We start from the raw sequence: 72,089 nt of genomic DNA, 5'->3' as shown, positions 1-72,089 counted from the left end.
GGTAAAGGCAGTCATTCAGCTGATGGTAATGTTTAAGAAGAGAGCCCAGATAAGTACCATTCACATCAGGGTTTATATCATTGTTATTATTAATTATTATTGTTAGTCGTTATCAGTATTCACAGCTTTCAGGTGTGTTGATAGAGTTGTTGGCTGTTCCAAACATATTCACAAATTGCTTTTCTTCCCATATCTCTGGAACATTCATGAGGGCACTAATGAACAAAGGAGCAGAATGAACATCTAAAATATCACAAGCATGACTGGTCCAAAGCAATTCCTATTCTGAACATGGTTTCCAAAGGAAGCATGGAGAGAGAAGACTGCAGTACTCTGGACAGAATTTGTTTGACGTCATCTGTGGGTGTAAGATAAGTTTAAAGCACAGAAATCACATTACTGTTTTTCAAAATGATGGGAAATTAGGAATGTTCTTTGCTACATAGGTAAAAAGTACTCAGCCCCAACAGTAAGTAGAATATTTTGGTCCAGCTAAAGCAGGATGCAAGCTGAAAGAGTCACGTTGGAACAAAAAACCACAACCAAAAAATACCACCAAAAAACCAAAAAAACCCCCCAAAATAAAAACAAATAAAACACTCCCCCCCACAAAAAAAAAAAAAAAAAAAAAAAAACAAAATAAACCAAAAAAAAAAACCAAAAAAAAACCACCACCACCCAAAGAAAATAATTAACAATGCTTCATTTTCCTGAAGAAAAAAGTCTTGGGGTTAAGTTAATTTTGTCAAAATGAATTCTGGCTTATTTGAACCATGTACAGAATGCTTCCATTCTGGCAGAAATAACAATACTTTGAAAGCTGCTCACACAGCTTCTGCATTCAAAGTCTATCTTTCCAACATGACAGGAGTTCTTTGGTTCAGGTTATATGTTATTGCTTTAAGATTTTTGAATTTCACCTAGATAGAATTGTATTTGCTCAGCATGGTATGGCAGCTACATTTCAGTTGTGCACTCAATTTTATGTGTCTCTAGTCAGTCCATTCCACCAAAGACATTAAGGGGAAAAACCTGTGATACTTTATTTTTATTTTCTTTATTTTCAAATATTTTTGACCCAAATATTATCCTCCTGTTGTCTCCCTTCTTATACAATCTTTGATCTCTCCATAATGTAGACAGAGTATTGACTTTTTTGCTCCATGCAAATCTGAGTAGTATTGCTAGACATTTTAGTCATGCTTACATAAAATCTCCCAGAAAGCCTAAACTGAGCCCCTTGAGTTCAGGTGATGTCTCTTCCCCCTGACCTCTTCTGCCAAACAAAGAAGGGGGAGGAATCCCTTAAAGGAATAATAGCCACTTTCTTTTACCCTAACAAGGAAGCATACCTGTGTTTCCAAAAACATGGTTTAGACAGTGAAATATGCACTGGCAACTAAGTCTAAGGACAGGGAGTACTTTTTAAAAAGACCTTGCACATGCACATACAAATGCTGTCTGCAATAAGGGAAATTGAGCATCATCTGGTGAGGACCTGTTTATTAGGATCTGGATGTAAATGAAACACAATAATGGGAGTAAAACAAACAGATAGAAGAATAAGAGAGGGACTGTTACAACAATATGAATGTCCAATTGCACATCTTGGACAAGAACTCATTTGTTGTTAGGTGAAAGATTTAAGTGATTTCAGCAGACCTGTGAAGACACCATTACTGCCTGACAATTTGCTACAGGTACCATGGAAATCCAAGTAGTTTAAGAGCTCCAAAACTAGCAAAATCCATCAAATTCTCCAAGGAGCATAATATTGTTCTTCTGTGTAAACAGTCCTCTTATTCCTTAGGTTATGGGCCAGGTTATAACTCTCATTAAGTCAATCATCATCAGCTGGGCTTGACCAGCAAGTAAAAATGAGAAGGCAATCTGCCATTATGTAGGCATTAGTCTAGAGTGAACTATTATCTTCTACACCCTGTAGCTCAAAACATAACTACTTAGATTGCTCAGATAATAACTGTGGCCAGCCAGCCATTTGCAGTTACTATAGCTGCTGGCTTCAGAAGGTAGATAAATATATTAAATCTCTATTAGAGCATTCCATCATAAAGTGCACTCATCTGCAATACCCTGTCTTTTCTCTTAACACCTCTAAAGAGATACATGAATGCCAGACAGTGCTGTGGCATGGATGGTATTGTCATTTCATTATTTGCAGTTGGACCATAATGGTATGTAATTTATATCCACTACTGAAGAAAGAATAATACAAATAAAGATAATCAGTAAATGCATAGGAATCACACAGCTTGTAGTACTGCTGTTGAGGGTAATTGTATATTTCATTGCTTTCTAACACCCTGGGATGCTTAATACTGTGTCTTCAGCAGGGTGACCTCACTTTATTTAGTACAACTAATCTCAACTGGACAGAAGCACAAGGCTATGTTCACCCAGCAGTGGAACATATGACATCCACGTCTGTAGTACTTCAGGGCAGTTCTGTCTGCTGCTATCAGAAATGGATGTGTTTTGCTTATCCAAGTGTCTACAAAGGAGTTAATAACTGCTTTTTTAAAGGCAAACACTTTTTCTTAAGGCAAGCTGAAGTGAACAGCTATTTTGCATAAAATTGCAGAGATTTGTACTTTCAAAAATCAGTTTTGTTTCTGATACCAATGCATAGAAAACCTCCCCTTCTTTGTTCACTCAGATACTCTTTTGTTAGATAAAATACATATATAATCTCATTTAATTCCCCAAAACCCAACTCAGATACAAATATTTATTTGGCTTCTCCCTCATGAAGATAACTCATTCTCAGTGAAAGCTGTATATGAAAACATCTTTTACAGGGGATTTTTCCTTGCTTAAGGAAATATTTATACTGTAAAACGTGGTGTGAACAGCTCTTCTGTTCTTGTATTTATTTTTTATCTTGTATGATTTTTGATCACCCACAAGGAAATAATATAACCAGGTAAATTTTTTTTTCATAGCTTCCTTCCCAGATGAAAGGAGACAATGGAAAATACAGAAATAGCAAAACCAAAATTCGTTCTGTCTGAAGGAATTGTTTTCTCATTGTAGAATTTCCTCATGCTTATTTTTCTATTATACACATTATCTTATTTTCCTGAAAGAAATGAAACCAGAGAGGGAGGAATTAATCTGGTTTTAAAGAATAGATATCAAGACTCAAATTATTGGGTGGCTCTGCAATTTATGGAACCATGACATCAAAGCGTTGGTTACTCAAGATATGTAGGTAGACAACTAGAGAGATATGATTAGAGAGAAGCTTCAAACCATTCTTGCTAGATTTATTTCTTCTGGCAAAACCTGCTCCTGGTGCTGAGTCCTTACAAGCAGGCAGCAGGTGGGCACAGCTTGACCTTCCAGATCAGTCAGATTAAGAACGTAATATTTTCTACACAGTTAATGCTGAAATGATGTAAATTACTTAGCAGATCCTAAATCCCACACTGATTTTTTATCATTCTGACAGAACAAGGGAGTGATATGCCCAGTATAGAAGAGCTGGCAGGAAGTTATCTGGCAAGTTCTCAAGATAGTATGCAATTGGGGGGAAAAAAAAGTAAAAAATAAAATCAGAATATTCTCTGGGCTTGTTTCTCAACCAGACCACTTTTGAAGTGTCAACCAACAGAGAAACTGAGTATTAATAATATAAAGCATGTATTGCTCTTTTGTAAGTGTTAATGAAGGCTTGAAAAACTCTGCAATGCTCCTTATGGATTCAGTGAAAGCAAGGAAATTTTGATCAAGATTTGCAGTCGTGGAGTTCAAAAGTAAAGCCCCTCAGTGGTCTGACATTCAAAATTCTGAGTAGGTCTCCTAGCTGCTCATGTGTTGGTATGGACATGCATTGTTTTTAGAAACCAGACCCCTAATTTTGGAGCTCAGAAGAGAGAAGAGTTTTTAAATACTTAATATTAATAATGGAATAACCATCTCCTATATGTAGAAATGGTCTAAAAAAGTGCAGTTCAGTTAGTTAAATGATGCTAGTAGAAACTAAATTGGCATCTTCCCTTGCATTACTTCCTGCTGTCGTCCAATGTTACTTTAATATATGTTTTTGAATGTAATTCTTCCTGAACATCCGGCACTCCAAGACTGACAGTGATATACAGTCACTCCTTTACCATGTACCAAGGTATTAACTTATCACTGCTGCTTTGATTTTATTGCAGTTGAGCACCAAAATCTAAAAAATTATATCCCAAGTAAAACAATGACAGGTGAGAAAAAAAGGCAGAAAAAAATATTACATTGATTACCAAAAAAAAAGGCTTGTGTGTGGTCAGGCTATATGTGAAAGCTCTAATAGCAATGCTTGATACAAGTAGATATTACAAGACTTTCTGAATCATATTCTCACATTTAAATGTAAGTGGCCCATCGTATGCAATAATAACATGCCTGTTCTTGACCAGCCCAGCAGCTTTTCAGACAGGTTAATGGACATGAGAAAAAAAGTTCAGGTTGAGACTTTTAGCTCTTTTGGAAGTAGTGTTAGGCTGTCATTCTGTGCTGAGGACCTGTCTAGCCTCTGAGTGTTTCAGGAATTAAACCAAATGAGAAAAAATATGCCCTAAAAATGTTAGGGTGGATATATTCAGGGAATAAGTGGGCTTACACCTAAGCAGACCACAGTACTGCATGAACATTACTTGCAAAACACTATGAATGGAGGGCAATATAATGCCACTTCATGACCCACAACAACAGCTTCAAGTCTTCAAGAAAACTACTTTACAGCAGAAATATACTGAGCCTTGGTAAGGGAGGGTTAACCTGCAGAAATTATTGTATTGTAAACCTTGCAAATTTTAGATTTAAGATTTCTGTCCTCTTTTCTGGGCTTACATTAATATATTAGTCTCTTAGTGTTTATTGTTTTTAATAAGCATGAGTTCCTACTCTTGTAGGGAGGTTATAGAAAAGCTTGAAAATGCAACCTGAGTGCATTTTACTAATTTTAAAAGTTCAAAGAATGAACTGAACTAACAAAAAGATAGTATTTTTGAACATCTCATGGTTTTGAGAGCCTTACTGAGTTTTAAACCCTTGAGGATAGCAACATTAGCAGAGTAATTTTTTGCAGTGTACCACATGTCATATACTTCCAGACAAGGAAAGTGATTATAAAACACTTAAAATTAATTATTTTTCTCCTACCCATATAATTTAGGCATCATATGGAGTAGGAACTCTCCTACCCATATAATTTAGGCATCATATGGAGTAGGAACTCAAACAATACTTTATGGGAAAATATTGCTTAAGCAGCTAAGCAGTTCTTCCGTTTTACCTATTAAAGAAATATGATGCCTAACAGAAAATGTAATACAAATACATTAATGAACACCCATAACAGGAAGCCAAGATGTTAATCCTCAAACTCTGATGATTAGAAGTGGCAGAAATTGTTTTCCCACCCCTGAAAATATTCCTTAGAATTAGTTATATTTTACGTACTCATAAACTTGAGGCTGGAAGGTAAGAAAGACAGAAATATCTGTGGTAAAAAACCAGTAGTGAGGTTATCCCATGGTGTCCAAGAGCAGTTAAATAAGAACAGACCTGAACAGAACAAAAGGTCTTCAATCCAAGTTTCACTCTTTACAGCTAGATGTTCCGATCACCAGCTGTGTTTACCTGTGGTAGAAAAGGTCATGGACTGGTTAAATAATTGAACAGAGACATTGGGCCAGAAAATTAGAGGAGGTGATTCATTGGTCCAAGGACTAGGACGTTCAGCTTGGGTACAGACGACCTAGTTTGTATTATGACTCAGGCAGTCAATGAAGCCACTGAACCTCTAGCTTCAAATGCAGCACATGAGGCAGAGGATAGCAAAGGCTTCTGGATGCCTCAGGAGGTGAGCAATATTCACTACAGCAGCTTGGAGAAGCCAAGACTGAAAGGACAGCCATGGAACGACTCAGGCTTTGTACTTGGACATGAGAGAACAAGGTTTAAATTTAAATATCCAGTTCGAATCCAAAGGGGCAAGGGAGAGTTAACCATTCTCTTAGAAGGTGTCATTTCCCCCCAGGTTACTATGGGGTGGTTTTAGTTGTACCAATTCTGTCATAAAGTGTGTCTGAATCTATACCACAAAAAGCTTAGATTTTAATGACTTCAGATGTTCATGCTTTAAGAGAACACTCTTTTCAGGGTTTAATGCAAGAAGCTCCATTAAAATCAGAAGTTCTGGAAGTTATAGGGAAGGCATAAAATTTAAATGCAGCATTTAATTGTTTTTTTTTTTTCTCATTATTGAACTAATAATCTACCATGATTTTTAAAAATCATGAATTTTTATAAAAGAGGTAAAAAAACCCCTGTTCATTGCCTAAATGGAAGGGGCTTTGGTATGTAAGTTTAAGGCTAAATACAAGCTTCCCAGAAAGAAAGAAGGACAGAAAAAAATCATAGCACTTAATCAAAAAAGTGTCGATGCAAGCACATCCAGGCTACAATGATAGTCTGCACTTTGAGGCTAGTCATGGAAATGTCCAGATCACATTACTGTCAAAGTCAATAGTACAGCTGTGGATAGATCTAAACATAATACAACACAGCAATTCAATAGACTTTTAAAAATGAATAAAGGCATAGCTATAAGATGCTCATATCTTGTAACTCCAGATCTTTTAAAGCTATATTATGGCATAAAAATCGGATAAGATAAGAAATGTTCCTATAGTTAGTCTATTTTCCCAGTTATAAGCCTCTTCCTAAGTGCTAATGTAAAATTTCAGAAGGATGAGTGGCATCTTGCAGTGGATAAATGAAGAAAAAGAGCAAGAAGAAGGTCCTTCTGCTGAAAGCAGCACCTTTTTGTTGGTTTCAGCAGTAAAAGAAAGGAAATAAAATACATATTTATAGACAAACATAAAGTGTAATACATGTGTATCCATATGTGTGTATATATAAATACCTATGTTGAATTTTTTCATGACAGAGACCAGAGCCAGACACTGAGAAGCTCAAAACAGCATTGGAGAGTTTGGACCTCAGAGCAGCTGGATTCATCTGGCGAGGCCAGACCCAACCCGGCAGCAGCATGAGCAAGTGGTCATAGAAATAAAAACCCAGCCCTTAGCAATACTCAACATAAGCAAATGCCAGTGACCGTGGGGAAGACCTCTTATTTCCTTGCCTGGACAGGGTCTTTACTAATATTAACTTGGGAGAGAACATTAATCTGTTTACTTAGGCTTGGGAACCAGTGAATAGAACAATGAATTGGGTCAGAGAGCGTGAATTGTTTGTGTAATTGTAAACAAGTACTACTACTGGAGGATATGTATGGTATTATTATTGATGAAATGAAATGAAATGAAATGAAATGAAGGCTTGCGCATTAAAATAATATGATGACAAGCACAGCAGCAGCTCCTGTGCTACATCTTGCTGCTCAAAAAAATACTTAGCATGGACTTGTTTTGGGATCTTTATCCAACTGTATGGTTCTCTCACCTCACACATGTTTTCTGCCTCTAGTTCTGAGGCTTCTCTCATTTTTTTTTTTCATGCAAATGGAAAAGAAAGATAATTGCAGTGTTAATTACAGCTTATAGATTAATGGCAAAATAACAAAGCATGGAGCAATAGCAATAAAATCTGGGTAAGAGAGTTGAAAGCAAGCCAGAATGCTTTAAAAGGGGATGCTTCATTTCTCCTAGTCTAGAGGTTATTTCATTCTCCTTAGGAAAAAGGAAGTCAAAATCAATTCTAAGGACAACTTTTGTATTTCATTCAGTGGTTCTTTGATGGAAAACACATAAATGGCTGCTGGAGAATAGGCTAAGACCAAGTTTTTCTTAGCTATTACAGGGGAATTGTATTCACAGCTCAGATAACTGTTTTGCTCATGTATTTGTTCTTTGTCTAAAATTAAAGAACATTTCACTGGAAGAGGCAGAGAAATCCTTTATTATTTATCATTATAACCTGCAGTTATAGTGGTGATTTTTCTGGAGATTGAAGATATAAGCTTGAATTTCCTGAGACAGAGGAAAAAACTGAATACAGGTCTCCCCAGTCAATGCTTTATCCACCCAACTATTGTAACAATGAATAGGAATGATTTCCACTTCCAGTGACACTTAGAGTGAATGTGATAGACAACCTTGTATTTTGTACAGATCCAAGTGATGGAGAAGGTTCAGCACAGAGTGAGACCCTTGGAGCCCTCAAGGTTCTCAAGGAAAGCACTAAAATGAAACAGCACGAAATAAGTAAACTTCCCAGTGTTATTCCTTTAACTGGTGTATCCAATGCAGTATGATATAGAAACTATCAAGAGCTATATACATTGTTAGTTGTAACTGTTGGCAGACTCAGTGCAGCCATTTTCTACTCAAGTCCTGAGTCAGAAAATTAAATATGCCAGGAAACTACCATAAATAGTATAAATCATTATAAACTCTGTCATAATGCTACAGAGCAATGTTTGAAGAGAGGGATGCCAAAAGGCAGAAGTTAGAAAGTGGGTAGTGTGGCGAGCTGCTACAAGATCTTTCTGAGCAGCTTTTTGGTGGCTGTTAAGCTATTTTGATCACAAGTACAAAGCTCACTCTTTGTTGGAAATCCAGAAAGGAACTGTATTTTGTCTCTGCTAACCTTAGTTAGAAATGAGATTTCAGTGCAGTTCTTCGAATCCATGGTAAACAGCTTTGATCAATATTGCTCCTTTGTTGAAGAGGTTAACGCTGTTCCTACCTGAAAACTTTAAGCAGTTATAAAGAAGCTATTTTAACTGTACAGTATAAATTTATAAATTTATTTATAAGGGCTTAGAGATTCACATTGTGACATTGTGAGGACAGAGCTAGAACTGAGATATTTTTTTGAGATCAAGACACTCAGGAATCTTGTTGCAGGTTGTCTGCAGATGTAAATAGGTAACAGGTCATTCTGGTTGGGAAATCAAAGATGTACCAAAATAAATATCAGTCACACAATTTGTTTGTGTGTCAGTGGTTACATAACTTCTCATGCTGCAACCAACCTGGTTAAATAAGCCTTCCATTTTAAGGCTGAGTGGACCTGAATTTTCTACCTCACTAATGCACAGGTACTCAAGTGGTGCACTTAGAGCCAGTTATACAAGTTTATAACAAAACAGATGGCTCATGCACCAGAGAATTAATAACTCAGTGCAAAATATGAGACATCAGTGAGGTAGAGGTGTATAAGAATAAAAATATAAAAGAGGAAACATTTGGGAGAATCATAAAGTGCTTTCCATACACTTTTTACCCATCTCCTGCCAAGAGTTAGACATTGCATCCCAGTTACACAAAAAAAGAAAAATCTGCTTCATGTTTCACCAGGCAAATAAATTATCAACAGCAAATTTTTAAAAGAATGATCTTCAGTTCAGGATTACAGAGGCGAATAAAATTATCCTCAGATTGTTTCTAAAGTAACTGCCAGAAATCTTGTTTAAAAAAAAATGTTGCTCCAGGATGCACACAGATTTATCAAAGTACTTTTAAGAATATATTAATATCAATTCTCTTGTTCTTGTGAAAATTGAACTAATAGAAATGTAATGAAGGATGAAATTGTTCCTTGGTGATTATTTTTTCATTTGTTTTATAATATTGTCAGTCCTCAAAAATTGTTTATTATTGTTTATTAGTGAAGCCTTGAGAGTCTGAATAGTTCTGAAGACCAAGTAAATACATTGTCGCTGCATTGAAAAGCAAATTATAGAGTAATTTCTTTTAATATCAGTAATAGAAATTACACTCAAAAGTATAGCATGTAGTATGGACATATAGATGTTGTTGATGGTGTTGATGAATGTTTCATATGTTTATTAAAAGACCATGGTTTTAGATTACAAATTTTATTCAGTGAGTACATTTTATGCAGACAAAAAGAATGTAATTTCTCAGAATAAACATTGAACAGAGAAATACATCATTTCATGGGCAGCAAAAAGAAAACCACATATCATTAGGTGAGAGAGGTGCTGCATGGGCATTCCTACAGCCTAGAAGGTCTGGATTGTCTCTGAACAGATGCACTGAGCATGTCTGTACATACGCGCCATTGAAAGTTGTCTAAGTACTCTGTATTAGGTGCCAGAGACAGGTGCAGGGGAGACAGTCATTCTGTTTCTCTAACACCTCTCTTGTGAAATCATCAGATCCTATGAATTCATTAAGGATTTAAAAACTCCTCAGTAGACTAGAAAGGAAATATTATCTAGTTGTATAATATTTTTATTTGAACTCAGTTACTCAACTGTCACTGAGCTCATGACCTGTTTTTAAAAAAGCTAGATTCCAATTGCTCATGTTTCTTCTACTGACTTCTCAGATCTTCAGAAAGGTCTCTAGAGAAAAAGGTATTATAATGCTCACATGATTTCTACTAAACTTTCAATTTCCTGAAATTTTATCAGTAGTAGTAGAAACATTTAAACTCCTGGAATTCAAAAATATATTCCTGTTTTTGTTTTGCCTCACATTTTAAAAATTAAACTGTGAAAAAACAAAAGAGGTCAAGGTAAAATCAATTAAAATAAAACTGCATTGACATATGTTTGCAAGTAGATGTTTGAAGGTATTTTATGAAGGTTACAGAGTTTGTAACAAGTGGCATGCTGAGTGGTCCCCTGTTGCTTATGAAGTTAGAAAGGCATTCCCTATGGCTGCATAATTTCTTTCAAACCTCTTATAGAATAGTACACGTCTCCAGTTTAATATAAACACGACCCTTCAACAGCAACATATAAAATACCTAGCTCTCTGTTTGTTGAAATAATTTTGGCAAGATTTCTATGTTCAAAGACAGAAATGTATTTCCTCATAAAACAAGTCATCTGCAGCTATTAACTCCCCCAAAATGTAAAAGAAATAGAAGACCCCTTCAAAAGACAGACTTTATTGCTGAATACTCAAAAGATTTAAGATATAATAATAGTATTTAAGAATTTTTAATTTCCTTTTTTTAATCTGAATTTGCTTTTTGATACTTCTAAGCAAATATACTGACTTCAGCTTTACGACCTGATTTCTCATGTAGGTGTCTTGATGACTGGTATACGTCAAAGAGGTGAGAAATTGAAACCCTTAGTCACAGCTTTGGATTTGGCCCTCATATTCTTTGAAGCTCATTCTGCACCTGTCCCTCCACCCCCTGCCCACTCCGCCACTCCCTATGAAAAAAGGTTTTAAAAGCTCAGCAAAAATAAAACCCAAAGACAACCCTGAGATCCACAGACATTCATATCTTAGTGCATAGTCACCAAAATTAAGCATTGCTGATGTGTTTCAGAAGTCGTTCCCTGACTAAGCAAAAATAATTCTGAATTCTGCATTGAATTGTATCATGGGAATATAACTGCCTCACCAATTTATAAACATCTATTTATACATTTGACTTGTTGATGAGGTTTTTTATAGTTAAAAACTGCAAATGAACAAAGGCAATATTCAAACCTTAAAAAATTCTATTTAAATCATTTGCCTCTCTATATATGTACAAACCCCTAGGATTTAAGCGAGGCTGTTCAGGACTGATACAAAGTCTTAAGCAAACTTTGATACAAAGAAACCTTAGGTTTGAGTATTTTGAAAAAATTTTTTTCTTTAGCAATTCTTTCTCAGACTCTGTCTCCAAAAGTCTCAGTATGCTATAAAGTATTATATTTCTGTTTCTGAAAAATGGTTATGACAGTTCTAAAGTAATGCTTTTAAGGAGCGTCTCAATGAAGTTTCATAGAAATAGCATAGATGTTACTCTTAATCAGGAAAAGAGAGAAGTCCCACAAGTGATTAGCTATATCCCAAACATCGTATATGGGCAGCTAAAAAAAATATTCTGAGATAAGACACTAAAATTAGTATTTACAGAGTGCAGAAACCATAAATAATGAAGAATTGATGCACGTGCCATTGTCAATGCTAAACAGAAAGAGCAAGGGAAAAGTTATATAGAATTTACTTAAGTAAAACTCTACTGGAGGAAATGTTTGAGGTCATCGGGACTTAATCTTCAATGGAGGCCCTTCCCTCCAAAATTTCTCTTTACTTTATGCAAGAGAAGACCTCCAGGGTGGGTCCTGGGGTCGATACTGTCCCACACCTTTGTCAGGGATGCGGACAGTGGGATCCAGGGCAGTCTCAGCAAGTTTGCTGCTGACACTGAGCTGGGTGGGGCTGTCCACACAGGGGAGGGCAGGGATGGCATCCACAGGGACCTGGACAGGCTTGAGAGGTGGGACCCTGCAAACCTCAGGGAGCTCAGCAAGGCCAAGGGCAAGGTCCTGCACCTGCATTGAGCGATCCCAGGCACACCCACAGGCTGGGCAGAGAAGTGATGGAGAGCAGCCCTGAGGGGAGGGACTTGGGGGTGGTGGCTGATGAAAAACTCACCATGAGCCAGCAGCGAGCGCTCCCAGCCCAGAAAGCCACGGGAATCCTGGGCTGCATCCAAAGGAGTGCGGTCAGCAGGTCAAGGGAGGGGATTACACTCCTTTGCTCAGGTCTTTTGAGACCCCCACAGAAGCACTGTGTCCAGCTCTGGGGTCCCCAGCATAAGACATGGAACTGCTGGACCAGCTCCAGAGGAGGGCTACAAAGCTGATAGGAGGACTGGACCATGTTTCCAGCAAAGATGGGCTGAGCAAACTTGAGCTGTTCTGTATACAAAAAATGTCATACTTTTAGCAACCTCATAGCAACCTGACAGCATCTGAACGGGGCCTACAGGAAAGCTGGAGAGGGACTCTTTGTCAGGAACTGTAGTGTTAGGGCAAGGAATAAAGGGGTCAAAGTGAAGGAAGAAATATTTAGATTATATATATGGGGAAATTCTTTACTGCAAGGATGGTGGGGCACGGGAAGAGGTTGCACAGAAAAATTGTGGATGTCCCAACCTTGGAAGTGTTCAAGGCCAGTTTTTGGATGAGGAATTGAACGGCCTGGTCTACTGGGAGGTGTTCCTGCATCTGGCAGGAGGTTTGGGATGAGATGATCTTATTTTTCGCCTCTGAAAATGAGGTGAAAACCAAACTCCAACTGATAAAGCATTACTTTATGAAAATCTTATCTTGCAGTAATTATTCCTTTTTCCTTTTGTTCCTCATAACATTCTATAAAGAAAAGAAAAATTGTTCCACAAGAAACTGTCTATGACATAGTAATACCTGAAAGTAGATGTAGATGTAATCTATCACCATTAAACTTCATTCATTGAGTTGACATCTTACTGTAAAATTGAGATTAAATACTTAATTTCACTTCTTGTGTCAACACAGTGATAACTCAACTCTATGATTTCTGGGCCCAAATACACTGTTTCACAGAGGTAAGCAGCTTCCTTACCTCTTGCAGATGAAGCGGGGTAATCCTGTTTTTATACCCACCTCAGTGTTCCCTCCCTTCAGTGTGAAAAAGTACCCTGCATTCAGACTGCAGCAATGACAACAGGAATTGCTGCGGCAGGCGTGGCAGCCATAAAAACAAAGTTAGATCAGTGTCCTGTTCTCAGCACTGCCAAACAGCAGGCATTTGGTGAACATTATAGGGAAACCACACTCGTGTAGTAATTCTTCTTCAAGATTCCTTTTCCACCTTTGACAGTTACTAGCTTAGGAAACTTCTGTCAAAAAATGGTGTCCTCACACCAGGTAATCTATAGGTCCTGACACCAGGTAATGATGTCAGGTAGAAGGTAATCTATCTTTGTGCAACAAGTTACATTGAATTATAAACCAATTTTACTGGACACATGCATCTATTCTTGAACTTCACCTCATAAGAAGACAGGGGTGTTCAGATCAAACCCACAGAGATTATCTTCGTGGGCTCAATGATATTAATCAGAGTATATTAAAAGACCTCATGCCACAAGCATCTCACCAGTTTATGGGCACTTTTTCTTAGGGTTCCCACTGAATGAAATGTGAATCTGAACTCATTCTAAGGAATTCATTTCCCTAGAGATTTTCACTATGCTTTAGAAGGCTATGAGTAATTATGCAACACTTAATTTCTGCCATCATCTGCTTTAGTGAAAGACTTTCTTTTTATATAGATGAAACAGAGAGAAAAATAATATAAAAACCCCTCAACAAACCCCAAACCATCACAAGAACAAGCACAACAAATGAATATAAAATGCACAAGTGATGGATGGCTATTGTACCTTTGTATATTGGAGTAAAAGGGATGGAAATTGGATTTCTATACTCTGAAGTGATATTCCACAGATGTAATTGCTGTTCTTATTATACTTTTTACATCAGTAGACACTTGGATCCTGTCTGTGATGTCTGCTTTGGAGATGATAGTGCACATATATATGCTGAATTATCATTGAAAGGCCTTATATGCACTCTTTCACTGAACTATTCACATTCATGTACAAGGTGTATCTCAATGCCATGCTACAATTTTGTTAAATATGGTCTGAAGGCATACTAATGTCCCTGCTCTTGCATTTAAATCCATTAGGTGATACAAGTGCATTATGATCACAGATGACTGAGAGATTAGGAGATAACCTGACCTTGGTAGCCTGAAAAAGAGTGAACTGCTGGTGTAGCACCAGCGTAGTGTTGTGTACTACAGCTGTTCCAGGATTCAGCATCCACAGCAATTGCATTAGAATGAACACCAATCACGTGAGGACACTTTCAAAGAAGGATTAATAACCTATGATAAAATGACATGTTATTTACATGACTGGGAAAGTAAAGAATAGATTTGAGGCAGTTTGACACGATGCAATTCCAGTTAACCCACTGCAAATGTTGCATAAAAGGAGCTCTGACTTTCCCTCAGTATGAGATTTCATATTCCTTGCCCTTGAATTATAATTCAAAGTAAATAAACTCAAATTATTCAGAATAAAACATCCAAATCCAGCATGAATAATCCACAGTTGATTAAATCAGTCTACATTTCAAACTCTTGAATTTAATTCCATGCTAGACTTAATTGGGTTTTGGAATTATGTACAGGATTTGTCTTTGATCTGCAGAAGGAGCAGAGTACATCACAGCACTCAAGGAAGGAGAGATGAGTACTGCTTGAGAGAGGCTAACTAAATTTCTCCTTTAACCATAAAGACTGTGCCCTTTCAGAAGTGTCCCCTTTCCCAGATGTGCCTTTTCCCATTCTCTCTTTGTTCGCTGAGTATTTCTGCAAAAGGAAAAGACACACAGGTTACTTAAGGCAACCCAAAGGAACAGACTGCCCCTGAGCCCCTGCCTGCACTTGTGACACAGCAGTACAGCCTCCTGTTTTTCTGAGTGCACAGGCAGGCAAACAGCCATCTTGCATCACAAGAAAGAAAATAGTCTGCATTTTTATAGTTGAAGGATTGGTATCCAGAAGAGCTCATTATAAGCTTGGGATTCATGTGTTACTTAAGGGTTCTACTAAATTTTCTCTGTTAATGAGTTACTGAAAACTGTATTTTCTGCTGGGAATTAGCTGGAACAGTTCCTTTCTGTGCAAATAAACCTAAATTATATTCCCAGTTCTTTCTTTCTCCAATTCCTTCCTATACCTGAGTTCTAGTGAAATTTTATAAAAATCAAGAACAATTTTAATTCTGCTCCTAGCTGCCTTTTTTCTTCTCCTTCAACTGAGAGATTTTCCAAGGCCTCAACAGTGTGAATATATGAAAAAACATATATTAGACAAAAAATAAAAAGAAAAGTGACAAAAATTATCAATGAATTAGAGTTTCAGTCTCTGAACTCAAAAGGACCTTGTTTAGACTTTTGTTTCAGAAGGTACTTCCATTATTCTCCATTGTTTCAGCAGAATAAAATGGGAATACAGCCTTAATATAATACACTGGGTTCAGCCCTAGATGATGAGTTCTGGTCTCACCTGTCACATTTAGTCCAGTTTCTTTACACAGTCTCTTCAGAAAATTCTCAAAAACGTTATCACTGAATCAGCTAACAACATTGTAATCCAGCTGAGGGTTCAAGCACTATTTTTAGAGGAAAATGTAACTAATTTAAAATAAAAGTTGAAGTAAACTGAGCAATACCTTTAATTTAGTTTGCAAATATTGAATGCGCAGCCACACTTTGCTTCAAACCATACTTTATTTTGGGTCCATAGCTTGCAAATGAACACTGAACTTCCAAACCAGACCTTTTGCTGTCTACTCATTACTTCTGCTATACAGTACTTTGCAGTTCCTGTCTGTGCAATTTCCTTTTATTAATGTACAAACAAAACATGATGAATTAAACATGCTATTGCATGTATTTTTTGGCAAGCATGAAAGATGAGGTAATTGAAGAAGCTTATTATTTCCAGCTGTACAATGCTAGCACATGGTGACATTTAAATAATAAGAGAGAAAGTAAAATAGGTGTTGTGGTTTTAACAATACTGCCCTCTAAACATCCTGACTCACTAATTTCTACTCATTATTTTGGATATACCATTGTCACATTGAAGCTGTGTCTCAGACTATTTAAGTAATTTCTGATAAGTAAAAAACAAAAGACAAAACCTGAACCTGAAAAAAATGGAAAATGCTGCAGTAAATAGGTATTTTATTATAACTAGATGTTAGAACCTAGACAAGTCATGTAGAGATCTCAGACATACAGAGTTGCTTCCAGGAAAATTCTTTTTCTTTGTTAAAAAACAGATTATTTGTAAGAAAATTACTCATCTTTGTTTTTCAGAAATCTGCAATAAACACGTAGGATTTTTTGTGAAATGTTGTTTAGTAGAAAAGAGCTGTCAAGGCTTTCCACACATTCTTCTGATTAACCTTTAGTTCAAGATCATTTTCAGTAGGAAAGTATTGTTTCTGTCTTGATCTCCTATCTGGAAATCTCTTGCAATAAGTACTTTACCTGGTACATTTATTTCTCAGAAATTATAATTTTTATCACTCAACCATGCAGACAGTAGCTGAACGTAAAGCAGGGAATGGTGCTGTTTCAACTAAGCAGTCCAGTCCTTGAATCATGAACTGACTGGCTCTGTGGGGAGCGATAGACTGGTTTAATTTTCATGTTCTTTCTGTAATTCTATGGACTTAGCCACCATACAGAACAGTTAAAGACCTATGGTCAACTGCAATGTGTACACTAATTTTCCGTTTGAAAAATAAAACCAGCAAATACTTGGCTTGTTTGAAGTCAATAGCCATTACACACAACAGTGGAGAGTACTGGATTGGGACTGTCAGCCCCTTGTCTCCATAAATTTGGAAAAACTGCTGCATGTACATAAGGTTTTTTTGAGGTTCTGGTCATAACATGTAGCCCATGGAAATCACAGTAACTCATGGATTTTCATGTTAGGCACAGTTGGTTCTTCCATGTCTGCATACCCTTCAATCTTATGAGGGTGGCACAACAACAAGCCCCTTCAGTGCCTTTACCATCATAAAGTTGTCCTCAGCAGCACTGCAATCTATCCTTCCGCTTCCACAATTTCCACAGAATTGCTGAAACAAAGGACCAAAGTTCAGCAATTAACTTTAAAATTTTTCTCAAGTGAATCACTTCAGTGATTCTTAAAAAATGTGAACATTTCACAGGTAACAGAGATGCATACCAATGTAAATGTAAAGTGATATCAGTATGAATTAAATCCTCCTCAGGACATTAAATGGCATCTCTTTTGTTTATTATGTGGGAAAATCTGACATTAAAATACTCTTGCAGAGCAGCACTGCATTTCCCTTGAATTATGTAGTTAGGGAAAAAAAGAGGAAAAAATACAGCAGAATGCAGAAAAAAAATAAGCTATTGATGTTCATTAGTGGTAAGATTTATTCTATTATTTCATTAATTCAACAGTCCAAACGGCTATTAATATAAAGGAATATCAAATTGTTCATCTTGTGTCCCAAAAAGTAAAATATAAGAATAAAACCCCTGAAAACTGGCATATAGCTCCAATGTTACTTCTGTAAGCAACTTGGTCATGTACATAGTTCACGAGTTCAGGACCAGCAACCTACATGGTCATCCAGTCCTTCTTCAAATATATCACTAGATAATACATTTCATTTCTTTACGACTGTGCTGAATCTCAGAAATTTGGTTTTAGTCAAAGCACTTCTTCTAAATATATATCTGAGGTCATCCTAAGATATGTAAATTAGCCACATCCATCTAAAAAAGGTGTAACAGACTGGTTGCAATTCCCTACTCAAAATATGCTGTATTTCCTATTCAAATTTGTCTGGCCTGAGGTTCTTTATGTTAAACCTTGTCATTCCTTTCTTAAAAGTCTAGCTTTATTATTGTATTTTTCCCATATAAAAGCACTTAAACACTGTAAGCATCTCAATGAGAGTTTTCTTTTTGGTGTCCTTAACACACCAAGCTCTTTTAAGCCTCCTTAAAGGTTTCCACACATTCAATCACACAAAGGCTAACTTCTATGCCCTGATTTTTTTTCCAGCATCTTTTTCCAAATGTAAACATTAAAACTAAAACCAGTATTTCAACATCAACAATTTCTGTAGAACTCAGATATGCATGACCTAGAATATATACCCAGTTCTTTCTGAATCATAAAGGAACTTTGAAATATTCTTTGGAACTCGTAAGGTAAGATTAGCACTTTAAAAATCAAAGGCTGTCACTATGGATTATTATGACTTCATGAAGCGATTTTTCACTTTTATAAAATAGTCTGCATCAAAATAATAAATGATGATACCAAATTAATTAATTCAAATCAAGAGAAGTCTTAGGTACATAGATAGCTTAGCTTTGAGGAATTCTAGAGAGATCATATTTAAATTTAAGTTTTGATAAGAAGCACTAGTGGAAAAGTTTGTAGTAAACATGCCTCACTTATGGATTCTATGCCAAAGCTGCAGCAGGTATCTTTGACATAACTGTATGTTTCACAATCCTTGTATTTTTGTAGGTGACAGCAGAGGCAAGTCTTGGCCTCCTAAGACTGATTTATTTTCAAAGTGTATTATTTTATGGGCTATTTTTGTCCTTTTAGATAAATCTACTTTCAGACATCCTTGATCTAAAGCAGCTGGCAAGGACTATAAGCACTACACTGAAGTTGAAACAAAACAAACAAACAAGCAAACAGACCTTGGTTATCAACTACTTACACGTGGTACAAACCTGTGAACCAATCTAACAAGATTCCTTTCATTGTGATTTACCCCACCAGGTTTCCCAAAACAAGTTAGTCCTGAAAAACTGAGATGAAAACTAGCAGTTTACTGAAATACTTACCATTGCAAATGTTCAATGATTGATTTAGGACCTGTAATCTTAACTATTTTGAGGATCTTCTCTTTCATTTGGCCTAATTCTGCCCTCTTAGTTGATAGATTTGGTGCTAACCACTGCTTCACTATCACCATCACTTCACACACTCATATCAGCTTGATATTAATAAGGACTGGTGGATTCATTCCTTCTGCATATTTTTAGGAAAAAAATTACTGTACATGAGTGAATATTAAAGTTTATGCTTTGAATTTCATGTGACTAATTTAAAGGTCATACTTGTTAACTGTTGCAAATTTTTGCCTATGGAACCTTTGACATTATAAAATGAAATTCAATATTATAACACTCTAAAATTCCTTCAGCCAATGGATTTTGTTTCATATTATATGGTATTTCACATCTTGAAAGCATGGCATTCCAAGCCTTACTCTTAAAAAAAAAAAAACTAGAAGTATATTTTGATTATGCAGACCCCTGTAAAGACTAATTGTGCATGAGCACCTTGTGATCAGGACTGAAAAGGACATTATACTTTTTATCACTATCACTTGGAAGAGTGGGAAGAAACTAACTTATATTACAGACGGAATAGACAGCACTTTTTATCTGGCAACAGATGTACAGCTTGATTATGAAAAGGTGAACACCCTAGTCTGATATTGATAATTCACAGATATTAGGTAGTCTTGCCATTTTGATTTCATTCTCTGAAATCTCCTCACTTGATAATGTTCTCTAGAGTTACAGGGATCAAACCTCTTACAAACCTAAGGGTTTGTGTAGACAGGTCATATCTTCCCATTGGTGAACTGCCAGTCCTGCATGTTTGCCAAAAAATTTTTACTATGTAAAAAACAAAATCTGTTAACAGTAGGCCAAAATTTGCTACAGTTTCTTATTTTCAGCCAAAAGATTTAAAGGAAACTTAAAATGCAGGCATCTGAAATCACTGTAATAGATGTGTAATCATCACAAAATATCTGCTTCTCTGAAACTATATTTGGAAAATTTCAGCTTTTTAGTACTTGAAAACTATGCTAGAGGAGATTATATAGTGAAACATGCAGGATAGAGTCTGACTGGAAGGTTACACTGTCACTGCTGTGTCAGGAGATTGCCAGTCATGTCTGAAAATCTGGGACGTATTCCTTCTACTCTCACCCCTGTATTTTACATCCTGGCCAGTGTGATAGCAATAATACAGTAATATCTTTTAGATGACATGTTAAATCAAAGTTTTCCAGAGATTAGCGATTACATGGTACATTTTGAAAAAGAGAAGTACAATAAATTTAGTGTCCTGACAAATTTCTTCAGTAGTCTTCATAACCTTTCCCCTAAGGCAAGGGCATGGTCTCTTTGGAAATAGGCATTCATGCTCAAAGAGATGTCCTATGTCCTGCTCAAAAAGCTGCTAAAAGATTAACGGATATCTAATGCTCTAGGACACATTGCAATATGCCATTTTTGGAATGCCACAGTTTCACGGTTGCATTAAAGCATAATTTTATTTCTGTGCTCAGCATACAGAAAGCAGATGGCTCTATTTTTCACTGGTTTATTGAAACACCGGCAATTGGAAATATAGTCCTAGAGCCACACGTTCTATAAAAAATGTATAAGCTGCATATTTACAGGAAATTAAAATGAAGGTTTTCATGGATTGAGGGTTGTGAGACTGATATGGAAATTTTAGGTAAGGAAAATTATTTCCATTACTACATAGTCACTATCTGTAGAAATGTTACTAAAAATAATGGAAAAAGACAACCGACCAAAAAAACTCACAAAACCCACAAACAAACAGCAACAACAAAGCAGCCCTGGAGTTCTCAAGTTCAGCAAACTTATTGATTAGGTAATTTTTGTTTTTATATATAGTATCCAGTTGTAGCAATTGTACAGTATATCTTCCAGCTCAATGCATGTCTTCAAGGATTAAAAAAAAGTTCCATGAAAACATTGACATTTCTCAGACCCAAAGGACTTTTTTTTTTTGCATCTGAAAAGTTATCTGCCTTTATCATCAAAATATAACTTCTTCCTAAACAGAGGAAGGAAATGTAGATGTTGATTTTTCTGAGTGCTACCAACCAGCACTTGGACACTTTTTGTTTGTTTGTTTGTTTGTTGGTTTTATATGTTTACATGCTTATAGCACTTATGAAGATCTTCTATGAAAGCTTTCTAGCAATTTTTTAAGGTGAATATTTTGGAACGTGGGGGATGTATGTGATAATTAGTTTTCTGGTATGCAGGTCCCTGAGCGTACATTGGTGAGTCTCAAAAGCTGCTGCAATTCAGACTACTGCAGTCATTCTGACTTATGATTTACCCATAAAAACTGATAGGGTTATATGTACTTATGGTCTCCCTGCTGTAGATATGGGGCCTAAGCATCAAGAACCGTAGCCCTAGAGTAACAGTTTGTGTATTATCACTTCTGAATTATGCAGAAGGTCCTTTAACCTGAAACACAAACAGGAATGTATTCTGTTAAGCTAAGGACTATGGTTAGTTATTGGGACAGGGAAAATGTAATGTCTGACCTGTGCAATATGCAAAGTATGTATTCCTGAAGCCTGAAAGCCTCTGCTGGCACCTGGTGTGTTAAGGGTCAAGCAGCAGTGCCACATCTGGACTAGGCAACTGCTGGAGCACCATAGCTCCTTCTCAGTCATGATTTACTGCTTGTTTTCAGAACCAAGGAACTTTGTTCTGAGATTTCTGAAGAGCGTGAAGAACAGGGATTAGGCTCCTCAGAAGGGTATGGATTAATGCCATTTTTAGGTCTGCAAAGGATGTGTGCGATGGGTGCCTAAGCACTTGGAAGAGGAGCTGTAGATCCAAAGAATATATTCCCATAAATCACTGAACAGCCTAACCCTATGATACTGTGATCCTTTAGGCATATATTACCACTTCAAGATAGGTTTCGAACTTGAGCACAATGTTGCCATCGTCTGTGGACATCTGTGAAAATACAGATGGAGTTGAAACGGTATCAGAATCCCCAAGTCCTGTTATAAAGTGACAATAGAGCCACCAGATTCTAGGAGTCACTCCCCATTGACAGCAGCTGAAGAAGTGACTTTAGAACAAGATGGTTAAAAAATTGTCACCAGTTCTGAACTGTATGAAGCACAGTAAACACAATTCCATTATTCCATTTAGTATTCTGTCTTCCCTTCTCTATGCGTGCAGATAACCCCTCATTACTTTTAATGACATGTGGGGTCTACACTACGCCTGATATCAAAGGGAATGTCATAGTGTTTGGTAAGAGCTTAGGTGCCTTGATAATAGGCACAATGAAGCTATACATATATAAACAGAATGACCACAGTGAGCAAATTCTAATCTTTGGTCTACAAGCATAAAACTCAGGTAAACTTCCTAAATGAAATAGTTAGAGAAAGTTAAGAATTAATCAAGATCAAGCCGTGAATGAATCCAGTAGTTTAAAATCTGTGTCTGTGGGAAATTTGGCTGCATCAGAAGTTTTTAAAAACTTTATTTTTGGCTAAGATACAAACAGATGGCAAGATTTGGAGATCCAAATCAGTAAACTACAAACAAGCAGCCAGGAATAAAGACTGTGCTATGAATGCAACTGGCAGGTTCTTGGATTCCACTTAGCCAAAATATTCCCCCCTTACTTCTGCATGGTGAAATCTAGTGCAGTGGTCATTGCAGGGGCTTGCTTTACAGCAACCCAGAATAAGAAAGCAAAACTGGATGGAAGAAATGTGACAATGGCTTTAAAAGTCATTCCCTCATCAAGGCCCGCCTACCCCCATGCTCTGTGCCAATCTGAAATCATACTCTTTGTGGAAGAGTAAGAATTTGGCAAATAAACATCGTCTCAGATCACTCCATCTCTAGGACTTCCTGACACACATATGTTCTCTACAGAGACCACTGTTTATCCATTTTATCCACAGTTTGTGATAAAATCCTTATTTGGGACATTTGGCTGTTGACTCCCTCAAAGTCAGGGAGGGCCTGCAGCGAGACCTTGACAAATTAGACATAGGCAATCACCAACAGCATGAAGTTCAATGAGGGCTGGTGCCAGATTCTGGCATGGGGCAGCCCTGGATGTACAGACAGGCTGGGGAATGAGAGGCTGGGCAGCAGTGCCATGGAAAGGGCCCTGGGGCTCTGGTCCATGGCCAGCTGAACATGAGCCAGCAGTGCCCTGGCAGCCAGGAGGGCCAAGCGTGTCCTGGGGGCATCAGGGACAGCATCAGCAGCCAGGCAAGGGAGGGGATTGTCCTGCTCTGCTCTGCACTGGGGCAGCCTCTCCTCCAGTGCTGGGGGCACTCCTGGGTGCCACAATGTAATCAAGTTATTAAACTATTAGAGAGTATACGAAGGAGGGTAAAAAAGATGGTGAAGAGCCTTGAGGATAAGCCATGTGAGAGAAGCTGAGGTCACTTGGTCTGTTCAGCCTGGAGGAGAGTGAGAGGAGACCTCATTGCAGTTACAAGTCCCTTGGGAGGGGAAGAGGAGGGCAAGAGGAGGGGCAGGCACTCATCTCTGCTCTGTGGTGACCATGGACAGGACCCAAGGGAAGGGCCTGAAGATGAGTAAGGGGAGGTTTATTTTAGATACCAGGAAAAGGTTCTTCCCCCAGAGGGTGGTTGGGTGTCAGTCCTGGGGATGGTCCCTTGAAGGGCCAGGAATTGGACTTGATGATCCTTGTGGGTCCCTTCCAACTATGATTATTCTCTGATTCAGTGATTCTTCTTCTATATGGGATATATATGCCACACAATCTTATAAAAAGAAAGGACCTATACTTATGGGATAGCTTTTATAGCAACAGACAAACAAATACTAAACAAATTGCATGTCAGACCTCTGGAAGGCAAATTGCTCCATTCCCAGGCGCTTCCTGATGACTAAGCGTGACCAGTACACCCTGCTCCTAACAGGGTGTTACCCTAACAGGTAATGGGGGTAGCATAAGTAATGCTGTTTTATGGGGCAAGTAGCTGTTCTTTGTGACTGAGCAAGTCATGGAGGGTTTCTCTTTCCTTCATTATCAAATCCTGAAGGTCTTAGACAAACCAAACAGATTTCTTCTTCCCTTCCTACTGGCCTCAAGGTTCCCAGAGGCCGGGCGGATTACTCCCTTACCTGTCTTGATGTTGCCAGGCACTCAGCCTGATGGTGGTAATGGTCCTGGTGGAACAGGGAAGTGTTCTCTGTGTCTGCAGCAGCCAGAGCACACTTCATAAAATAAAAAGGTTTTAAGTCCTGAGTGGGGAACCTGGATTACAACAGCCACTGGACAGTGGGATTTGTGGCCTCGCAATGGTCAGAGACACCTCTGCTGTCCTCTGCTTCCTCCAAACTCTAAGTAACCATAAGTTTCAAGGCTGGATTATGATTATTACATAGACAGTAAGCCACATATCAAGATCTGACACAATCTGAAGAGAGTCTAGGTGATTAGAAATCACAAGCTGTGTTATAAATTCTATGTTGTGCTACTTCTGGATTGTATTATATTGATTCTGTTAGTAGACATCCTGTGCCATTCTGATCACAAATTCAGTCCTATACTAATCATGAAATCATGTTAAGAAATTAAAGCTTCAATTGTAACTGTGGATTAATGTCGTCATCCTTCTGCTAAGGATCCCGAAAGGAACCCATCTGTCCCTTCAGTGTCAGATGACACTAAGGCTCTGGAATTTCCAGCTGGTAATACAAGAGCAAAACCAAAGAGCTATTCCCTCATCAAAAGAAAAATTGTGCAGGAGTCACGTTTCATGGGAAGAATCCAGAAAACATCACAAAATAGCCATTTCCCTGCAGCAACAGGACTAGGTTCTCTGAAAATTCCCATTAGACTTGGTTTTGAATGTGGGGTGGGTTATAGGAGCTCACCCCACACTCTGACTACAGGCTTGGTGAAAAAGCTCAGACATTAACTTTGTATACAACAAATTGTGTTCCAACACAAAGCAGAACTGTTACACAAGACCATAAGACGCTGTGGCATGTTTTAACAACCTCCTTGACTTAGCAGCCAGGACTTCGAGAGAGGTCTTTTTCCTAGAACAAAAATCACTCATAAAGCCCACCATCCCTTTCCTGCTCAGGTGATACACTCCCCCCAAAACACATACCCAGAGAAAGAAACAGTGTGACATATAGGGATTAATGCCAGCTTTGAAGGAATTTTAAAGCAGAAGAAAACATGACTTAGCCCTTTCTAAACTTCAAAGGGAGAAAGAGGAGATGTGTCAGATGTACTAAAATTGTTAAAGCAATATTCTTTCTTAAATGCTTCCCCAAAGGGGAAGGACAGAGGAGCAAAGTGATAAACAGATGACCAGAAACTTTGATGCTGACTGTAAAACTCTCTTTAACGTTTGGTGTCCTATGGAATGTGGATATATTCCCTAAAATAATACACAGTGCTACAGATCTACTTTTGGTCTTGTATGTATTACAGTCACACTGTTAATAGTGTAATCCTTTAAGATGCTGTCCTTGAGACGCCAAACCAGTAACCATTCGGGCTGGTTGTGCAGTCATCTGATAAGGAATAACTGCTTATTTCATCCATGATGCCGTTAAAAGAAGTAAGAGTACAGTGAGATCAGAATTATCTGCTGAAGCCATGAGTAATTTGGAATAGCCACAAGAAAGTGGGAAGGGGATTTTTCTGTGGACTCTTGTATACCACAAAATGGTGGGTTGATGACACTGCTCCATAAAGCTGTTGGAAATATGGCACATTTCTGTATATTGCAGTAGCTTTCTTTTATACATGAGCTATATTATAATAACATAAGTCAGCATCTAAATTTTCCTTGTCTAGTCTTTTTTTTCCTTAATTTTCATCAGCATGTAAGTGTGAACTTTTATATGAGAAGGTCATATCATTTATTTATTCTTTACAAAGTTTGTGGCCCTAAACTTAGGAGAGCTTGTTTGAAGAGGAGAAAGGTGGAATTGAGTTGAAGTATAATTTTGCTAATGTCTCAAAGCCCAAAACCACAAAAAATAACAACATATATCATGTAAATTATGTTGGCTTGATCAGAAAGGCAGATAATATGACAATGAAATGAAATGAAAGAGGCAATAAAATATTTAGCCTCCTGTTAAAAATCTAAGGAATTTTAATTTAAAAATAATTCAAATACCAGGTAAAATACTTCATATTATGCGGTCACCAGGGAATAAGCAAAATAGAGCTGTTATGGAGGGAGTTAGTTTGGTTTAGTTTAGCAAAGCTCCCAACTGTCAAACCTAATTAAACATTTTTTTAAAGAACTTGAATGCACATAAATGAAAATATACAGCAGCAGAAACAAATATGAGGATGAAGCTGGAGTGTCACAGGAAGAGTCATCTCAAATCAAACTATTGTATCTGGAAGACTGATGGGTTTTGCCCTGTTGCAGCACAAAAAAAAAAAAAAAAGAAAAAAAACAAAAAAAAACCCCAAAAAACAACAACAACATAAAAAACACCAAAGATTTTATCTCCGTGTCTACCAGAATTGTGAGGCATTTTGCCAAATCAATTTTAACACAGTCACTGAAGGCATTTGTGTCTATCTGTCTTCACCTTTCTAGTACATTTATTAGGGTCTCCCTTGAGCTCAGATGCAGGTACAAGGTTCCTAATCCTACTCTGGTGAACTGATTCATACAAGAGGAGCCTGAAGTCTCCTGTCTCTCTGTAAGGAAAAACAGATGTTCACATGGGGTCCAGCCTGTGTAAATCACTGAGCATAGCTCAGACTTCTGCCTTTTTGGTGTGTGCTCTGCCATTTGTCTCACTCCTCGGGTTTTTATAACACATGGAATTTAGGCATTTGATGGTGGAAAGCCACTAATGCAAATTATTGCTAATGACATTCCATGAGAATAAGTTAAATTAAGTCTGGTGATTTTGGCTGCAGGGCAGAACTTCTGTGTGAAACTCATTACCATGACTGAGGACTTTACTGACACACTTGCAGTATTGCACTTAGGTACTAACTTCTACAATCAGTCTTGGAGAAGGACCTTAACTTTCACATGCAGAGGAATTTTTAATTTTCTTGATTGTAGCCACAAGCTCTTAAAATCTAAAATGCCATATATGAATGAACTGAAGGAATAAAAATGCATATGCAAAAATCTAATTGGTGCTCAGTTTGACAATTCTGGTTCCTTTGTAATGGACAAATGTGACATAAAAACTAAAGGTAAATTTAAGCAATCTGCTTTCATCCTATGCGGTAGTGGGTTGGCCCAGGCTGGGTGCCAGGCACCCACCAAAGCTGCTCTATCAGTCCCTTCCACAAGTAGACAGAGGAGAGAAAGTATAATGAAAGGTTCATGAGTTAAGAACAGAGAAAGAGATCACTCATGAAATACTGTCATGGGAAAAACAGACTCAGCTTAGGGATATTAAATGAATTTATTACTAACAAAACCCAAACACAATAATGAGAAGTAAAATAAATCTTAAAAACACCTTCCCCTGCCATCCCCTTTCCCAGATCTACCTCCTCCCTACCAGTGGCGCAGGGAGACGGGAGTGAAGGTTGTGATCCGTTCATCATGCATTGCTTCTGCTCCAACTGAGGGAGAAGAGTCTTTCCACTGCTCCAGTGTGGAGGCCCTCCCACGGGAGAGAGTCCTCTGTGAATTTCTCTAACATGAGTGTATCCCACAGGCAGCAGCCTCCATGAACTGTTCCACCATGGGTCCCTCTTCCATGGGGTGCAGTCTTTCAAGGACAGCCTGCTGCAGGCATGTGTGTCTCACAGGTCACAAGTCCTATCAGGAAACTGCCTCCAGCAGGAGCTCCTCTGTCCGTGGCTGCAGATCCCTGCCAGGACCCTGCTCTAGTGTAAGCTTCCCATGGGTTTACTGTCTTCTCTCAGGGATCCACTTGCTCCAGCGTAGGTATCTTCCCAGGGCTACAGGTGGATCTCTGCTCCTCCATGGGCTGCAGGGGCAGAGCTGCTTCACCATGGTCTCACTCTCTAGCCACAATTGCATCTGTGCAATAATGCTTTATTTCTTCTGAAATATGTTGTCACAGAGGCATTACTATCATTCCTGACTGACTCAGACTTGGCCAGCAGTGTGTCCATCCTCGAGCCAGCTGGCATGGGCTCTGTCAGACACTGTGAAAGCTTCTGGCATCTTCTAACAGAAGCCACAGAGCCAACCCTGTACCCCCACCTGACACCAGAGGCCAGCCATGAAAACCCAATACAGCTATATACAATGTATAATCCACAACAACAACAACAAAGGATTAATTTTTTTACAGACCCATACTGTGACATATGGTGAGCAGTACTTTGACTCAGGCATAATGGACAAGCACAAACTGAGAGAACAGTGCTAGACCATAGGTTCTCAGGCACCCAAGTGTTGAGGCCACATCTTATCAGAAGCTAACAGTACCAGCCTGAGCTGGGACTAGACAAAACTAAAACCGCTGCTGCTCTGCACTACCTCTGTATACACTGAATGGGGGATTGATTACAAGTCAATTACTTTACCTGTAAGTATCTATACTCTTCAGTCCGTTGAGTTCTTCTGAACAACAGCAAGCTGCACAATGATGATCTCCCTTTGGGCAGGGATCTTACTTAGGGTTATTCTTCAAGGTCTCTAACAAGATAAACAGCATTTTATGTTAGGCCTAAAATTATATCTTATTCTTATTATACATACACATATCTAGCTATAATGTTCTAGAAATGTAGGAAATAGTAGAGTGTTTGATTGCCGTCTAATCACCATCCAAATTTTTGTTTAAATAATTGTCAGATCATCATTAAATCACTGTCAAATAATTGTTAAATTACTATTTAATTACCATTCAGTTATTGCTTAATCACTATTTTATTACCATACAGTCGTCCATTATTAAAATTGGACCACCATTTAATCATTAATAAACCTCCTTCTCTTAACATTATTATGACTTCTTTTAATAATTCACCTGCAGTAAATACCAAAAGAAAATTTGTTTCTTCCTATCCTTCCTGAATTACCAAACTGTCAAGGAACTTCATGGGAAAATGGCAGAATATAAGTTAAAAATCATAGATACAAGTTCCAGGTGCTACAAAAAGTTGAACATTACTAAAGCTGTATGACACAAATATTATATACATACCACTTGACTGAAGAAAATATCAGGTTCAACATTCGAGCTAAATAAAAAGAGGAGGCAAATTTGAATACAGTTCTGATGTTTCTCAGTTTATTCCTGCTGTAGCTGAAGTATTTTTCTATTAATTCATTGCTTCATGGATTACCTTCTTGCTTACTTTCTACTTTACCAGTCCCATTTTCCTTCTTTATATTACAAGCTTGAAAATTTGTTTAAGACACAAATACTGATTAAACAACAGGTTATAAAGAAGCTTCTAAACCCTCTAAACACACAAATATTAGTTATGTTTATAACACTTTTCACATTACTGTATACAGTAATACACAATGCAATACACAATAGTACTTTTTGTCACTTTTAAATTTCACTGTTGCTTTACTCTTTTAAAGTAACCTGTCTCTGAAGCATAAGATGGTATTGCCATCTACTTCAGGTTGCCAACTTGGACTCCTCCAGTCACCTCCTGTTACTATTACTCTGTTCACACACTATTCAGAACAGTACCACTTCCTGGTCCAGTTTTTATGACCTTTTTTTCTGGAACATTCAGGATAAATAGAGTCATCTGTGCTATTTAGGTTTATTCTGGGAAATAGCTATGCTCCAAATAGCACATCATCTGTCCTGGTACTCATATTAATTTCTGAAACAATTTAAAATCTACTAAAACTTTCCTGATTTCAATTAATTTTTAGTTTCATGTATGCCAGATGGTTTCTACTTTACATCACAAGAATCTAAGAATTTGTGTCTCCCTTAGTAACACTAGTGGTGGAAGTCACTGTAGCGACCATCTCATGTGGATTTGGTGATAAACCGGGGCAGCATGATGGGCAAAGTGTGGCACAGTCACAACTTCAAAAAGAAACATCCCTGGGATGATGGCCCAAACACTCACATTGAAGAACAGACCTACATAAAATGTTAGGTTGCTGCTAATTTTCACCAGATACAGAAAATCTAGAGAATAAGGTCGGTGACAAGTAATCTGGACAGGTGAAAGGAAATGCCCAGAAGAAGATGGAAGAAAGCTAATTAATGTGCCAATGCTGATCTAGCTTGGACTATGCAGAAACATTTCTAGGATTAGAGAATAATTCTGGCACAATAAATTTAACATTAATTTTACAGATCTGGACTTGCTCCGAGACTTTCAACTTCATACCATGAGGTGCCAAATATGAACGGAGCAGTACCCATTGACATACATTGATTTTTGTACCCTTGAGAATCAGATTGAAGAGTTTATTTGGGTTCTCCTAAATTGGATTGTGGAGGAAGGTATTGTAAAGCAACGTCTAATTTATGCACACACACAGCGATACCCATACAGACAACCCTTTGGGAAGGGAGTTAAACATATAACTCATGGAAAAGGAAGAGGTTTTTTGAACATAGGACAGACTCCTGTATCACACATTCTGAAGCAGTAGGAAAGAGATTTCAAAGCCGCAGTGGCTTACGGTGTAGACCTGCTTTGAGGAGAGCCTATCCCATGGACCAGGGGAATGGGGAGTCCCACCAGAAGGGAGCCACGCCACGCCGCACAGCGCCAAGAGAGCTAAACAGGTCAGAACAGCTGAACGCGCAGTAGGGGCAGCACCCAGCTGCAACTGACTCTAACCGCGTGGGGATTTATAAGCTACAGCTGCCCTCACAAACTGATCTGCAAGCAAACTCGTGGGAGAAGAGATAACATACACCTTAGATGCAACAATGCTAAGTAGATAAGAAACTGTTCTCTGAGCTACTGGAGTACTGTTAGTAGATTTCATATTATCTCAGAAAGCAAGTTCTGAAATCATCCAGCAGAACTTAGAAGGCACAAGAGCCATATCAGAGCATTAAGAATAAGGTTACAGCCTCTTAAACCAATGGAAATGACTGGAAACCTCTGTGGTCCAGGAACACCTTTGGTAATTCTGACATTCAGGTGATCAGCTGCATTCAAAAGAAAGAAAAAAAAATTTACAAGTTCTAGATGTGTATCTTGATATTTATTTAATATCAGGTGTAAACCTACTTCCATTCAGTGCTCATAACACGTTCAGTTCTATAAAGTGTTAACTGCTGATAAAAGCAATTACAGATTCAGGCCTCAGATGGATCTTATGATCTACAAAGTCAATACTTTGTATTTGTTTGAAATATTCTAAATGTCAAAGTTAATCTTAGTATGTATGTCAAGAAGGAGGTCCTTTTCCTTTACAGAGATATTCCTGAAAATATGAACCAATACAAATTCATGTAGACTGATCATCCAGCTAAAATTTGCTACCTTTTTTTTCTGAAATTTGTGTATCATGAGACAGGTCTTTGTGAGTCTGTGAAATTCCTAACAGTACCTGCATTATCTGAGGGGGAAAAGGAATGCTAGGACAGACAAAGATAAGAGCTGAGGAGCAGAGCACCACACTAATTGGTGTTTGCAAAGGAACTGAGATGTCTGTGAAGCCATCAATGATGGCCAATGTGCCCCCTCTCATTTAACAGCCCTGCAGCTGAGCAACACCTTTCCCTTGCTCTGATATAAAGGAGAAAGTTTCATTCCGAGAGAAGAAGCGCAAACTGAGAGCAAAGGTGGCCACTCTGTAGTGTCTCTCCCACTCCTTTCTAGCAATTCACTACCTCTCCTCCACGACCAGAAGGGCAGAGAGATTGCAGCAGGCAGAGAAAAAGAATGGAAAGAAAACAGATTTGATAGTGCACATAGGATGATGGAAGATGTGAGCAGACCAGGAGTGTTTGAATGGCAGAGAAAGACCAGCGGAGAGGGAAAGGACAATTTTTAGAAATAAGGACAGAATTTTCTGTCTTACAAAAATGTCCATTATCTGGATCACTCCATCAGCACAAGGGAGCACTGATGCAGTACTTAGAGTGTACACTGGTGACAATTCTACTACATTTCATGGCTTGATGGAGAATCAGAAAAGATGCAGCCATGGGATTTCTCCACTGACTATTTACTGCTTGTTACAGTTTCCAAACATTCATTAATGTAAAACAGATACTCATGAAAAAATCTTTCTACGCTCATAGTGCAGACCTTTATTGTTCCAAAAGTCACATTGGAAGTATTTTGTTCACTGTCTTTGCGTTCTCCTGGCTTACAAAAATGACAAACAATGTTATGTGTAGAAAAATAATTATTTATTGGAAATATCTCAGAATAAATAAGAAAATAAGTAACAGAGATATTTCAGTTTTAAATTATTCTTTTCATTTCCTGTTTTGTTCTTCCTGATACATTCTTGGGAGCCAGTATATGTCACTCTCACAAATATTTAACTAAGAACACAGATGTTGAGACTTTGGAATATATCCATGCCAGCTGCATGTGGTGCCACCTGAGCTCCGTATGAGTGGGCACAGAGCAGTGCTCAGTGTTTGTGATATTTTAACTGGCTTATTCAGAGACCAGAAAAGAATTAGTATTTACAGGGCCAAAATATGAGAACTAGAGGAATATAATTATTTAAATAAAAATTATTTAATATGCTGGTTGAAAAGCAGAGAAGATAAAATTTCTAGCTTCTTATCCAATCAATGAATGCAGCATCAAGGAAGAAAACATGTTTATAAGCCTTGAGACAGAGATAACAGCCAGAGTTTTTCTTCTTCCAGGCCAGTAACCAATCACCAAGCTTCAGAATCATGGTTCTTCCTGCCCTTGTGTTCCAGTTCTGCACATCTTTTCTCCACAGCTATACACCTTCAACAGAGCGGATGGATGCTGTCTAGCTTTTTCCCTGTCTCATGCTCCCACCAGGTAATAGTGAGGTGATAGGAGCTATCTGAAGGGACTTGAATGGTGTCATCTTGAACCTTCTCAGGTACATTGGGCAAAACCCTGTAACCTCTAGGTTATTGTATAACTGGCATCTGACGGTGATGTTGTGCTTTGTTATGTTTTCTGTTGGTTTTGGTTTTCTTTTATAAATATGTATCACTGAGCTATTGCTCCCAGACAGACTGAAGTCCTTTTTTGCTAAAAAGTAAAAGCTTTTAGCAAAAGCTACTTTTGCTAAAAAGTAAAAGCTAGGAAAAGACTGAAGACCTAATATTTTTCAGGTGCTTCCCACTCAGGATCACTGCACATCTTGTTGATCAGCATGCTGACTGCAGGCAAGCGTTATTATGGTGGATACGTATTAGGGACCACATACCTGTCCCCACCCCTGCAAAATGAGACACCTAACACAAGGCTACAGATTGACCTCACTAGCAAAAAGAAAAAAAAAAATTGGGAGACAAAATGTAGATCTTCTATAATGACATCATTTTTCATGGATCTAACTTTTGCTATATTTAAAATAATGAAAAATAAGCACACATCATATAGAGGTATTCAATAGCATAGATCTCAGGATCTCTGCATTTCATTCTGTGTTCTTTTTGTCTGTGCTATTTAGTCCTCCAAAACTCAGTTCATGTGCTGCATTTTGTTCGTCTCCTTCTCTTCACTGCCATTACGGATTCTAAAATATTTGAGGCAAATTTTTTTATTATTATAATGTTTTTTATGGTGGCAAACATGCTAAGCCTAGCTTTCCATTAGCACTGTAATGCTAATAATATCTCTGGTGATGTTCAAGGCAACCAGAACCAGGGCTTTTAAAGAAGGCACAATGAATATTGCCTTAGTACCTTTCTGTATCCATCACTAATGTACTGAGGCATACCCTGAGGGCCACCCTGGCCCTGCTCATGTCAGTGATGCACAGAATCTGTTAAGCTTTTTATCCAGCCAGATGCACAGAAAACTGAGTAGCAGCTGGCTCTAAGATATGTTGAAGAGATGGTCTGTAGCCAGAGCATTACTATACTCTGGTGGAGCACACAGTCCTGTGAAAAGGGCTGTGCATTCTCACATCAGCTCTGAGGACACTGAGACATAGGAGCTTCAAGGATGGTCTCAGATTCATAATCTACTCCCACAGTGTGTACTGAACAGAGGTTCTCTACAAGCATCTGCATAGAGCAGTATCTGACATTTCCTCAGCTGTTGGGTTTTTTATATCTACTTTTAAATGTATTCAAAATGTTGTATTTTGATAAGTTAGAGGTCATATAGGCATTACTTTGCCAGTAAAATGTCCTACAATTGTCCCTCTTATTGGGGTTCAGCTCACCCAGATCATCTTTACAACATAATCAATAGTTATAAACTAATAGTAAATATTAATTTTTCATTCTTCATTAATTTTAATAGTTTAATTGTTAATTTTAAGCTATTGTAGGACTGACCCTGGTATTCAGTGATCATAAAAGTAAGTCTGATAACCACAACTGTGTCATACATCCACCATGCCTTTTTTTGCCATAACTAATTGAACAGATAACAGGGAATTAATAGTAATTTCTGAATGTAATTGCATCAAGGTCTTTATTTATCTAGCCAAAATTTTCCTAGGTAGGTGTATTATCCAAAAAAGGGAAATATTTCTAGTAAATGAATAACATGCTTATTCTCTGCTGGAAAATTTCTAAAGATCTTTTTGATAGTGGCAGATTAGTTGTATATTTATTTGAGGGGGTTTTTTTTCAGAGAACACAACACAACTAAAGAGGAAGTAAAATATGACTTAACTATGTTCTCTGATTACAATTCTGGTAGTAAAGTAAATCTGCTGCTCTACTGATTTGAATCCTAGTTATTCATAATTCTACTAGTACTGTCTAGTCACAAGACACCTTTCTTTGAAAAAGACTGCAGTTTGTGCTTAGCATCCCTTAATTTCTCTTCACTTTCACACTCTCCGTGTTTGTTTCCATTCTGTTTCTATGTCATCAGAACATAAACTAGAAAAAAAAATTACACATAAAATTGTTCTTCTTTTCTAAGATATACTTTAGCATAAGCATTAAATTTTCAACAGTATTTTAACTGTCTGTAAGTAATTTCTGGTGATCTTCATATTTTCTATAAAAACACTTCTGTCAATTAATTTGCAAAAAATTTGGTTTTTCTTAGGTAAAATTTTGTGAAGCTTATGTAAATTTTGCTTTTGTAACTGGACATAGGTGAGCAAGGTATTTCCAGCTTCTGACGAACAGCATTCCAATGATTATGATATACTAATTTTTGTTATTTTCTGGGGGAAAAAATATATCTAGTGGATATATAGTAGATGGAAAAAATATGTAAGTGTTTAAGCATGTGGGTTTTTTCTCATATGAAAATTTTATTGACCTGAGTAAAATAACAGCTTTCTGTCACAGAACTGTGTACTGAAACATTTATAAAAGAGGTTAAGTGAATAAATCTACATATACATGTAGCCTGATCACAATCAATGTCATTGATCTTCTGAGTAAGAATTTCTGCATTTAGACCTCAAAATGCACACTTCTACAGTTTTAGACAACTCATACTTCTCTATTCCAGATAATGCTATTAATTTAAGCTGTGTTCATGTACATTAAATAATTTGTTTTTCTTCCATTAAATTATATTGAATCAGAGTAACTCACAGGAAGAAAAAAAAGATAACAGGGAATTATGCTGAAACATTCATGAAAGAGGAAAAAGTTGCAAGAACCTCTTGACTTTCCATAAACAACTTCCAGAAGACCATTGCTGCTTATTTCCCTCAGCCAAAGAGCAGCCTTTCTGAAGTACATGTCTGTGTTTCTTTTTGAGCTCTTAAATTTATAAAGGACTCCAGATGCAAAGTGTGTTTAGATGCTCCCAATCTATATAAACAAAAACACTTCCAAAAGAGGGAAGATATTAATTTAATTCAGCAATTCAAGCTGGTGATTTTCAGAAAGACTTTTTTCCTTTTCTGTAGGAATGGAGTAAGATTTCACCCTAAACAACTATAATTGGTCTTTTGTGGTGATGACAATAAGTGAGAATTATTGTGAATGAATTAAAGGTGTCAGGGACTCAGGAAGCCACATACAACCTGCCTTCAGAAAGGCCTCTTATAACAGTGGATTTACTTGAGTTCTTAGAAATAGTCAAATGCTTTACCACTTTATAAACAGAGCTCTTAAAAGGGTCCACTTGCATAATAAATAATCTCAGAGTCAAAGGAAGAAAGTATTATCCTATTTTTTATGTGGTTTTTTTTCACTTTATAACTGGTTGTCGGTGGGCAGGAACACCTGCTAGATTTGTAGATCTAGCTCTTTCACAGATGAAAATTCATGTAAAAATATTTGCCTTTATATCTGCTTACATATTAAAGTTTATGCTCCAGTATAATATTGCACACAGAGGTACCTTAGAAACACATTTTTCTGCTGGAACATAAAGATGCAGAGGTTATGTTACTTGGTCTTTAAAGCTGAGAAGTATCTCCAGTTGTCGCACTGTGAGTCAAGAGGCCTCTTCTTCAATAAGCTGATGATATTGATAGCAGAATTTCACCCTTTTTTACTCAAAGAAGACTTCAGTGCATCTGTAAAATGCTTATAATGATTATTGCCTGCCTCAATGTTTTGCTTAGCTAAAAACTTTTGAATTACTCCTGTAGATGACTTGCCGTGGCAGCAACTTTGTGGAGTCTTTGAGACACTGCAAAATCAACAGTTGAGCATAATATTTTTATTTTTTTTTTTTAAGCAGACAATTCCATCTTGCTATAAAGTTAATTCAAAGCCCATTTTCAGTAGTGTTTCTGAGGAGGTTCATGCACCTGGAATACCTAATCTTTTGTCTTAAACTATTAGCCATTTGCTGAATTTTTGAATCACGGGTTCTATAAACTGTTCAGATTGGTGAAGCTCCACCAAGAAATTCAGGTCAGCTCTCTAGCAGAGATTTGAAAGAGAGGAAGGACTATTCTGTTCACCTGTTGTGACCTCATGTCATAATTCCTGAAATAAAACTGTTTTTTGCTTTTCACCACATAAGCAAATGTTACCAAACTCATCCTTATGAGAATAATATTTATAGTACAGCCTAGATAAAGGGGAAGGAGGTCTGAAACAGATAAATAAGGTTGACCCCAAACATTTCTGAAAATTCAAGTATGGCAAAATATACACATATAATAAAAACACTTTTATCTTGTCACACGGAGGTAGATGTCTCATTGCAACATGTGGTGCCAGCATAAGGGTTTCTAATGTCACATAGCAAATCAATTTCTAAATTAAAGAAAAAAAAAAGCAATTTCATGTTTTAAAAATCTGATAAGATTTCTCCATCTGCCGTGTGCTACAGTTGACAGCTGCTTCCTTTTGCATAGCTAAGTTCAACATGACCTTAGCCAGACAGAGTGTGTAGGGTACGAGGCCATTGTTGAACATATTAGTAGGAAAGTATTAAAGCTTGGCAGAATTTTCTTGCTTTTGCCGTCTGTCTTTTACTCTGATTAATACCTATATCTTTCTGTACTGTTCCTGTCTGTCTCATATTTCTTCTCTCTGGTAGATGCCTTTTAAGAGTAGCTTGATTCAGCTGTAGTTGACCTTTAATGGAGCAGTGCTGATTCACATCAAGTTTTTATAGGCCTGCAAGTTTCTGCACATATGTGGAGCAGGGGTCCTCTTTGACCTACAGGAGTTACAGAAAGAGACATTTTTGGGGAGGGAGGTTTAGTGGGTACTTTCTTTTATAAGAGCAGTGCTTTTTTAAAAACAAAGCAAGCAAACAACCAAAAAGCATTTCCTTCATTATAAGAAAGAAATCCTACACAAATTCAAGAGTGGCAAGAAAGTAAACAATTACTATGCTGAAATTAATAAAGGCATAACCATGTTTTGTCACATACACTAGGACTGATTGTACTCTAACAGAAAAATATATTTATGAAGGCGATTGGAAAACTTCTGCAGTCGAGTGTCAAATCATCATCATTAGTGGCAACATCTGATTTGTCACAGCCTCAGTGTCAATTACAAACACACTCTGGAAAGAAGGTTTTGTCTTTCTATTTTCTTGCCTTGCCTCCATCTTCCCTCTCTTCATTCTTCATTCTGACATGCTCTTTCTTTTATATTCTCTTCACTGCTGGTTTCTTCCCTTCTTATTTTCTCAATTTCCAATGACACTGCATTAAATTTCTTAAATGTTTCTCTCACCTCTGCCCCTCTGTCATTCTGTTTGTTCCTCCAGATATTTTTGCTCAATACATTTTTCTCCCACCCCTAAAGCCACATTCATCTTTTTTTATCTTTTTCCTACATCACATTCTTTTCACTTTAACCATTCCTTATCCATACATTTTATCCTACAACATGGGTCAAATGCATATGGTCCTCAGATCAGATCATATCTAGTCTCTCTCCTAGGCCTTCTAATCATTTTAGTACCCCTGACAAGAGTGGGAATGACACCACCTCTTTACTGATGGCTCTTGCAGTGTTGCCCAGAGTACATGTTGAGTATGGTCCCAGGGTTAGAACAATTTTACTGGCCTGACTTCTCCAAAGTGTTTTGCTTTCTTTTCCAACATGTCATGAAACTGAGTGGACCAGTGCACAGCAGAGAACCTACAGGCAAACTGAAAAACTGTCCTAAAGACATCAAATTTCCCCTGACCTGCAGTTCAAATACATTATATGCGTAGATAGGAACTTGATACCATTTAAAAATTCCTTATCTGCCACATGTGTTTTTGGCAATGAAACTGTTAAAGCACACATTGCATTACAGGATCTTCAGATGCCAAGTTGACCCAGTACATGTTTGTTTACCCAGGGAAACTGAAGCTGTGTGCAACACAGTTGGAAAAGTCACAATATGTGGATACAGCTAACCATACAGCCAGAAATACACACCTTACAGAGGGAGAGAACAAACGCTGACAAGCATCTCAAGCTCTTGCTACACTTAGTCATGGTACATTTCTTGTCATGAGCTGGGATGGAATACGAGATCCTGAGAAATACAAAGGAAACCCCAAGTAGCTTTGATAATGACTATATGATCCAGATGAATGACACAAACATGTAACACATGTATTGGTGGTACCTATTGCATTAATACTCTGACTTGCTTTCTATCTACATACACACAACACCCAATTCCACCATATTGTATGATATGCCTTTCATCTTCGTACATAATGGATGGCACATGTCCCATTAGCAGGAAAAAAATGCTAAGCCATAAGTATATTGTGCATGCTTGTTCTTAATGTAAGAGTTATTATTTATTGATGGCTTTTATTTGCCCCTGTTCAAAAGAGAGACCACTGAACAGTGGACAACACATAAAAACTCACCTCCACAGACCCTGCTTTTGCCTTCATGCATGAAAAATATTGTACAAAGGGTCACAGTCCATCTTTAATTCATCCCACTAACATTCTGGTTGCACTACCTTTCACTTAGCATTCTCCTATTTTGTACGTAGCCACTTTAACAAGTTTGTGTTTGCAGTTTTGAAAGCTGCAGTGTTAGCGTTATGCAAATCCTTGTCAGTGGTTTTTGTTTTGATTTTGTTTTTATTTTTTCCTATTGTAGTGAGGCAACCTCTCCTCCTGAGAAGTATAACAAACTGTATATGTGGCTGAGATAGTCTGCCAAAATGATCTTGTCTTTGGATGAATGAATTCTAATTTTTCCCTCTTTGGACTTGGTCTCCTTTTTGGGTGTCCCTACTACTTCTCTAGCTGTTAATTTTACCAGATTTATTTGAAGGATCTAAGCAGTAATACCCAATTTTACCGGACATAATTTTTTGTTTACGTGTATTGACTCTCCTCAGCTGATTAACCTAGCCTCTTTAACTTCCATGCAGATAAGTCTGTGTTTGGATTTAAAACGCATGAAAGGTTTTTCAGCTTTGGTTGCAGTTGTCAATTTTCTTATGTTCATTTAAGAAGCGATAAATACACCTTATAACAAACAAAGATGGGTGGTAGATCCTCTGTTGCGTCTAAAGTAGATCGCTGCCCATCAGACAAGACTAATTGTGAAACTTAGTGTCTTACAGTTGTTATATTCCTTCATTTGTTTGGTGTTCGCTGCCGATGTTTGAGTCAAGTCGGGTTTTTTGGTTGTTTTCGGTTGTTTTTTTGGAGGTGGGTGGTTTTTTCCGTCAAGTTGTTTTTTTTTTGGGGGGGGGGGGGGTTCTTCTGTGTGTGTGTGTGTGTGTGTGTGTTTGGCTTTTTGCTTGGTGTTTTTTTGTTTTGTTGTCTTTTTTACCGCCTGAAACCCCGTTGCGAAGGTCAGCGAGGCGCAGGGCAGGAAAGCGAGACTCTCGGAGAGGCAGCCGGGCAGCGCCTTCCCCCGCACGGCGGCATCGGGACTCGGTGCGGCGCCGCCGCAGCCGCTGCCGGAGCGGGGGCCGGGGCCGAGGGCACCGCGCCCAGGGAAGGCTCTTCGCTGCCAGCACGGGTCCTTCGGGCAGCGGCAGCAGCCGGTTCCGCCGGCACCGGGCGGGCTGGCCGCTCTCCGGTGCGCTCGGCGGCGGGCGGGCGGGCGGCCCGTACACCCCGGCGAGATGCGCCGCGCACCCAGCGCCCTCCGGCCGGTCCCGGCGTGCCGAGGACGGGCAGTCCTTCCTCCATCCCTCCCTGCCACCCTCCTTCCCTGCCTCCCTGCCGCCCCCTCAGCCGTGGCGGCGGCCGCGGGCCCCGAGAGCGCCGGCGCCCCGCGCCCGCCCCGGCTGCTGCTCTGCTGCCGTGCTCTGGTCACTGCCGCTGACGAGGACGGCGTTATTAATTTTTTAGGTGGGGGCAGCGTGGTGTTTCGGGGTTTTTTTCCTTTCCAAAGCCACAATCCGGAGAAGGGGCTGTGGGTTGTTTTCCTGGGACGTGAAGAAGAGACCATTGTATCAGCACTAAGGCGGGATGCTGGTTGGGGCTATTTCGGAGATGGAAATTTCCCAAGGGAATCATCCTGTTTACGAGGGGGTAGAATTGGGGTGTCCTCCACGCGCATTATGGCAGGACAGACTCGTGAGGGACAGGGTTATTCCCCTGCTGGCATCCCCTCTCTCCTGCCAGTTTTGATCCGTGATGTGTGGGACGGGCGCCCTTCGGGACCGGGGCAGGGCCGGGCTCGGGTCGCTGCCTCCCCTCCACCGCCCACTGCGGCCCCATGGCCGGCGAGGGGAACGAAAGGGCCCTATCGCCCTGGCGGGACCCCCATCAGAGCCGGGACTTGAAAGTGGGCCTGAAACTCCCTCGCTGCCTTGAGATTTCTGTTCACACCGGAGACAAAATCGCCGCTGTATTTCCTGTCCTCGAACACTTCCTGACACTGGGAAGATAACAAAGGGGAAAGTTTAAAGCAATAAACATCCCCAAACTGCCTCGCTCCCCATGTGCGTCCGGGGCTGCCGGCGCTAACGCCAGGCACCACTCGGCTGACGGGAAACTGGGCTTTTCCATGCCTCGGCCCGACCCGCGCTCTGACACCTCCTTAACATCTTTTGGGGACCTTCCCCTCCCCAGAATTTGGCGGGGATTTGTTTTCCCCACCTGCCAAAGACCTTACTCCCCTGCCTAGGCTGCCCATGCCAGCGTGTCCACTTCTGGCTGGATAAAAAGGCGGCTGCGGTGATGCCGGTCAGTCCTGAGGAGACGCTCCGAGTCTTCCTGAACTCCGAGAAAGGCTCTAGGAGAGAAAGGGTGGCTGCGTTCTGCTTTTCTTTTCTTTTCTTTTCTTTTCTTTTCTTTTCTTTTCTTTTCTTTTCTTTTCTTTTCTTTTCTTTTCTTTTCTTTTCTTTTCTTTTCTTTTCTTTTCTTTTCTTTTCTTTTCTTTTGTTTTTTTTTTTTTCCTTTTTACTATTTTTTTTATTTAAGCAGTAGCGGGATTTAATAAGCTTGATTGTATTATTAAAAGTCAGGAGGGTTTCCTGGGCGTGCAGAAGAAGCCCACTGACAGGTTTTCTTCTGTTTTGATAGATTTAGTGCTGTTAAGGAGCACTTCTCCCTCACATGCAGTAGCTAAGACTTGAAGATTAAAGATCGCACACCTCTAGATGAGTCAAAGCCTACACCCCGGAGCAGCTAATTCATTTCGTGATTGATTTCCCCGCTGAGCTGTTTCCAGTTTCAGCCTCTTCCCCTCTCGGCACGTCCACCGCACGGGCTCCTCACCACGTTCCGCAAGACAGCGAGGGTAAATCTGAACCTCTGGGAACCTCAATTCCGGACACTTCTTGCAAAGCATCTTTTTGGTCCAAAGCTCCTCAAGTTTTAAACCGGAGCAGACTCAAGGAGGCTTTCTGCGTGCCCGACTGGCGAGGCTGCGCTGAGCCACCGCCGTAGCGTGGCACAAAAACAGCTCTTCCGACCGGAGCGGGAGATTCGCTGTGTCCTGCGGCCAGGTCCCCCCTTCTGAGCCCCGGGACGCTGAACGCGACGAGCGCCGGAGGGGCGGCCAAGGAGCCCTGGCTGTCTGTCCCTGCGCACCCGGCACACGGCCGCCGCAGCCCGGCACCGCCTCAGCAAGGGCATCTCACCCTTCTCTCCAGCCCCTGGAGAACCCACTTCCTCTCTTCCGAAACCAGCAACACCTCCTTAATCATTTCCCAAAGTTCCCAATCAGTTTGATTTAGCTGATTTTTTTTTTTTTTTTTTTTTTTTTTTTGTCTCCCCTGGGAGACCATCCTAGTTTTTGCCACTAAGGAAACCCAGGACAGAATTTATAGCGGTTCTTTACAGGACGGAAAGGGTTAATCGCCGCTGTTGGGTTGGGGGGGTTGTGATTTTTTTTGTTGTTGTTGTTGGTATTTTTTTTTGTTTGTTTTTTTGTTTTTTGCCCCCATTCCCTTCCCTCGAATGCGTATAATCTCATTTGAGCCCCTCAAGGTGATGAAAGCTATTGATTTCTGTGTAGAGTCACCGACTTTTAGCAGACTTTCCCAGCCCCCATCCCTAAAGTAAATAAATACGATAGAGGGGAGGGAAAAAAAACCATGTATTTTCGGAACTGTCTCATATATGTACAAATCTCGGTTTACGTCTTCCCGTTCACGTGTATAGTGATAGCCTTCACCAGGGTTTTCCTCTAAATACCTTATTCATTGAAACTGGCAGTTCCACTCATTATTCCACTCCCTTAAACCTGATTCTGATGCCGGCTAAATATAGAGCTTCGCCTTACTGGTAACGCGAATCGAATACACAGTAAGCAAATCAGTAGCACGGGAGGGGAAAAATCCCCTTGATCAAAGCCCTCCTTTTTTCCCAATCCTGGTTTGTGGGGCGGAGACAGGTTTCTCTCTTATTGCACATCATTTGCAACGATCAAGCTTAAAATGCAGTCACGTCTCCCAGAAGTAGTAGTTAAACCAAAAGTTGGGCTGTGGGGGTTAATAGAATTTCAATCAGATTGAATTATTTTCAATCAAGGGTCTAACGGTGAGAAATAAGATGTGTTATCTCAAGTATGGGAGGAGCTGTACTTTCAGCAGGTCATGTTTTAAAAATATATACAAACATCTAAGCGGGAAAAAAAATGCCTAGAACGCAGTACGGGAAAGCACCTTCTCTCTTCGAGTTTCATAAAATCCTGGAATTTTCTTTTTCTTAGCCATTGGGTGATTTTTTTTTTTTTTTTTTAATTACTCGTTTTTCCAGCTCGCAGCAAGCGAGGTCACCCCGGGGGGAGGTGGTGGGGTGGGGGCCGAAAGGAGGGGTGCCCCTCGGGGAGGGCTAGAGGATGGCATTTGCAGCGCACCGGGAGGAAGGACACAAAAGGTCCGAGACGCGCCCGCCGCCGCCGCCGCGCGGGGCCGCGCTCGCTCGCCCCGCGGCCAGCAGAGGTCGCCGCGCAGCCTGCGCGCCCCGAGCGGCGAAAGGCCGGCCCCGCACCGCACTGCCCCGCGGAGCGCTGCCCCGCACCGCGTCACCCTGCACCGCGCCGGCCCGCACCGCGTCACCCCTGCACCGCGCCGGCCCCGCACCGCGCTGACCCGCACCGCCCTGCCCTGCACAGCGTCAGCCCCGCACCGCGCTGCTCCGCACCGCCCTGCCCTGCACCGCGCTGACCCGCACCGTGCCAGCCCCGCACCGCACTGACCCGCACCGCACCGCCCTGCCCTGCACCGCCCTGCCCTGCACCGCGCTAACCCGCACCGCGCTGACCCGCCCCGCTCTGCCCTGCACCGCACCGTGCCAGCCCCGCACCGCGCTGCCCTGCACCACACCAGCCCCGCACCGCGCCAGCCCCGCCAGCAGCGGCAGGGCCGGCAGGCACACGAGCAGAAACCGGGCGCCGCCGCGCGCACCCGGCCCGGAGAGCGGTGCAGGGACGACCCTGCAGCTGAGGATTTCAGTGAAATTGGCTATTACAGGCGGTCTGCCCCAAACTTGTGCCAGGCTGTCCGAAGCTGCCCGGCTCAGAAGTCTTCCAAACTGCTTTTTGCTTTGCTTAAGTAACACAGAGAATTACAGCTACTACTCTGATACCAAAATGCCGAAATATTCGTAGTTACACGTATACAGAATATTTTCTATATACCCATGTAAATAACCACCCCCACATATCTGTATACTTCCAGTTTCTTGGGTGTGGAAGTGATCACCCAGAAGAGTTGCATATCACACCGTTTATTTAAACGTCGGATATGTAAATTAGCTGTGTGCCCGTGTTTACAACCATATCTTTACCTCCTGACACTATCTTGAGATCATTTCAGGGCAGTTTAGTTATCTCCGCAAGCGGCAACACTGGGTCCCGCTTCTTGTTTGAAATAAACCTGGAGGGTGTGTTTGCTCCCTCAGCTTCGGACAGAAAAACATCTTGCAAAGTAAGTTAGAAATGCAAGACTGCCCATTGATTAGTAGCTCTCTCAGCAGCATATGCGAGTTTCAGAACTATTTCTTGGCTGTTTCATCCCAATCAGACATCCCTGTGGAAAATTATTCTGCATGAATACGGCTTTGCCTCTCTTAGACCCAAACTCGGTTGCCTCGTACAAACACGGGACATTGAAAACAAGTATATTTTCCTGATGAACAGTGATTGGAGGGCACTTCTACCCTACGTTGATGAGGGCGGTATAATAGCCCATATGGAACAGAAGACAAAAATGGGATCTAGACAAACTCAAAGGGAACGTTTAAATCCGGGTGTGGAGGGGGGGGTGTCCGAAGGGCATGGGACCGTCGTGCTCGGGTACGGTTCTGCACAGACTGAAGGGCGGGCGCCAAGTAGCCGAAGCGGAATCTGCCCTTTGAAAAACACACACAAAAAGAAAGCAGTGCCCCTGTCTAAGATGCGTTTTGCCCAGTTTGGGAAACTTTCAGGTGACTGCCTTCTGGAATCCGAGGGGCGCCGTGCGCCGCTGCGCAGACGAAGGCGCGGACAGCGCACGGCACCTCTCCTTGCCGCGGCTCTCGGGTGAGGACTCCCCACATCGCCTCCAGGGAGCAGCGCCGCAGGTCCGCTCCGACAGCAAATCCGCGACTTCTCCCCACCCCCTACTCCTCTTTTCTTTCCTTTTTTTTTTTTTTTTTTCCCTTATTTTTTTCTTATTTTTCTCTCTTTTTTTTAATAATAAGAACTTTAAGGGATTCTCTTTGTTGGAGAGAGGCAGAAGTTCTTGAGAGACAATTTAAGGTAAATATTTGTACCTTCTTCGATCTTGTGTTTAACAGAAATATTGAGGATTTTATCCATGAATTTAAGAGAAAGAGGCTGGAGGAGAAACGTAAACAGTCCCATCTCGTGGCTGGGGTCGTGCTCAGCCAGCCCGCCCTACCCTCCCTCTTCAGGGGCATCTCCGCCTGGGCAAAGCAGAGCGTGGCACCCGCCGGGGCAAGACAAACGCTCAGGAGGAAAACAGTTGGATTAACACCACCACCAAAAACATGACATATATATACATACATATACACACATATCTTTATATACATATATATATATCTATATACACACATATATATATGCCCACACAAATATAGACATATGTGTATGTATACGTATATGTGTGTACGTATATAAGTATATGTATATGTAAACATCCATATGGAAACACTGCATGTGGCGCAGCAAGCCCGGACGGGGGAAGGGGTATAGGAGCACGAGCGGGGGCCGGGAAGGAAAATGAAAGGTGTGACGGGAGATAAGCGACGGCGATGGAGGAGAGCGACAAGCCGAAAGTATAAAGGGAAATACAAATAAGGAGCGAGGAAAAGTTGGCCGCGCGAACCCGAGCCGGGCGGCCGCGCCGCCAGACGCTGAAATATGATAATGGGGCAGCTGCGCCGCGCGGCCCGCAGCCAATGGCCGTGCGCGGGCGTGACGTGCCCGCGCGTGACGTCGCGCCAATGGCGAGCGGGCTGAGTTGGAGCAGAGAAGTTTGAGTAAGAGATAAGGGCGAGGCGAGTGCCCGCGCCGCCAGCGCCCAGTCCGGCACCGCCGCGCCTCCGCACCGCACCCGGCACCGCGCACCGCACACCGCACCGCGCCTCGCCGCGCCGCTCCTGCGCCGCCACCGCTCCGCACCGCGCCCGCGCCGCTACGCGTGGACGGACCCCGCCGCGCCCCCGGCGCCGCGCCCCGCACCGCGCCTCACCGCGCGTCCCCTTCTCTCTCCGCAGCCCTGACAGTGTCTCCCACGCCGGTGGTGTTTTGTACCATTTTCTTTTTTTTCCCCCCTTTTTTTTTTTCGATTTCGATTTTTTCCTTTTTTTTTTTTTGCCTCTATTAATACTTCTATTTTTTTATTATTATTATTATTATTATTCTTGTTTTTAGCGACAGCTTTCAAACCTACTTTGGGGTCTTAAAACGAAACCGTACACCATTTCACTGTGGACATTACACCCTCTTACAGATATGGGAGACATGGGAGACCCACCAAAAAGTAAGGCGGAATCTTTACCGTTGTTGGAATAAATGTGCTGTCTATTGTAATCGTCTCAGGCAGACGAACTGCTAAAGTGGTGAACTTCATTTGAATGGTAGAGAAGGTGCCTTTGTTACCATGCCTGCATGCTTGCTCTGTCTTAGCCTTGTATGTTAACAGCCTGGGGTCCTACTCTTTTTTAAAGCTTGGGGAGCAGACAGGATTTTGATGGGATCTCCAACCACGGAGCCTTAAATTCTTCTCGTGATAGACTGCGGTGAGGCTGTCTGACTATCCAGCACCTAGTCGGTCTAGGAATATTAACATTAGACTTGCAAAAGAGAGCAAGTGACAACCGTAATGATGCTTGTTCTTGCTAGAAGCCTCGATTCCCTTCTTCTGAGGGAAGGGGCTCAGTGGGAAGTGCACCCCACCATGCTTCATCTTTTCCAGTCAGAGCCTCTTAAAATACGAAATGAAACACATAGGTACTCTCCTCGTAAGGCAGGGTGTTCAAACAAGTCAACAATAAAATAAAAATTGAACAACGTGGGAGTTTGGAGTTTTGATTCCGTGCAAGGTTTTTGAAATTAGGACCTTCACCCCAAAGATTCTTCACATTTGCATTTTTAGCATATGTTCTGCTTCCTTTCTAAGCGAGGCAAGGTTTTGATAGCACACTACAATTACCATCCAAAAGTGTAATATTCTTAAAAAAAAAAAACTCAAAAACCCCAACAAACGCCCCCCCCCCAAATATACAAACAACAAAAAAGGCAGAAACCAAACAATGCTCCCACAATATGCTTTATAAGGGAATGACATTAAAAGTGTGTTTATCTCTGTAGGAGAGTAAATGGCTAGTCAATCATGTATTTATTTTCATTTCAGAAAAACGTCTGATTTCCCTATGTGTTGGTTGCGGCAATCAAATTCACGATCAGTATATTCTGAGGGTTTCTCCGGATTTGGAATGGCATGCGGCGTGTTTGAAGTGTGCAGAGTGTAATCAGTATTTGGACGAGACCTGTACGTGCTTTGTTAGGGATGGCAAAACCTACTGTAAAAGAGATTATATCAGGTACGCCATTTACGTTGTTTAATTGTTCGGTGAGATTTTATTTTTCTTTTTAACTTTATAAATTAGACGGAGGAATTAAGAGGTAAAACTGTGAGGAAGCGGGTAAAAGATAATTGGTATGCCTTTATGTGTTTTCCCATGAATAGACCTGCGAGGAAAGAAGTTAGTAGTGAAGTTTTTTTATTTCTTCTTTTCAAATGCAGATATCTGTATTCCTAGAACTAGGTTTGGGACCGTGTAGGACCTTTCAGAGGACTCTGGCAATGCATCCTGTGATTCTAACCAAGGGGAGAATCGTAGATAACGAATAATATTTTCAGTAGCATAGATCAACACGGAACAGATCACTTTCTAGGACAACCTGAGAAATGCATCTCTGTTTCTGCAAAGGCATAGTGGCATTCAAAAGAAAGGCACTTCAAGCATATATGCCGTAAACATAAATACACGGGTAGGGGAAAAAAAAAAAAAAAAAGTTAAAGAAAACGCTTCTTAAACTAGGCCTATCAAAAACAAAAAACAAAAAGAAAACAAAATCAAACCCCAAATTTGCTTCGGACTGGAGGATGCTTTTACGGGGACATTAAAACCTAGACCGAAATGTTTCTTAGCTAAAATAACTGACATTTAATCTTTTTTAAATATTAACCCCTTTGGTGATATCTGACTGGCTTTTCTTTCTTATCTTATCTGTACTGATGAATTAGACAGAGCAGATCAAATTGCCCATCATCTGTTCGGGAACAATTGGGTATATTTAGATAATGGAACCGCTTCCTTCCTCACATTAAAATCTGGTAACTGATAAAATGTGAGAGTTGCCAATGCTGACACTATAGACAAACGAAAGGAGGAATTTCGAGTGTGTTTATTATTTGTGCTCCTGGGTCATGCTGATCCGTTTCAGTGTCGCCTACTGGGTTTGCTAAATCATAAGTTTGTGTGACACTGAGGTATGAACAATTTTATTTTCTGCAGAAAGTTTTGGAAGGAAAACACCTAGCTACCTAAGATATCTTCTGATTTCTGCATTATAATTCTGAATTGAAATAAAACCCTCGAGTCCTTCCTTCTCTAGTGCACAATTTATAAGCAGACCATTCCTTCAAGCCATTGTGAGATTATTCTCCAAGTTCTAAAATGGCGAAAGCCAGAGCTTTTTTTCTTTTTTTAATTCTTTACTTTTAAAACAATGCTGGAACCGTTCTCTTAAATGTTGTCCTTTCTCTAAATTCAAATGAAAGGAAAACATTTGGACCAAAATGTGCTCACTTACCTTCTTATAGAACTAAGCAGAAGAAATTTGAGCAGAAAAAAAAAAACAAAAACCCAGCTCTTTTAAATTAATATGGAATACATTTAATTTGCTACAATTTAAAAAGGGAAAAGTACATTACATGCAAGATGGCTTTGAATTAGACCATGAGCCAATCTCTATGTGTCAAACCTGTGGGCAACCACTGCGCAACTTTTGTACCTATGAATGCACCTACTTTACGATCACTCGGTTCTTTTGCTGTTCAGCCGTTTGTTACTGTTTTTTCCTTCTCAAAACTGTGTAATTCGGGCATATGTAGTTCTGAATATAGGATTAGTGCACTTCTATAGCCATAAGAGCTAAAGAAGTGTATACTCACAAGCATACATTACAGACTGTCTCTGTAAGGAAGTATACTGGTGAGGAAATTGGTGGGGATAAATAGTAGCTCAGTTTGAGGAACAGTTTTCGCAGTTTATGTACCAGCACATTTTTCAGTGCATGTACCCATACATTTGTGGCCAGGTGTTAATTTTAATCATACCAAGGACTTCTGGCCAATAAACACCCTGTGCAGTACGACACCCGAGTTGGAGCATTTTCTTATGTTTGTCTGCTGGCGGGTGAGCTGTCGTCCTCTCCTCCATGGGAGACGAGGAGCCCGCCACCCACTCCAGAAAATCATAATTTGCTTTGTGGGGCTGTCAGCGAGAGGCTGCCCTCCCATTCCTACCGGAGCGTTTGAGCCCCGGCTCAAGGTGGGAGCGTCAGGAGGAGGAGAGACGGGGCAGGGACGCGGAGGTAGAGACAAGCTGCAGAGTCCGAGCACCGAAACTGCCTTTTTGTTGGGGGCGGGAGAGAGGATTTACGCTGCTGTACGTGTAAGCTCGAGGAGACATGTGTGTTATGCTTATATTGTTGTATTAAATTAAACTGGTGAGAGGAGCCCAGGGGAAGAGAGCCGGCGCTGGCAGTTTCCCCTGCTGGGTCCCGGGGGCTGAGTTGACGGCAGCCCTCACACACATCAAGCGGCACAAGTCTTGAGTGGGTTCCGGGCGAAAAGTATCACAATTTGGTGAAGCCGGCACGTTTGTGTCTCGGAGGGCAGCTTCGGCAGGCTCGCCTTCCCCTGGTGTGCCCGGGTAGTCTAGTTCAGACCCAGGCCAGGCTAGGTCAGGTGAGGGCAGGGATGGCCCCACTCCTGCAGCAGCCCGAGCGCTGGGGCAAGAGGGAGAGGTTGGATATCCTCGGGAAGAAACGGGGCCGGTTTTTTGTTTCTTCCTACACCTCTGCCTCCCAACTCTCCTCTTTCACCGGTGTGTTTGTGTCCACTCCGCCTTTTATGGCACGGGGTTCAGGGCACCGACTGAGAGTGAATCCGGCTTGTTCCTTTCCTCTTCTGGCTTCTGTATTTTCCATGCTTTTTAAAGCAGTGGATTGCGTGTGGCGCGTCTACGCGGGGCCAGGGGCTGCCCACGAGCGGGAGTGAAAACCTCTTTCTTTTTCCCTTTCCTTTCTCCCCCCCCCCCCCCCCCCCGCCCCTTCCCTGCCCTCCCCCTTCCCCCTCCCGCGCTCTCCCTGCTTCCCTCCCTTCTCCTTCTTTCTGGGCTGGGCCCTGCTCAGGTTATACGGCATCAAGTGCGCCAAATGCAGCATCGGCTTCAGCAAGAATGACTTCGTGATGCGCGCCCGCGCCAAGGTGTACCACATCGAGTGTTTTCGCTGCGTGGCCTGCAGCCGCCAGCTCATCCCCGGCGATGAATTCGCACTGCGGGAGGACGGCCTCTTCTGCCGGGCGGACCACGACGTGGTGGAGAGGGCCAGCCTGGGCGGCGGGGACCCTCTCAGCCCCCTGCATCCCGCTCGGCCGCTGCAGATGGCAGGTACCGCCCGCGCCCAGCGCCGCGGAAACCCGCGGGGTTTGGCGATGCCAGGTCCCCCTCCGGGCGGCGGGGAGATCCCCATGGTCCCAGCGGGTCCCGCGCCTCCGTGGAGAGCCGGGCCTGAGCGTGCGCGCCCGCGGAGAGGCGGCGGCGGAGGCGCGCCCCACGCTCGGGGCTGCTGCGGGCCCGGCTGCGCGGGGAGTGCCCGCGGTGGCGGAGGCGAGGGGCGGAACACCTGCGCAGGGGCCGCGCCCCGCCCGCCCCAGCCTGCCCGCCTGGCTGCCCGCCTGGCTGCCCTCCTGCCTGCCCTCCTGCCTGCCCTCCTGCCTGCCCGCGCCGCGCTCCGAGTGCGGGACTGCCCGGGGCAGCCCTGAGCCTGAGCCGGAGAGGGACGAACCGCTGCGGAGAGCAGGTCTGAGCGTTCAGAGCCCTCCGCTGCCGCAGGAGCGAGCGGAGGAGCTGTTCTGGGCTCTGGAGGAAGTAGGGTCTGAAAAGAGATAGACTTCATAACTACAGGCTGGCGCTTAGGCTGTAATTTAAAACTGTCAACAAGCTAATCTTCGGTAATTGCCTTTTAAAGTGACTCTTGCCTTCTTGAAACGTTTCATGTAATTTGATGAGAATTTCATCTCAAAACTCAGCCTTGTAACTTCAGAGTCGCCCACCTTACAACTTCATTCACACTTCCAGTTCTCGACGGGTACGTCAGGCACTCAGAGACCCTTAGCTTTAGGAAGGGACACTTCTCTGAGGCTGACTAGGCTGGACAATACAAGCTTGGCCGGCCTTTTTGCTATGCAAGTGACTGTGACTCGGAAAGTTATTTGTAAATACAGCTATTCTAAAACGGCCTCATTTCCCTCTTCTGAGCTGCTTTCAGGTGACAAATCTATATATACGGAGAAATACTCCCGTAACTGGTCCGAGCAGAATTCTGAGACTGTGCTTCCTATATCGTGTTTGTGCCATGTCTCCGAAAGGCTTAGTGTGTCGGCAGGTACAATACTGATAAGATTTGAAGCCTTCATATTGTCGTCATCGCATTTACTGATGTATTGTTACAATTAGAAAAGTCGGAACCCGACTGTACAAAAGCGAGCACTTCTGAGTGTTAGCTAAACAGTTTGAGGAAAAAAAAACCAAAACAAAACAAATACTGTTTTTATTTTTCCCTCGACTGGGTTAGATTACACATAATAGCTACAGCTACACAACGCACAGAAGAATTGCAGAACAGGAACACTTAGAGCTCTTGATGTGATGCCATCTGTAGTTTTGCATTTCTTGGCAGTTTCTACGACTTGGTGGGCATGCTCTCCTTTTAAAAGCAGTAGATAGATAGTTTTTAATTATTCATCCAAAGTATAAGCAAATGCATCTACCACCTCCACTTTTTAAGATAAATCTCATATCCAGTGCTCTGAGATACGGAGCTCTCCCAGGGCTTTTTTTCCATTGGCATGGTGAAGAGGATTTGGCCTGTTTTGCTCTGGTTTGGGAGCGTCAAACTGCCGGGAGCTGTTGCACGTTATCACTGCTTCTGGCTAAAATGAGCTAGGTTCACTATACAAGAAGCAGACCCGAATTATGATTAATTTAAGAAGTATTCTTTCACTAATTTTCGGGCCAAAATTCTGTTTTGGTGATTTGTCTGGAAGTAGATACATAAAACCCTCCTGCTCCTTTCCTAGCACACATACACCTTAGCTAACTTGCCCTCCCCTGTCAAGTTTCATACAGGTTCAAGCTTCTGTCATTAGGGGTTTTAGGGGGGTGGTTTGTTTTTGCAAATTAATTGTCTGCGGAGTCAGAAATGTCAGTCACTCCAGCAGTGCATAAAGCAGAGGAGGCTGCAGCAGCTCCGATAGATCTGAGTGCTTGAGTGGCCTTTGAAGGAGGGTTCATCACCCGCCCCCCCGCCCGCCACCTTCCCCTGTCCCACCAGCTTAGATTCATAGTCTCTGCAGACTCCCTGCTTCCTACTCATGGGGATCCTGTTCCTCCCTTCCCCTTCCCTTACAGCAGAACCTATCTCTGCCAGACAGCCAGCTCTGCGGCCCCACGTCCACAAGCAGCCCGAGAAGACAACCCGAGTCCGGACTGTCCTGAATGAAAAACAGCTTCACACCTTGAGGACCTGCTACGCTGCCAACCCCAGACCTGACGCCCTCATGAAAGAGCAGCTGGTAGAAATGACTGGCCTCAGCCCAAGGGTCATCAGGGTTTGGTTTCAAAACAAGCGATGCAAGGACAAAAAAAGGAGCATTATGATGAAGCAACTTCAGCAGCAGCAACCCAATGACAAAACTGTAAGTGGCTTCAGCCTCTGTCCGCGTCTGCCTTAATTCCCAAGGAGAAAAGCTTGGTGTACGTCCGGCCCGGACAGCCGCAGGGCTCGGGCTGATGGTGTTAGTTTTTTGCGATCTCCCTGAAAACAAAGAACACGATACTGCTTAGCCATCACCCGTTAGTTTCTGCTGTCAGTGCAATAGAAACAGACCACAGCGAGGAGGCGACTTAGGCTGCTTAGGCGTACTTAGAATTTGTGGGGCTAACAATACGCAGTAGCTTAGACTAACTTCTCTGCAGCGTGAATGAGACCTGCAGAGCTTATGGGATGTAATAAACCCAGTCTCGTCTAATACTTATACTGCAAATGCAAAGGGCTTCTTAGGGAGAAAATGACGCCTTTGACCTCTTCAGTGTTTTTAAGCAGAAGTAAATCCATAAATAAAAATAGTTAAAAATAAAAGGTAAAAATAAAATAAGAGGGTTTTTTTATCACTTTGCATCCTACAAAGTGTGTGTATCGGTCAGTGCACTTACTGCAGAAAAAGACAAATGCAATGCAAATTTTTCGGAATTACCATAGTGTTTACAGGTTAATTTATATATACTTATATCTATGTAGAGCTCTTTTCTGCAGATATATGCATGGGTGATATAAACAAGCGGCATGCACTGGGGTCATCAGAACAAGATATCTGTTTCTATTTTACGCCAAATTTGTTTCTTTTTTATTGTTGTTGTAAGTCTACTTGAAGAAGAGTCTGTTACTCTCCTTGTGTATATTGACCGACCCGAGAATGACTATTAATTCATAAGGCTGCCTAATTAAGTGGAATTTAAGGAGTTTCATTTTACCCTGTTGGAATGCAATAAAACACGGTGTTATTAACTCGCCTGAACAATCGTCGAGGCTTGGAGTTATGTTGTACACTGTGCCTGCACCACAGGGCATACTGAGAGGGCTGGGGGGGCTTTCTGTTTCTTTTTTTTTTTTTTTTTTTTTGGAAAGAGCGCGCTAATGACGTGCCCCAGGTTTGCTGTGCACTGGATATACGATCCAGCTAAGGTCACGCAAAACAAAGCCAGACTGGACGCGAGCTACAGAGGGGAGCGGGATTAGCCGTTTCTCGTTCTGAGACGTCCATTGGCAGTCGAGATACAGAGTGCTCATGTTCAAGAGAGCTTGGGGCGGAGGGGATATGCCTTGAGACGAATAGGAGGATTAAAGGGAAAGAAAGTAAACTTCCACCGTGATAAATGCAGCGAGTAGAAGCGGGCTGACCCAGAGTAGAATAGAGTAGGACATTCACAGCAGATTAACAAAGCAAATACAAGCGACCGTATAGATAAGATAGAAAGCAGTTTATTGACTCAGCGTTTATACACAATAAAGCTAACCAAGCTCATTAACATCTTTTGCCGGGCTGTTTACAGAATATCCAAGGGATGACAGGAACTCCAATGGTGGCTGCTAGTCCGGAGAGACATGACGGCGGTTTGCAGGCGAACCCCGTGGAGGTGCAGAGTTACCAGCCGCCCTGGAAAGTACTGAGTGACTTCGCATTGCAGAGTGACATAGACCAACCTGCTTTTCAGCAACTAGTAAGTGTCGGTTCCCCGTCCGAGCCAGCCGGTACCCGGGTCAGAGCAATGGGCGATTCACTCCAGGTGCCAGATGCTCTCAGAGAGACAAGCAATCCAGATTAACTGGATTTTCCAGAAATTGCAAGGCGTGCACGACTGCATCTGTAAAAGCAGAAAACTGAATTGATTTCACAGAGGTTGGTGCAAAATCGGTCTTAGTGTACAGCAGAGATATTTCTTAGTTGAGTGTGAGTTTGGATAAGGCCCGACTCAGGTCAGGCCTTTATTATCATAATAGCTTGCACGCTCCTGAAAACTGAAAGCACTTCACCAAAGCATTCTTTATATGTCACTTAATTGTACTTATATTTGTGAAAGCAGTTTCTAGAATTCACCCCTCTCACTTCAGACTGATTTCGCCTTTATGCTGTAGGACGAATTTTAAATACATGCTTAGTGTCAGCCACGGCCCTTGTTTTGTCAGACAAATATGACCTCTTAATTGAAATATCAAAGTCTGTGTCTTAAGCATGTACTTCTAGATATAACTTTATGTATCCATATATACACATTAATGTGTACACATATATAGCTTACATTAAGTGTTGTTCTTTGGAGAGGAAATTGCTAGAATGTATTTAGGTGAAAAATTTGAGTCATCTAATAAACTACCTTAAGCCAAATCAAAATAGACCTTTTAGAAGAAATTCTGTCCTTAACTCACTTCCTTATGCCTGTGTCACTTGGCAGTCCATATGGGACCATATCACCAACAACACTTAGGCACAACAAGATGAGTTAAGGAGAGAAGTTCAGTCTTAAGTCAGTTTCCTGGCCTAAGTATGTTAAAACCAGATATTTAAAATAGAAAAGTACATTGTGTATAGTATTTCAGGGATTCAGAATAACCGTTATGAAAAATTAACATGCAAATATTTTTTTGATCTGTTGGGCTTTTTTTTTTTTTTTTTTTTTTTTTTTTTTTTTTTTTTTACACCAAGTGATGGAAGACAAAGGTTTGTAGTTGAATTAGCACCGTGTTCAGACCTTTTCGGTTTAGTATCATGCTCTCCTGCAGAATCCCTTTTCTTTTGCCCAACAGCAATCTGCAGTGCGTTCCCCTCGCTGGCACGCTATGCTTGCTCAGGAAACTGTAGCACAGCAGCAGGGCTATTTGCATCCTCTTACATCTAAAGCAACCACTGCTTTTCCTGCTTTAATCAAGCTGTCCATCAGACGAGAGAAAAAATTATCTCCTCTGGTTGCTTTACTTACTGTGCCTTAACAAAATACAAGACTTTAAAAATCTTTGATGCAGTGAGGTTTTGTATTAAATTGTTCAAAAAAGGAAATAAAAAAAGGCAGGATGGAAGATGGATAGTCCAAATACACATACATATATAAGTAAATAGACCATTAGATTGACAAATTAATATTGATATACATTCAACATAATATGTGATACTGAAAAGAGCTAAATTAAAGAATAGTGGAAGGAACAGACCATTCATTGGCCGTTCAAGACACGGCTGTAATCTGGAAAGGGCCTTAATCACAGAATTGGCCAGCTAAATAGGTGCTAAATAAATGCTTCTGGATTAACAAAGCTTCACCCTTCAAGTCATGCCTTTTCCCAGCACTACCCCTAAACTAACAGGAGCAGCGGGCACATTAAGATGGAATAGTGTGACCTTTTTTATCAAACAGACTCTCATTAAGAAGAGATAGCACCAGCCTCGAATCAGGAATGAAAGCGGATGGCTGATTTCAAATGCCTTCTGCTCCTGGATGCTCCTTCCAGGTTTATTTTGGTATGTGCACAAAAGGGGAAAATAGTAATCTTTCAGTTTCATGTTAAGAAAACACATGCACTCCTACATAATTTACTAGAACATCCTCTCGGGATTGCCACTCTTACAAGGCAGGGAAGAAGGCCTCATTAATAAGTTTGTTTGCTTATTTGCTTGATTTTTTCAGTCTTCTTTTTTCCATTTTTTTTAAATATACTTTTTCTTGGTGATTTGGCCAAAGGCCTGAAGAAGGTTCCTGTGAAGTCAATGGGGAAGCTAAACAGAGCAACCAGCAGTGACACAGCCTCCTGTGCAGATGTATCAGGCCTATTGGCTGCATGCCTTGTATATTTATTTTTGTGTTCTTCTTTGCCTGCTACTTTTCTTTGAGTTTTACAGTTGTAGCAACAGTTCTTTTTCTTATTTTTCTTCTTTTTTTTTCCCCTCTGTCTCTCTCTCTTTTTCTTTTCCTTTTTTTTTTTCTTTTTTTTCTTTTTTTTTTTTTTTCTTTTTGGCAGGTTAATTTTTCAGAAGGAGGACCTGGTTCCAATTCTACTGGAAGTGAAGTAGCATCAATGTCCTCTCAGCTGCCAGACACACCCAACAGCATGGTAGCCAGTCCTATTGAGGCATGAGGAACATTCATTCAAGTATCTGTTGTTGTTGTTTCTGCCCTTACCCTCAACCCTGTTGAAGAGAGTGGGAAAGTGAACGTGTTGGGACTTCGAAATTTAGGGGGAAAGAATACTTAACAACCCTGTAATGAACCTAGCAAGGAACTGCTCCATGAGATGAACGGAGTCATATTTGAAAAGACAAGGTAATATGGTAGCAACACTGTGAAGACAATCATGGGATCTTACTAAAAAAAAAATACTCAAAAGAACCACAAACCCCGTGCTTTTCAATTGTCAGAGGAGTATCGAAAAGACATTTTCCAAATATAATGGATTTGTACTCGTGGATCTCAAAAAAAAAAAAAAAAAAAAAGGAAATCTTTTCATTTGACTGCACATCTTAGGGAGAAACCAAGGTAGAGGGAGTTTCTATCCGGTCCCTCCCATTCCGAATGGTGCTGTTTCTATATTGGGGATAGCCTTGCCAAAAGAAGCTCCAGTAGGTTTTCCATCATCAGGAAAGAGACGATTCAGCCTTGCATTGCTGAAAGATTCCTTGCAGGAAGGTGGAGCTGCATTGGTTTGCAATGTTGTTTTTAGTTGACTCTTAACAAGGGGTTTATCCTGGGTCTCTTCTAGCATGCCTGTAGTGGGGTTTTGATTTTGTTTGGTTGAGATCCACCCCCTATTAAATGTGATGCGATTAAAAATAGGTTTTTGAATTCCTCTTTAAAGGCGAATTTATAAAAACATTGCAACAAGGTATACCTCTATTTTGCCACAAAGCGTCTCGGGATTGTGTTTGAAATGTGTCCGCCCAAGAACCTTCCCCTCCCCCAGAGATGTGTATAGTCATTGGTTATAACGACTGTTTTTCTCTCTTTCCTTTCTCTTTATCTCTCACTCTCTAGAAAAAAAAATAGGAAAAAAAGTAAAAAAAGAAAATAGGACAAGTAAAAAAAAAAAAAAAACCACTCCTTTTGTTTGCTCTTGCATTGCAAAATTATAAAGTAATTTATTATTTATTATCGGAAGACTTGCCACTTTTCATGTCAGTTGACTATTTTTTTTGTTTGCTGAAGTAAAAAAGAAAAAAGAAAAAAAAAAGAAAAGGTTGTACCGTGGTCTTTGAATTATATGTCTAACTCTATGTGTTTTTGTCCTTTTTCTTTCCTTAAATATGATGTGAAATAAAAGCGCCATATGTAGAATTATTATATCTTCAGGACTATTTCACTAGATAAGCGTTTGGAATAGAAATAATAATAATAATAATAATAATAATAATAATATTATTAACATTAAATAATGAACAAAGTTCCCTCTTTTAAATATTTACAGGTTAGCAGCTAAAATACCTGAAATAAAATATTGCATGCAAAGCCGGTCGTTAGTGAATAAAAGGAGTGTGATATTTTATTGCAAGTATTAACGACCAGCTTGTAAATTTCCGTTTCAACAACTGTATCAGGGCTAGTTGGATGCCTTAGCTTTCAATCGATAACGTTAGAAAGTCTCTTGTTCCCCCACCCCATCCCTTGCCCTTAAAAGTGATATTACTCTAGGCATGATCAGACATAACATTAAGACATCTAAAGAACTGAGAGCTCAGGCTTTTTGCTGAGTTCTGCTATTTTTAAAAAATAATAAAAAGAAAGTGCTGTATACCAAAGCCTCGTTGTTGAGATTGTTGAAGTGACCTGTACTTTAAGTATAAGCTCCTGATAAAAGGGACGCTTTTTGCTTAACAAGTCAAGTATGACCATTATTTATCAATGTCTGCTGTCAAAACAATTAAATAATGCTGCAGGAGGAATAGTTGTGGGGATATTTCTGTCGGGGATATTGCTGTGAAATTGCACGAATATGTTCCTTATTTTCTGTCGACTTCCCTCTCTTCACTCCCTCTTTTCTTCCTTTTTTAATTTGCGGGGAGAGGGTGGCGAAAGCTAGAAATGTGGGCGATTTCTTGGGGAAAAGTAGAAAGAAGTAAATAAAAAAAATTGGGAAAGGGTTGTTTTTGCTCCAATCCAAGTGCTCCCTATTGCTCGCGGGCAGCACAAGACAAAGGTTCACTTTAAAACACCCTTAAGGACTGGAACATACAGAGATTTTCAGTCTGACAAAGACAAGTTGGTTTGCATGTCAGTTACTCCAAACCCCAATGTTTTCTTAACATAACCTTCTTTTCCTTCCCTCCTCACCATCTCAGCCCACTCTGAGCAAGCTCAGCTATAGACAAACCATTTCGACAGTACAGAGAACATTAAAAAAATGTTAAAATCTAATACAAGGATTTCAATCATCCTGATTAGAAACTGGATTCATTTTGTATGCTCAAGTGTAATACATTTTTGAGTACTTGATAAATATTTAAATAAATATGAAATCTACCTTAAACTGTGTGATCAGTAACACTTGTGTTTTCATGCAGGATCAGAGGATTGGTGCGGCGCTTCGGGGGGCGGGAGGGAGAAGGGGTATCATTTCTGCCCGGTGGTCTGACCTGTGAGTTCTTGGAGTCGCTCTCACTTGGGTGAGTTTGGAGACGGAGTCTCCGACTCGGGAGGGTCTGTGACTGGCGCTGGAAACCTGTGAGGGCAGGGCAACCTGGGGCCCTTGGCTCTCGCCTCTTCCCGCCGGGAGGCTGACGCGGCGGTGGCAGCAGCGGGGGAGACGCGGGGTCGCGCAGGGCGGGGGTGACCCCGAGAGGGAGCAGCCTGCTCGCCGGGGGCTGCCGAGAGCTGCCCCTCTGCCCCCCGCCCGGGCAGGGCCTTGGGGCGGCCGGATGCCTTTCGGCTCCGAGGGCCACGCCGGAGGGGGACCTGGGGCTGCCGGCCCCTGCGAGGGAAAGGCCCCCCAGCCCTGCCAGGCGCCCCGCGGTCCCGGCGCGCCCTCGGGGCGGCTGGGCAGCCGTCGAGATAAGCCGGGAGGCAGGGATTGGCGCTCGGGCTGCCAGCACAGTGTCTTGCACCTTGGAACAAACACACAGGGCAGCAGCGCGTCTTTGGAGCCGGAGTGCTGCCGCGGCTCTGCAGCTGCCGGCCGGGAGCCCACTCGGGATGTGCCTGCACGCACACCCACCGGCAGGGATGTGCCTGCACGCACACCCAGGGCCAGGGATGTGCCTGCACGCACACCCAGGGCCAGGGATGTGCCTGCACACACACTCATCGCCAGGGATGTGCCTGCACACACACCCACCGCCAGGGATGTGCCTGCGCACACACCCACCGCCAGGGATGTGCCTGCACACACCCCCATCGCCAAGGATGTGCCTGCACACACACCCACTGCCAGGGATGTGCCTGCACGCACACCCACTGCCAGGGATGTGCCTGCACACAACCCACCACCAGGCTCCTGTCAGCGCCCCCGCAGAGGGCCTGAGCCCCCCAGTCCTGTCCGGGGTAGGAAGGGTCGGGTCACTCCTGCGGCTGCCACTCCGGGGTCTCTGCGTCCCCACGGCCGCTGTGGCCCCCACACCCGTGGTCAGCCCCGAACCTCCACCTTCGAAATTTTGGTTAAACAATACTCGTCTGATTTCAGAGGTTTGTTTTGTTAGTTTTTTAATTTTTTCTTCTTTTATGGCCTTTGATTCCATTTTTCATTACGTGCATTTGTGAGGCCCCACAACTCCGGAGTGTTTTCCACCTTGAAGCGAATAAAGACAAACTTTCGAGCGGATCCTCCTAGTGCCTTCGGCAGAGCACTTCCTGAGCTTGGGCAGCAGGATTCGTGTAAGCGAGAGAAAAGATCCTCTTCGTGAAATGCATGTCCTTATGGTGCTCTGTAAGGTTTCTGCTCTGATTCCTCTTTCCGGTCTGGACCGAGGGTGGCGATTAGCAATCCCTGATCCGCCGGCTCAGCTCTTGCTGCAGCTACTTTTAATAGTGTCAAATGAGCCCGCTGTAATTTCTCTGAGGATTTCGTTTGCACACACTGAGATCAATATTCAAACTCTTCTCATTTCAATGTTTGTACCCAGGTTAATTAGCTCTCAGCATCCCCAGCCAACGTGGCGGTGTGACGCAGAAGCCGGGTACGTGAGTTCCAGAGTTGAGATCAGTTAAACACGTCAACAGTAAGTGTTTGCATTTATATACATCTGTATGCATACATGTATTAACAAATTCACGTTGGGTTACCTAAGAACGGAGGCCAGGGAGGGAATAGGGGGCCTTCACGTGATGCCAGACCTCAGGCCGCAGCATCCCCAGCCGCAGCACAGCGCCCGGGACGGAGCCGGGGAGGGGTCCGGGTCCTGGTGCCGAGCGGGTTTCACGGGACCTGATCCTGCCTGGCCCTCTCTACACACCCGAAACGCCGAAAGCGTTTCACGGTGAGAGATGCTGCTGCTGCTGGGCGCTTTGCGTGCTTTAGCGGACCTGTAAGTAGTTAATAAAGGGGCTGGAAAGAGATCCTGTTTACTGATTGTTCCTGATTGTTGTTTTCTTGATAACAGAGCAAGCCACTGAATGACTGTTTGAGCTCAGGCGCCACAAACATAAACTTAACAGCTCCCAGTGTGCCGGCCCTTCTGGAGGATCACTCCTCACCTCCCAGGGCTTGTGAAGTGCAGGAGGAGAAGCCAGTTGCCAAGGAAGCAGGCTCTGGGGGGGGGTGGTGGTGGTGGGGAGCGGAGAAAACTCGCCTGTATATCCGATCTTTCCATATTGCACGGTACCTGCCCTCATTAGCTAGGAGCAAAGCGTATAAAATCAATAGGTGTTTTTCTCTGAGCCTTCTACCCGTGTGGGAGCTCGGGGCAGGCTCTGGGTCCTGCTCTGCTCAGCATTCCAGCCGAGAGATGCTGCTGCTTTTATATCACGCTGCAGCGTCGTGTGAATTTCCTCAAATTCCCTTGCAGCGGCTAAGGGCACCAAACCAGTGCTTTCTCGAGGCCGGGGAGGGAGGACGAGGGAGACAAGGAGAGCGCAGCCTTGCCGCGGCAGACCCGCGCCGGGCCGGCTCTCCCGGGATCGGCAGCCCCGGGGCAGCAGCTCCGGCCGCGGCTGCCGCTGCACGAACCACCTGCAGCTCCGGCTCTTTGCTGGGCTGCGTGGAGCGGGGAAGAAAGGAGGGAAGGAAGCAAGGAAGGAAGGAGGGAGGGAGGTTGCAAAGCAGGATTTTTTTTTTTTTTCTGGAGTGTCTCTTCTTCTTTGTTTTATTTTCTTCTGAAAGACAAAGCAGGGGTAAGGTGTGTTTGTGGGAAAGAGAGAAGACAGAAAATTTTCCAGAAATAAGTGACACGGACCAAAGCAGAACTCGACTTCTATCTCCGGGCAGACCTCGTGAGCCAGTGGGAAGAGGAAAATAGGGTGTTACTGTGGCTTTTCTTTAGGAGGGCTGTTCAGGTCGGTAGATCTCCAAGGCTAATCCAAACAAGCCGTTTGACTTGTGAGGTCCGGTGTCTAGACATAGCTGGTGACTCGGCGGCTCCTTATCTGGTTTTGGAATCAGCCAAAAGAGACTTTTTCTTAATGTCCACAGCAGCACTAGGATCTGCCGGGGCCGGGGAGCCACCGCACCTCCCAGACAGGACAACAAATACACCCACCACCTGGAGGCTTTACAGCCCACTTTGTTGTTCCCGAGCCGCCGCGCCGCGGCCCGGCCTCCCCCAGCCCCGGCCGCCGGGCAGGGACGGCCGCAGGGCTGCCCGGGCAAAGCCGCCCCCGCTGCTGGCCACTGCCGTGCCCCTGGCCCCGGGCACCCGAGGGCCACCTCTGCAGCAGGAAGCGACAGCGCACACCCAAGCCCCGCCGGGGTCAGAGCTGCTGCTTTCTCGACCCCCATCACAGCACCCCCTCCACTCCGTGCGTGTGTGTATGCATGTGTCACCACAAAATTTTTTGGTTTTTTCCCCCCAGTTGACCTTTTGCAGAGAATGGGTAAAATTTTCCAAACTCAGTCTTGTCCATGAACCTTAAGGAATGATCAAAGCAAATTGATTAAACGAGAGGAAGTCAGTTTAGATAAAAGATCTTCTTCGGGACTAGAACACTGCCTTCTGTATCAGTCCTTCATGCTGGATTTGTGAATATCGCAAGCTGTAAAGCTTTCCTGAGGTGGTTAGAATCAATAAAAGCAATTAACTCAAAAGTGAAGAGAGAGGCATCTTTTGCTTGGATGTCACTAATTCCATTTAGTCATTTGGGGTTTTTTTGAGATTTCAAACTCTCCTGGAGTGCTGAGTGGCTGGATAGTGGGTTTTCAGATTCCTGAACAGTGCATGAGCCCATCCACTGCCCTTGCTGTTTTTCTGCTGAAATGCAAGCCGATGCGCTGTGTAATTCCTCTTCAAACGCTGTGCTGCTTCTCAGTGTGGTTGAGTTCAGGGCCATGATATCCCATTTTGGGAGCTGATTGCTGTAACTATGATGCACTGATATGGTGTTTGCAGTGGATAATGTAATTGAGTCTGCTAATGTGGAATTACAAAATTTACCAGTGGGTAGAACTCTCTCTGTGCAGTTTAGGAGGGTTGTGAATAAGTGCTGTTTTCTAGATTTAGTAGTTGCAAATTTCCTCATGTACAGAGCAAATTATATTCCAAGACTTTTGGAATAATTTTCCATCAAACACATTTAAACCATTTCAAATTCCCAATAACTCAGGGAATTCAGGATAAAGAGAGCAACATTTCTTAGAAAAGGAATCTTAACCATGATCCTGGTACTCCTCTTTTTTTTTCTCATGGGTAAAATTTTGTGTTTATTTTTAACTGTCACAAATACAAGGTGTTGTTTGAAAAGTGTTAAACTTAGCAGGTATATAGAGATAATACTGACGTGTCACAGTGAATGATAAAGTAAAATATGGTGGGAATTAACTTGAAAAGTTTATGAAGGTTTAAACTACAGCCCATAAATTAACCTTTTTTACAAAGATATGATGATATGTAGAAGATCTTAAAATATATACGACACTTAAAAATACTCTAAAATTTGGAGGCCAAACATTTTTCCCCCAACTTGTAGACACAATCTGAGGTCTCAGACATTGAAGATCTTTCTGTAAGCAATCTGAAGTAATTAATATTAGAGAACTCTAGTGAATCAGAAGTTGCAGGAGCAAACTTTCCAGTTTACACAGGGCCTTCTGTGAAGGTAGTGAAAGATTTGCTGCTAACTTCTAGTGAGGCAGGAATGCAAAGCTTTGAAAGCTCAAGTCCAACTCGCATTGAAGCTAGTGACGAAAACCTCCTAGATATGTGGGTAAAAAAATCAATGTATAAAATCTGTATAGAAATTGTGCAGAGTCGGTGTTTAAAAAATCATATAAAATCACTGTTGTGCTTTTGTAGGAAAAAGTAATTTTCTTTCTACAACCCTGATTCTTCTTCCATATTTTAATTTAAATGATACAATTTTCTACTATAAGACAAAAAACTCTATTAAGATATTAGTGTATCAGTAAAAGCATCTTGCTTGGTGTGGAAATCAGAAATAGGATAATAACTGTTCTGAATGTAGAGGATAGTGTAAAATAAAACAACCACTCCCTGTCTTGCTCATTCCTGCCTAAGGGAAATTTTGTATGTGCGAGTCCTGGGGTAGGAGACTACATACAAATTACCTATGTTATATTATAAGGGAGAGAACTGTTGGCAAAACCTAATGGAATTATCCCCACACCAGGTCTGAAGGTCTAGTTGGCATGTATTTCACTTTTGTGATATGAAGTAAGGAAGGTTTTGCAGGACTGACCTTACTGGTATGACTCAAGTTCAGGGTCATTCTGAGCTCGGCAGCTGCCCAATTTGCTGTTGCAGAATGATCCCAAACTTCTCACACAGCACAGTCAGTGGGATCTGAGGTGTTCTAAAGATGCAAGGATTCCTTTTGATAAAATGAGCACTTGAAAGGCCAGAGAACTTCAGTTACTCAAGCAACTTTATTCAGGGCAGGGCCTCTTCTCTCTGAAATCCGTGGGTAGTTCTGATAATTAAGTCAGGATGATCAAGATCGAGTACTTTGTGATCAGAAAGCTCAAGCTCTTGTATTAGCTTAAATAGATGTGTTATAGTCAAGCACTGAGTTAAGCACTGGGATCTTACTGGTTTACTAGGTAGTGTAAACTAGGAAAACAGCTTAACTCCCACTGCTCATGCAGGAGCAGTGTTTTGAAATCTCTGTTCACTGTTTTTCTTCTAATGAATACATTTTCAAGGCATCTTTACCTGTCATTCCAATACGTACAGCTGTTTTATGCTGTGATCTTAATTTTTTTGTCTGAGTAAAGCTCCAATGGACTTTTAGAGAGTCAAGTGTCCTCAATTCAGTTGAGCCCATCCCATTTCAAAGTCAGCAATCCCTGCCAGTTATATAGTAGTAAAGTAAAGGGCATTTAGATTTTTGCAAGGGCTGCTGCATATCATATTTCTTCATGGTACCAATGCTATTATGAGGTTCTTCAAAGCAGGTCATTAAATTAGTCCTGGAAGTGAAATTTCAACATTTAGGATCTTGGTCCCACAGTGAATTGGTTCTCCAAAACTGATTACATTAGGCAAAGGTACTTGCAGTTTTAATTTAACTTACCAGATCATTGACAAAAAAACAACCTCCTCCCTGCCCTCCACCCTCCCCCACCCCCGAAAAAAAAACCCAGAAAAAAAAAAGGCAAAACCAACCAACCCACCAAATAAGAAAAACAAACTACAAGCCTAGAAGGTTATGAAAGATGTTACTTACTACTATTAAATCAAAATTATTCTTCATCAGTTTGACATTTTTTTTCCTGGTGAACCTTTTGCCTATTGAAATGCATTTATTTCTGAAATAATTGTGACATTTAAGCAGATATTTATTTGAGGATGCTTATGGCTGCTCCACAGATATGTAGTGCCTAATGCAATGGACTATGCTTCTCACATGTCCTTAGAGCAATTCTGTAACCTTTGTAGCCCATAAAAGTAAATAGAACAACACAGTGGTGTTAATACAACTCTGCAATAATAACTGACTAATATAGACTGAAAGCCTTGTGTCTTATAAATGCTAAACTATGATAAAATAATTTTTTCAACACTGCACTTATTCCTGTTTCTATGGTGAAATTGTTGCCAACTTTCACAGGAGAATTTGGTCTCTTCATTCAGTAAGTGCTTCAAAGAAGAAATGGGAATTAAGAATGAAAGAGCATGACAAGTAGCGACATTGCAATTATCACTGCAAATTTTATATTGCAAGGACTGTGTGTGGATGGAAAACCCTCTAAAAACTGAAAGTCTTGTTCTGGAAGATCAAATGCATGTCTGTCTATTATAGTCACTAAAGCAATATGTTCATTCACAAGAGTTTTATTTGCCTTTTAATTATTATTGTAGAGTAAGATAACTCTATACCTTATATTGTCTTATATTTTAGCAGACAGTTTTGATATGCTTTTTAATATAGTGCTGGACAAAAGGCAGTAATTAAAGCAGCTGTTGATCAAGCAGAGAATAAAAACTTAACTAGTTAATGATGAATTTAGTTTGGTGAGTTACCTGATCAAGTTTTAATAATTTCTGTTGTTGAGGTGGTGCTAATCTGAGTCGCCCTTTAGTCAATCTTTGTTTTATACATTTTTAAGTATTGTAAGATATTTGTAATTTGGCAATAAAAGTGAATAGAGCAAGAGAATGTATGAACTCTTGTGACTGTGGAGTCTAAAAGGAACAAATAATCAGTGATTCCAGTTAGGTTAGTGAAGCTGCCAGGTGCAGTAGATTGGTAAATACAATTTTAAGAAAAATATGGAAGAGAAAAAGAAAGGTTGGAAGTGGTTTATGTCTGCTTGTGTCACTCCACAGAGTCTGTTACACCCTGACAATGATCTCTGGTACTGGAGCCCTTATTTCATGGCACAGTCTTGATATGCATGGGCTTGTGAAGGGTTTCACTGGTGTCAAGAGCCAGCAGAACTTATCCGGGAAAGGAGGTTTCCCTCCTCTCCAGTAGAGGCTGAGCTGATTTTGGGGGGATGGTTAGACAGGTACTTTCTTCCTTGGAGGGATGCTGAAAAATGTGTGGCAGGATAGTTCCCAAAGTATGGAGATGACTTAAATTCACATCTTTGTGGGAAGAGGCACTGACCACAATGAGAACTGATTCCTCAATGATGCAAAGAGATCAGGTGTCCCCAATAAACTTCATCATGCCTTTGTGACAGTGGAAATAGAGCATTGCTAGGGAGACCTGGGCTTGTGTTTCTGTCGCTGCTTTCTACCTTGTCACGAAAGCCCCTCCAGAGTGGATGCTGGGAATCCAAGTCAGGGAGCTTGAAACTTGTCTGTTCTCAGGAGTGTGGCTGCCTGCCCATGCCTTAATGCATTGCTGCTCTTTTTCCCACTGTGCTGCTTGGGTTGTGACCTGGAACTCTGCAGACGTGCGAGGGCCTGGCTCTGGCTGGCTCCTTGCCCTGAGTTCCCACACTCCTGGGGCCTTCCTCTGGCATGGCGTGCTCCTACTGCAGTGCTGCAGACTCATCTATGTGCAGGGTATCAGGATATTGTGGCTTGCCTGGGCAAAGGTCTGCCTGGGCCTTCTCCATCTCCTCAGTCAGCACAGGATCCATGTATGCTTCATGAGGCAATACAGGCCACTGTCCATAAAGCTAGGACTCACCACATGGCTCCCTCTTTGGATTGGTTCTGCTGGTAAAGGCCATGGGCCCCTGTGCTACTGGGAGTCATCCCTCTCCACTCAGAATTTACAGCCAAGGATCTTAAACGCACACACTAATTTTTTATTTTCTTTCTATATTTGAGGTTTGTAAGGTATTATTTTTAACTTCAGGAGCTGCCTGGAGCAGTAGCTCCCCCTGCTCTAAAAGAGATCAGTGGTTTCAGCATTTATTTAGGATAACCATATCAGGAAACCAGGCAAACTTAGTTTCAAACTCCCTCCATGCCTGATAAAGCCATGCATCCTTCCACCATCCCAGGCAGTCCTGTGTACGTGTGAAGATGCTGTATGTCTGGTGGGGAGCTTCCATCTCACTCACTGAAGTTATTCAGCAGTGGAGGTGAGGAATCAAGAGCTTGAAGGTTGAAACTTCTGTCATGGAAAGCGTCTTTGAGCCCAGTTGGTATGACTCAATGATCTTGGAGGTGTTTTCCAAATGTAATTATTTTCTATTTCTATAATTTGGAGGATGACTCTTGCCTGAAGCATGTGGCTTGTCAGAAACAGACTAGGCATCCCTGCAGGCTGAGCTCTGGGTGTTTAAGAAATTCCAACATAGAAATCTGGGTCTTCTGTAGAGGTCATTCATCTCTGGGAAGGGTCATCAGCTAAACAAAGTTTTGAGGATCCCATTTTGGGCCCTAACTACTTAAACATCTCCACCCCTCTTTGAGTGGCCATCACTGTGGAGGGTGTCTGCAGTGTCAGAAAGGGTCCCAAGTCTACACAGGATCTGGACAACTTCCATCTTTCAGCAGCATCAGAGTGGTCTGCAGGGCTCCTGCAATGGAAAAGGGAGACTGTGAATATCTGCCTCGTTTAACTCAGTCATTGCTGTCAAGTGCCTTGCCAAGTGTGTGAGATTGCAAGCTCCCTGGCCACAGCTTGGTTGGAATCAGGCTGAAGGAACTGCCACAGCTTGAAGGACACTTCCAGCAGGTAGAACAGAGCTTGTACCTTGAGCTCACTAGGGACTCTGCTGGCTGCTGAACTGGAAGCATTACTGTTATTTTGACAGCAGTTAGGTGATCCCATCTCAGCAGATGAAAGGCAGGTTCCCCAGAACACTTCCTCTTCATTTACTTCTAAGACTTTTGTTATCAGTGGATGAAGATGCTCTGGTGATCCATGCCCTGGCACATGTCCTTGCAATCATCTGTTATAGCAAATTTAGTCACTCTGTGCTGCAACTCCGAGTGTTGTCTCTGTTCACTAAGCATTATACCTTTCTGGAAACATGAAACCAGTGTTCACAGAGCTCTGCTAGCCAATGCTTGGTTAGTACTTGGTCTCCAAGTGGAGCTTTAAAGCATAATTTTGACCTGTGTGCATGAGAACATGGGCACCCACCTGCACAACCTGTCCACACCTGAAACATGCAGTAGCTGGTTTCAAGCTGGAGCAGACACATTATGAAAGTGGAAAAGAAATGTCCTTCCAAGTAAGTCCTTCCAAGTCTCTGCTTCTGAGTTCTTTGGTATTCTCTGCTATTGCCTGTTGCCAATGTAGCCAGAATACACTGATCTGCAGTACATGACCAAGTCTTCTTGGGAAGTGAGGAAGAGGAGATTATAGAGGAAGAGGTAATTATTTGAGAGATATGGGTAAGGTTTCGTGCCCATCTTCTAGTTAGAGGTTAGAGTTAGAATATTTAATTTTCAAAAATACTCTCTTAGTGTCTGTAATAGCTGTTATTACAGCTTTTCTCTTCATTCTGTAAGTGTTGTGTTTCTTTCTTGAGTACTAGTAGATATAGTCTCCTCTTCCTGAGCTTCTCAGAAATTCTTTGTCATATTTGTATCAGGAATACCACAGCTTACTGAGACATTTCCAAACTCTTGCATTTGTTGCGCAACTGTTCAGTGCAGTTTGTGAGCGATTGAACAGTTCCTGTGCAAGAACTTGACCTTACACAGAGCTCTAAGTACTGTAACCTCTTCAAATTAAATTTGGTAATCCTTGCTTTATTCAGTTCTACAGAGTCAGTCAAACACCAGCAGCTTTAGACAAGCAGACTTGTCTAAAAGCACATTCTAAGTATAATTTGGATAATAATTGCAATTTGTAATGCAACTGACTCCGTGAATATTAGGAGAAATCTCTTGGCAGTGAAAGGCTGAATCAGAGAGTGCAAAAGAATCTCACTGGGGTTTTTAATGGAAACTGTTGTTCCAACTGTTTAAAATGATCAGCTACAATGTTATGGAAAGTAGTGGTAGGGTGATGTGGTCAATATAAATATTTAGAAGCATGTGGAAAGATATGCTTTATTTTCACTATTATTCATGAAAAATAAAACAGTGAAACTAAGGACAAGGGTGAGAAGAGCAGAAGGGCAATGTCGTGGTTTCTTTTCTCAGAATAATGAGGTTTTAATGTTTAGGAGTTCATTCTCATCATATTTTTCATCAGCATACAACAGATATGCTACAGAATAGTTCAGTGCCATCTAAACCAGAGTTTAAATGCAAGTGAGGAAATCATAGCAGATTTCCTTCTTCTCACATTTTGCCTCGATTAGGTGCACTGCTGTGTCCAGATTCACAACACAGCACAAGCTCAGGGAGGTGGGACACAGAGACCTGCAAGGGCAGCTTCTTTCTTTTGTACCACACCCACAGCACAAAGAAGCTGGGGCATAGTTTGAAGAGCTGATCCAGGATGTTTAAAAATACTACATATCTAATGACTAAGCTAACTCTCCTCAAAGACATTTTGAAAGAATCTATCCTGTGCTTAATCACTAAAATGGTCTTTCTGCTTGCCCCTAGCAAGATTCATGATTATAAAGAAAAGTTAGGGATTTTCCCACAGGAAGGCTGTCTGTCTGAGGTTTGGAGATTCTGCTTGGTAAAGCATTGTACAGCAGAAGATCAGGGTATAAGGCTTTGTATACTTTTCTAAGGATCAAGTGAAACCCACCCAAGCTGCAAGGCTGTTGTGGACTTAAGTGTGCTTTTCCTGCTTTTTGATATTAAATAAATCTCTAACTGTTTCTTCTTTCTGCTAGCTTGTGTGTCCCATTTAAAGACAATGTTTGCATTGTAAAAGATACTTGCAGTTCTTCTATCATATGCCAGTGTTATCACACTATTAATTCTTTGCCATGATACGCTAGACTGCAAGTTTACTCAAATGTGCAGACAAACATTATGTATTTTAAATATAACTAAATATAACAATCAAATATATTCTAGTTATTTTTTATGTCTCGGGATATAGAGACAGGTGATGACTTACTGCTCTCACTTTCGTACTGCTTAACTTCACTGGTATGAATACAATGTTGTGGGTATTAGCCAGAATTTGACCCTGAAGTATCCCATAGCTATTTGATGCAGTCATTTTTATAAGAATGTATAATGTAAAACAAATTTCCATGGAGACTTTAATTTCATTAAGTAATCCAGAGTGCTGTTTTCCTCAAAAGCGGCATTTGTCTGCCTCTGTCTGCAGCAGGCAGAAATGATGCTTAAGCTTCATATGGCAGCAACAGCAGCAGCAGCAGCAGCAGAAGAAGAAGAATACATCTTCTGGTGAGTCCCAGAACAGGCAAGGAGACAGTAAGAAGGTCACTGAAAGGGAGCAGCCTCACACTGACACGGCCAGTTGCTGTTACACCTCATGCATCCTCAGCAAGCTGCTGCCATCTGCGTGGGCACCGAGGCCTGACATGAGCCACTGCTCTTTACATGAGCAACAGAGGACTGATTGGCCACCATTGGTTGACGAGTTATAAACATGATCTTACACAACTCCTCACTGGAAGTAGGACCTACTGGATGTTTCTGAGGGACAGATAACTGGGCACAAGCCTG

The 72,089-nt window shown here is 41.5% G+C and overlaps 1 protein-coding gene across 1 annotated transcript; it reads left to right on the top strand.

The window, feature by feature from the left end:
• The first annotated feature begins 47,083 nt into the window (after nt 1–47,083).
• ISL1 (ISL LIM homeobox 1) lies at nt 47,084–57,613 on the top strand. Its single transcript, XM_058824168.1, has 6 exons — nt 47,084–47,111; nt 47,985–48,174; nt 51,056–51,315; nt 53,338–53,624; nt 55,039–55,206; nt 57,497–57,613. Exons 1-6 carry the CDS (start codon nt 47,084–47,086, stop codon nt 57,611–57,613), a joined length of 1,050 nt encoding a protein of 349 aa, XP_058680151.1.
• The last annotated feature ends 14,476 nt before the right edge of the window (nt 57,614–72,089 follow it).

This window comes from Ammospiza caudacuta, chromosome Z, assembly GCF_027887145.1.
Source record: "Ammospiza caudacuta isolate bAmmCau1 chromosome Z, bAmmCau1.pri, whole genome shotgun sequence".
Lineage (NCBI taxonomy): Eukaryota > Metazoa > Chordata > Aves > Passeriformes > Passerellidae > Ammospiza > Ammospiza caudacuta.
Note: the sequence above shows the minus strand (reverse complement) of the source record. Positions and strands in the feature narration are given on the sequence as shown.

Bases quoted from the DNA above. Each gene is read 5' to 3' on its own strand.
- ISL1 (XM_058824168.1), top strand. From the start codon at position 47,084: ATGGGAGACATGGGAGACCCACCAAAAA. The intron at 53,625-55,038 runs GTAAGTGGCTTC...GGCTGTTTACAG, and splicing joins AGCAACCCAATGACAAAACT to AATATCCAAGGGATGACAGG. The intron at 55,207-57,496 runs GTAAGTGTCGGT...TCTTTTTGGCAG, and splicing joins AACCTGCTTTTCAGCAACTA to GTTAATTTTTCAGAAGGAGG.